The 69,836-nt window shown below is 58.2% G+C and overlaps 1 long non-coding RNA gene and 4 gene segments (V, D, J or C); 4 read left to right on the forward strand and 1 right to left on the reverse strand.

Moving 5' to 3' along the window:
- Positions 1-8,969: 8,969 nt before the first annotated feature.
- On the forward strand, positions 8,970-21,107 carry LOC138806698 (Ig mu chain C region membrane-bound form-like). The segment is given in 7 exon segments: positions 8,970-9,069; positions 16,743-17,057; positions 17,158-17,499; positions 17,825-18,142; positions 18,245-18,577; positions 20,597-20,712; positions 20,860-21,107. Coding segments are annotated over 7 exon segments (1,518 nt in total).
- Positions 9,540-34,860, forward strand: LOC138806699 (immunoglobulin heavy constant delta-like). The segment is given in 7 exon segments: positions 9,540-9,817; positions 25,992-26,291; positions 26,887-26,991; positions 31,620-31,946; positions 32,095-32,418; positions 34,207-34,367; positions 34,591-34,860. Coding segments are annotated over 6 exon segments (1,197 nt in total).
- Positions 34,861-40,402: 5,542 nt separating this feature from the next.
- Positions 40,403-47,130, reverse strand: LOC138806697 (Ig mu chain C region membrane-bound form-like). The segment is given in 7 exon segments: positions 40,403-40,644; positions 40,792-40,907; positions 42,929-43,261; positions 43,364-43,681; positions 44,007-44,348; positions 46,134-46,238; positions 46,834-47,130. Coding segments are annotated over 7 exon segments (1,494 nt in total).
- A 2,886-nt stretch (positions 47,131-50,016) lies between these two features.
- On the forward strand, positions 50,017-57,029 carry LOC138806701 (Ig gamma-2C chain C region-like). The segment is given in 5 exon segments: positions 50,017-50,086; positions 55,430-55,726; positions 56,022-56,066; positions 56,158-56,484; positions 56,592-57,029. Coding segments are annotated over 5 exon segments (1,047 nt in total).
- A 1,207-nt stretch (positions 57,030-58,236) lies between these two features.
- On the forward strand, positions 58,237-61,979 carry LOC138806702 (uncharacterized). Its single transcript, XR_011365966.1, has 2 exons — positions 58,237-58,366; positions 59,551-61,979. It is a non-coding gene; the product is annotated as an uncharacterized lncRNA (long non-coding RNA).
- The last annotated feature ends 7,857 nt before the right edge of the window (positions 61,980-69,836 follow it).

Below are 69,836 nucleotides of genomic sequence, written 5' to 3' on the forward strand. Positions count from 1 at the left end.
GGCTTATCTCTAAGAAATATAATGGGTTTCGACGTTTGTCACCATCTCACCATTACCTTATTTCTATAGAGGCCTTAATTATCCCATAAGATTTTTCCTGTTCCTTCTTTAATAGTAAGGTCACGGAGGCCTAGATCTAGCAAGTCTCTTAGTAAATGAGAGTACCAGGAAGTTCTTTCTCCTAAGTAGTTATCTCAGCAATTGCCATACATTCCTTCTGTTCTAGCCACGCCTACAGCTTCTTGTAAATTTCTTACAATTCCTTCTGCTGGAGTGACTTTGTGAAGCCCCCCAATACTTTTATATTTGCTTATGGCTTGTCTACTAGCCTTCATAAGAGGGGTTTCAGGGTAGCACTTAACTCTGGTGAGTTAGTCATATTTTTAAGACACTCATCAGATATTGGAGTCGTCAACACTCTTAAGAAAGAGCTTTGAATAAGGGAACGTTGACAATGAGTAAGTACAATGAACAGCAGAAACAGTAAAAGATTGATAGGCACTCTTATGAGGAGAAGAAAGACAGAAACACATCTTTTCCCAGGGGTTTTTCCAGCCTTTTCCCAGGAGTAGGCCTCTTAGAAGCCCTATTCTCTGAGGTAGACTTTGGTGAAGTCCCAAAACTTGGAGATAGGTTTCTGTAAAGCCCCATTCTCTGAGGTAGACTTCGGTGAAGTCCCAAAACTCAGAGATAGGTCTCGAAGCCCCTATCATGGTCTGATAGATGGTTTCCCATGCTAAGCAGACTCTACTGGGGTCGGCGTGGCAATCCTGCCTCAGTTTGAACTTGCCTGTTAAACGTGGCGATTTGAACTTGCCTATTAAACGTGGCGGTTTGAACTTGCCTGTTGAACATGATGGTTTGAACTTGAAGAGTCAGGGCTGGGTGAGTCCATCTTGAGCTAGCGGTCATCTTCTGAGGTAGGAGTTCTGCAGCTGACCATGAACCCCGTCTGGGAGTGAACAGAAGAAGCAATTCTCGGGCACTAGGAACATAAACAATCCTTGGGAAAACCGCAGGCAGGCAGGTGCTGGAGGGCAGGGTGACCCTGCAGTCAGGCCGCAAGTGGTGTTTAAGAAAGGATCCTTGGGAAAACCGCAGGCAGGCAGGTGCTGGAGGGCAGGGTGACCCCATAATCAGGCCGCAAGTGATGTTTAAGAAAGGAACCCTGCAGTTTAGCACGAATCTCCTTGCACCCTGGGGTGCAAGCCAACCAGTTTACAGTACGTCAGCCCTCTATCTAACCAACAACCTGTTTCTGCTTTGTAGTGCACCAGTCATACCATAGAATTGTATTATGATTTTCCCGCGATGTGTAATAATTTTTTGTAAGATGTTATGATGTATACAAAGTCCCTGCCTTCCCTAAAAAAAGCATATAAAAAGTGCTATAACCCTGGGCTCGGGGCCTCTTAGCGTCACCAGGTGCGCGGAGGACCAAGCTCGAGCTTGCAATAAAAACTCCTTTGCTTTTACATTGGTGACGGTCTCTGATGGTCTTTTGGGTAAGGATTTCCGAATTCAGTTTTATAGTTTGAACTTGCCTGTTAAATGTGGTAGTTTGAACTTGTCTGATAGAGAAAGAAGCCTTCAGTTGGGTCCAAAAAAAAACCCACAAAAAACAATTACTCCAAATCCATGTACCCACAACTATTACAGGTAAAAGATTTTAAAAGAAAAAAAAAAAAGCCAGGCACTGCTGGCTCACATAATCCTAGCTACTCAGGAAGCTGAGTTTGAGAATTGAGGTTCAAAGCCAGTCCAGGCAGGAGTCTGTGAGACTCTGTTTTTAGTATATATTTTTATTGTAAAAATACTGCACAGAGGGGTTACAGGTACATGAGTAAGGTAATGAGTCCATTTCCTATTGAGCATTGTTACCTCCTCCTTTCTTTTTCCCCTACCATCCCTTCCCTCCCCACTTCTCCAACCCCTCCGTCCCCCAGGGGACCCTTATCTCCAATAAACTACCCAGAAATATCTGGAAACAGTGCTGGGGCTTAAGTGGTAGAGCCCTAGCCTTGAGCAGAAAGAAACTCAGGGACAAGACCCAGACTCAGCGTTCAATCCCCAGGACCAACAACAACAATAACAAAAAAAGCTGAAATAACGTTAACAAACTAACAATCCTGGGGAAATTCACTTCTTTTCTCTGCCATAAGTGTCAAGGTTTGTGGCAGATAATTCTTACATCTCCCCCCGTGCCTCCTCCTCTGGGGAGGGCAGGGCATCCACCTGGCACAGCGGCAAACGGGAAGGCCCTGCCCTGTTCACTGCCGAAGGAGCTTGGCCCAGCCCTGCCTGAGGCTTCCTGAGGAGAAGACATGGCACCCCTGTAGAAACATGTCTCTGCTCACAGGGCAGAAAAATGGTGGGCACTTTTGGGTGTAAAGACAGCACATAGCCAAGGATGGGGGGTAGGATTCTTTTTTTGGGGGGGTCTGGTTGTGGGGCCTGAACTCTGGGCCTGGGCATTGTCCCTCAGCTCTTCAGCTCAAGGCTAGCGCTCTACCACTTGAGCCACAGCGCCACTTCCAGCTTTTTTTTTCTGCTTATGTGGGGCTGAGGAATCGAACCCAGGGCCTCAGGCATGCAAGGCAAGTGCTCTACCACTGAGCCACCTTCCCAGCCCGGGGGTAGGATTCTTGATGTTGTATGTTTCTGGGTCTGCCTCATGCTGGAGTTTGATCTATGAGAGACCATCCTCCTCTCCAGCATAGTCTGGGCAGCCAGCTATGGCCAGTGATCTTGGGAACCCTCCAGGAGCCCAAGGGAACAAGCTACTCTTCTCCCTTGCTACCAACTGGACACTTAGGGTAGGCTCTGTCTTTAGGAACGTGAGGGAGGGGTAAGAGCTGGCATGACCTCCGGAGGAAACTTGGGACATTGCTGCGGAAGCAGAGGGCTGGGCAGTGCAGATACAGAGCAAGACTCACCCGGCCCCAACAGCGCTCTTCCCTCTGGGTGCTGCTGGCTGCACATCCAGATTGGCCTGATGTATTCTGGACTTCATGCAAAGGAAGGGGTGAGGGAGGTGTGCTCCTGCCCCAAAGAAGCAAGTGAGCTCACAGTCCTCTGGTCTACGTCTCGGATTCTGGCCCCAAAACCTGGCTCCATCACTGAGACCCATCACAGGAGCAGCAGCTCCTATCCCGGAGAGGAGAGAGCAAAACAAGGGGCTGATTAGCAGCAGCCCCCCCCTGGGGTGCGGGGACAGCTCAGCCAGGGCAAGTGGCGATGTTCCGGCACAGAGGTGTGAAGAAGATAAGGGCTCCTCTCCTTTGGAAAGCCAGAGGGGCCATGACCACCCTTGCTGCCCTGGCTGTCTGCGGGTGCTTCTGACTGCCACGGCCCCTCTCCTCTAAAGCGAGTGCCCAGATGCGACGCAGCCCTCACTGGGCACCCCAGGCGCTGCCACAGGGTGAGGCACAGCGGGCTACTGTGGCTCTGCGTGCCGGACAGCCCTGCCTTCGCCAGTCCCCTTCCTCCAGGTGGGATGATATTCTCTCCACTACTCAGGGTTGCTCCCCTCAGCCCTTTCTCTGAGCTGTGTGGAGTGTGGGTATGAGCAAGGTCTCTCCAGTGTCAGGCTCCCTACACATCACCTGTGGGACGACAGCGTGAGCGGTGGCTCTCCCACTGCTCTGCTTCTCCTCCTCACTCCTGCTTCCCGCTGCCGCCAGGACTCAGGGTAAGGCAGTCTGCTTGTTCTCACCTGACTCTCCCTCCCCACTCCTGGTCACACCTGTGGCGTCCCAGGAGCAGCACCACATCCCTTTGTAGCACTTAGGACCCACTAAATGCAGCAGAACCCCTTTCTGAGCAGAGCAATGTGAGAGCGTGGACACTTCCCTCCCGGGAGTCAAGCACGCCCTGCGTCCAGGGCCCAAGGCCGCACCCTCTGCTCCTGAGGAGCCCGTGGTGTGCAGGGTCCGAGGCCGCACCCTCTGCTCCTGAGGAGCCCGTGATGTGCAGGGTCCGAGGCCGCACCCTCTGCTCCTGAGGAGCCCGTGATGTGCAGGGTCCAAGGCCGCACCCTCTGCTCCTGAGGAGCCGGTGGTGTGCAGAGCCCAAGGCCGCACCCTCTGCTCCTGAGGAGCCTGTGGTGTGCAGGGTCCGAGGCCGCACCCTCTGCTCCTGAGGAGCCCTGTGGTGTCCTCACAGCTTCTGCTCCAGCCAGTCTGCTGCAGAGTCAGGCCAGGAGGAGCCCGATGAGCCCCCAGGGCTCAGGGGCACTCACACCTGGAGGTTCACCTGTCCCACCCCGTCCGGCTGCGAGCACCATCAGTCACCTCTGAGCAGATGTCAAGCCTCCTCTGAGACATCTCCAGATCAAATGTGACAAGCACGGTCAATCCAAGGCCATCTCAGGCCCTCTCTCAGGCAAACAGCCTCTGCCCTGCCGCTTTGCACTGATCCATCATCCCCATGTGTGTCACTTGCAGGAGCACATGCCTGTAACATGCCTGTAACACAGCTGTGCCTTCCAGGATAGGGCCACAGGTGAACAGGACAGGGATGTGCTTCCAACAGGGACATTTATGCTGCAAAAGAGTTATGACAGGTTGGGGACTCACTGTGTGTGACACGGTGGGGACGTGGTCAGGACTCACTGTGTGTGACACGGTGGGGACGTGGTCAGGACTCACTGTGACACAGGGGAATGTGGTCAGGACTCACTGTGACACGGTGAGGATGTGGTCAGGACTCACTGTGACATGGTGGGGACGTGGTCAGGACTCACTGTGACACAGTGGGGATGTGGTCAGGACTCACTGTGTGTGACACGGTGAGGATGTGGTCAGGACTCACTGTGTGTGACACGGTGGGGATGTGGTCAGGACTCACTGTGTGTGACACAGGGGGACGTGGTCAGGACTCACTGTGACACGGTGGGGACGTGGTCAGGACTCACTGTAACACGGTGGGGACGTGGTCAGGACTCACTGTGACACAGTGGGGACGTGGTCAGGACTCACTGTGACACGGTGGGGACGTGGTCAGGACTCACTGTGTGTGACACGGTGGGGATGTGTTCAGGACTCACTGTGACACGGTGGGGACGTGGTCAGGACTCACTGTGTGTGACACGGTGGGGACGTGGTCAGGACTCACTGTGACACGGTGGGGACGTGGTCAGGACTCACTGTGTGACACGGTGGGGACGTGGTCAGGACTCACTGTGACACGGTGGGGATGTGGTCAGGACTCACTGTGTGTGACACGGTGGGGACGTGGTCAGGACTCACTGTGACACGGTGGGGACGTGGTCAGGACTCACTGTGACACGGTGGGGACGTGGTCAGGACTCACTGTGTGTGACACAGTAAGGACATCATCAGGACTGATTATGAAGCACTGGGGGCCCTGACCTCCGACCTTTGACAGTTCTACACATGGTGGCAGGAAGAAATGGGGAGGACGAGTATCTAGTCTGAGGACCCTCTGAATGTCAGATCCTCACGTGGACCCTCGGGACGTGCCACACTTGGAGAGGACCAGGCCTCAGAAGGCAGACAGAGTCTGCAGTGTGGGAGCTCCAGAATGTGTGCAGTCCGGGATGCATGCAGACCAGATGGGGGCTGGGCGAAGCACACCCTGCCCCAGTCCGGAACTGAGGCGCTAACTGCGGAAGCAAGCACTTCCTGAAGGGGCAAGGCAGTCCTACCCTCTCAAATGATAAATTTTAACAGCCCCAAAATAGATGACAGGAGGAAGAGACTGCAAGGGGTTCTGTTTGATCCTAAATCAAAGGGAACGTGGGACAGCAGTGTTGCACCACAGTGGAGGTTCCAGAACATAGCCTCAGGGTAGGTCTCCAGTGATCCTGCAGAGTCTCGGGATAGCACTCCAATGATCCTGCAGAGTCTCGGGACAGCACACCAGAGATCCTGCAGAGTCTCGGGATAGCACACTAGTGATCCTGCAGAGTCTCGGGATAGCACGCCAGAGATCCTGCAGAGTCTCAGTATCGGACTCCAGTGATCCTGCAGAGTCTCGGTACAGCACGCCAGAGATCCTGCAGAGTCTCGGGATAGCACGCCAGTGATCCTGCAGAGTCTCGGGATAGCACACTAGCGATCCTGCAGAGTCTCGGGATAGCACACTAGTGATCCTGCAGAGTCTCGGGACAGCATGCCAGTGATCCTGCAGAGTCTCGGGATAGCACGCCAGAGATCCTGCAGAGTCTCAGGATAGGACACCAGTGATCCTGCAGAGTCTCCAGATTGGACTCCAGTGATCCTGCAGTGTCTCCAGATTGGACTCCAGTGATCCTGCAGAGTCTCAGGATAGCACACCAGTGATCCTGCAGAATCTCAGGATAGAACACCAGAGATCCTGCAGAGTCTCGGGATAGCACGCCAGAGATCCTGCAGAGTCTTGGGACAGCATGCCAGTGATCCTGCAGAGTCTCCAGATTGGACTCCAGTGATCCTGCAGAGTCTCAGTATCGGACTCCAGTGATCCTGCAGAATCTCAGGATAGCACACTAGTGATCCTGCAGAATCTCAGGATAGAACACCAGAGATCCTGCAGAGTCTCAGGATAGCACACCAGAGATCCTGCAGAGTCTCGGGATAACATGCCAGGGATCCTGCAGAGTCTCTGGATTGGACTCCAGTGATCCTGCAGTCTCATTATTGGACTCCAGTGATCCTGCAGAGTCTTGGGATAGCACACCAGAGATCCTGCAGAGTCTCGGGATAGCACACTAGTGATCGAACACCAGAGATCCTGCAGAGTCTCGGGATAGCACACTAGTAATCGAACACCAGAGATCCTGCAGAGTCTCGGGATAGCACGCCAGTGATCCTGCAGAGTCTCCGGATTGGACTCCAGTGATCCTGCAGAGTCTCCGGATTAGACTCCAGTGATCCTGCAGAGTCTCAGTATCGGACTCCAGTGATCCTGCAGAGTCTCAGTATCGGACTCCAGTGATCCTGCAGAGTCTCAGTATAGGACTCCAGTGATCCTGCAGAGTCTCAGGATAGCACACTAGTGATCCTGCAGAGTCTCAGGATAGAACACCAGAGATCCTGCAGAGTCTCGTGATAGCACGCCAGTGATCCTGCAGAGTCTCGGGATAGCACGCCAGTGATCCTGCAGAGTCTCGGGATAGCACGCCAGTGATCCTGCAGAGTCTTGGGATAGCACACCAGTGATCCTGCAGAGTCTCCAGATTGGACTCCAGTGATCCTGCAGAGTCTCAGTATCGGACTCCAGTGATCCTGCAGAGTCTCAGGATAGCACACTAGTGATCCTGCAGAATTTTAGGATAGAATACCAGAGATCTTGCAGAGTCTCAGGATAGCACACCAGTGATCCTGCAGAGTCTCAGGATAACATGCCAGGGATCCTGCAGAGTTTCTGGATTGGACTCCAGTGATCCTGCAGAGTTTCAGTATCAGACTCCAGTGGTCCTGCAGAGTCTCGGGATAGCACGCCAGGGATCCTGCAGAGTCTCAGGATAGCACGCCAGTGGTCCTGCAGAGTCTCGGGATAGCACGCCAGGGATCCTGCAGAGTCTCGGCATAGCAAGCCAGTGATCCTGCAGTCTCAGTATCGGACTCCAGGGTTCCCCTAGAATGGATCTGCAGGCTGTCCCATGGCCTGGCATTTACTTCCCGTCTCCCACAGACATTTCAGCATGTCGTCGCCCACGTCCTCCCTGAGCAGCACTTCCAGGAGTACCCTGCCTCCTCCCTCAGTGGCCCATGTGTCAGTTCCCGGGCCATGCTTACACCTGACCTCTATGCCTCCTCAACTCCCTAAAATTCTACTGCTTCACTAAGGGGCCTAGCCTGGCCCAAGGTCTTATAAGTAATGCATAGAGCCTTCTCTCTCCCTGAGGGCCATGCAGGTCAGGTGAGGACAGCCTGTGCCGGTCTGACCACTTAGCCCTCCACTTGCACCCATCCACGGCAGAGCTCAGACTCTTCCCGAAGGCCTAGAAGCTCCAGAGAGACAGATAAGGACACAGCCATCCCCAGAAGCAGGCGACCCAGCACTAAGGCAGCCGCCATCATCATCGTGGAGGACACTGAGCAGGAAGAGTGCCTGGAGCCCCAGGGCTCACCGCAGGGATGCCCACTCTGGTGCCTGGGTCATCACCACCCAGGAGAGGCACCGCACCACCGCCAGGGCAGGCCTTTCTCCAGCTGGCACTCCAGGTGAGTGAAAGACAGGGGGTGCAATCTGCCTCATATCCACTCTAATTCCTAGAAGTGAGAGATTCTGGGCAACTTCCTGCATGAGTGATCTTCTCTAGGGCTGTGGTTGGCTCCCGACTGGGCAACTGGGATGGGAGGAGCCAGGAGCCTGTGGCTGACAGGAGGTTTTGGCTGAGCAAGGAACCACAGTGCTAACTGGAACCACAGTGATGGACAGTTCTACAAAAACCCAGCTCGAAAGCTTTCTTAGGGCAGCCTGCAGAGCTCCACAGGTCTGAAGAAATCAGGGCAGAAGAGACTTTGTCCATCTTGGAGGGTGAGAGGAGCTTTCCTGGGGGACAGGAGGCCAGCCAGAAGAGAGTGGCATGGACGGGGCCCGGAGCCCTGAAATCAATATCAGAGGGGTGAGGCAGGGGCCCTGTAGCCCACAGCCTGCTGGGAACCAAGAGGCAGGTGTCAGGATCTGAGACAGGTGTCAGGATCTGAGGCAGGTGTCAGGATCTGAGGCAGGTGTCAGGATCTGAGGCAGGTGTCAGGATCTGAGGCAGGTGTCAGGATCTGAGACAGGTGTCAGGATCTGAGGCAGGTGTCAGGATCTGAGGCAGGTGTCAGGATCTGAGACAGGTGTCAGGATCTGAGGCAGGTGTCAGGATCTGAGACAGGTGTCAGGATCTGAGGCAGGTGTCAGGATCTGAGACAGGTGTCAGGATCTGAGGCAGGTGGAGTTTGCCAGGGCTGTGGGTGGGCGTGGCCACATCTTCAAGCAGAGAGCAGACTCTCAAGGGGTCTTGGAGACCATGGCTTTGGTATTCTATGGCCTCAAGTACAGGGCTAGCTCACTGTGTCTATGCTTACTTTGACCACTGGGGCCAGGGCACCCTGGTCACCGTCTCCTCAGGTAAGCTGGTTTTCTTTCTGCCTCTGTCTGGAACTGGGAAAGACCATGCCACAGGTCCATTTTGTGTAGAGCTGTCTGGGACTCACGGGGGTCTCTGGGCTGTGGGTTCTGCGTCCTGCCGATGGCTTTTCTGAGGCATGGGGGTGAAGGACAGGGGGAGCTGAGGGCCACCCTGGGCTGTGGTAACCAGGGGAGGCAGGCCAGCCGGGCTCCTGGGGAGTCAGGTTTTTGTAGATGCCCTAAAGGGGTCTGAGGCAGTGTGACTACTTTGAGTACTGGGGCTCCGGAACGCTGGTCACCGTCTCCTCAGGTGAGTCCTGCGTCTGAGACGTGTTGGGAGGAAGGGTGGGGAGTTTATGAACAGGGCCAGCAGGAAAGCAGATACTGTGTTACTGGTACTTGGATTTCTGGGGCCAGGGCACCCTGGTCACCGTCTCCTCAGGTAAGCTGGTTTTCTTTCTGCCTCTGTCTGGAACTGGGAAAGACCATGCCACGGGTCCGTTGTTTTGCGTAGAGCCGTCTCGGGGTCACCGCGGTCTCTGGGGCTGTGGGCTCTGCGTCCTGCCGATGGCTTTTCTGAGGGACAGGACGGGGGGAGCTGAGGGCCACCCTGGGCTGTGGTAACCAGGGGAGGCAGGCCAGCCGGGCTCCTGGGGAGTCAGGTTTTTGTAGATGCCCTAAAGGGGTCTGAGGCAGTGTGACTACTTTGCTTACTGGGGCTCCGGAACGCTGGTCACCGTCTCCTCAGGTGAGTCCTTTCAGCCCCTCTCCTCTACTTACTTTGGAGAAGTTTGCACTATTTGGAGGGGGTGGGGGAGTGAGTGTGTCTGAATCTCAGGTCGGTGAGGACAAGGCAGCCTGGGGTCTGGGAAGAGGGGTCTCTGACTCCACAGACAGATGCCTTCTACTTGTGGATTCTGCAGCCGGGACCCCGCCACGGGTCCAGGCTCTCCTTGGCCACCAGGGTCCCCGGTCCCTGCTGTCCCCGGTCCTCACGGGGCTCCTGTCCAGAGGACCCGGGAAGGCCCCTGTTCTCACCAAGTGCCCTCCCATGGTTGATTGCCTGGGATGGGACCCCGGTCTCCTTTTCCTCTAGTCGGTCCTGCCTTTTTCTTAGTTTAACTACACTTGAGATCCAGATCATTTGGGGGACTCAGAAAGGGAGCTAGTGAGAGGGTCCCCACAAACGGGCCTGCAGATCCCAGCTGGGCCAGGGGAGCCCAGGACGGTTCTCTTCACTGGCCGTGGGGTGGCCCCCTCCTCTGCGGGCCAGCCTGGGACGGCTGCGGCCAGCTGGACCTGCCCCCGTTCAGGGACGGCTACGCTCCTGGGCGAACTGGGGACTTACTCATTGGAAGTCACACTTTCCAGGCCAGTGGCAGTTTGGCTTCTGAGAGTCTAGACTGGAATTTTTGGTGGCTCCAGCAGCGTCTGGCCAGTGGGAGCAAGGGCCATCTAGGATAATAACCTGAACTGTCAGCTCTGATGTGGTGTCTGAGACCAGTTGGAGTGTGGGTGACAGGGGCCGTGGCAGTAAAGCACCCAGGTTTATGTAGGATGTGGATGGGGACTCCACCATTGTGATAGCGCCTTAGATATCTGGGGTCCGGGGACCCAAGTCACCGTCTCCTCAGGTAAGAACTGCCGCTCTGGGGCCTTCATCTCCTGCCTGTGGGGTTTGCTGAGCACCACAGAGCGGTCCTCGGGACATGTCCCCAGAGGGACCCAGGCAGGCTGGGCAGGGACAGCCAGGGGCTGGAGCGTCTCTGGGCTCTGAGAGCCTCCTTGGGTTTTCTGACGCTTTTGGAAAGCTGGACTAAGGACAGGCACCTCTGCTGGTGTGGCTCCAGGGACAGACATGATGCTAAGCCGGTCCCAGTGACCGGAGGGTAACCGCGACTGTGCTGGGCGACTCCGCGTGGGAGTCGCCCGCTGGTGACAGCATCTGCGGGGCGTGGTAGCCAGGCCGACGGTCCGGGGTGGAAGGCTTTCTTCCACACAGCAAGGGACGTGCGGAGCTACATTGTGTCTTAAGTTCTATATTGGTTGGAAAGAGACTTGTCCAGAAAAGTGGATTTGGCGTCGGTCTTGTGATGGATGTGCCTTTCTTGAGAGAAGGGGCAGCCGCTGCCCAGCGGTTTGGGGAGGCCGGGGGAGCGTCTGCGAGAAAAAGCCGACCGGAGAGCCTGAGTGTTAGAAGACAAGGCTGTCTTTGAAGGGGCTCCCAGGAAGCAAAGTGTAACTTAGAAACATGAGAGAGACTTTCAACTGTATTTGATTTTTTAATGTCTAGGCGTTTAGAATTCTCTCAACTATATTTGAATTTTTAATGTCTAGGCGTTTAGAATTCTTCTCTCAACTGTATTTGATTTTTTAATGTCTAGGCATTTAGAATTCTTCTCTCAACTGTATTTGATTTTTTAATGTCTAGGCATTTAGAATTCTTCTCTCAACTGTATTTGATTTTTTAATGTCTAGGCATTTAGAATTCTTCTCTCAACTGTATTTGATTTTTTAATGTCTAGGCATTTAGAATTCTTCTCTCAACTGTATTTGATTTTTTAATGTCTAGGCGTTTAGAATTTGTATCCCTCAGTCATTGTGAAGCATTTGGAATTGGTATTCTGAGTCCAGCCAAGGAGCCACCCTTGGTTCAGGACTGAGATTTGATCAAAACAAATTGTTTATTTTTTAATTGGTTGAGCAATGCCAGGAGCAGTTGCTGAGTTAGAGTCAAGGTGGCTCCTGGGCCAGGACACCTGCTGGGGACAGCAGGAAGCTAATCATGTCAAGTCTATTTCAGGAACCAAAAAACCCACAACGGGTGAATTTATAGCTACCGTTGTCAAAATGTGGTTTTGAAATGTTTTGCCCAGCACCACAGATCTGAAAGTTCCCACTGAGCAAAACAACACCTGGGTGATTTGCATTTCTAAAATAAAGTGAGGATCCTGACCGAAACTGCAAAGATCCTCTTTTAACTTTGTGCATTCAATTTTTCAGCCTAAGCTTACCAACTCCTCATTTGCTGAAAATTAGCTTATCCACTTCTAAATTATACTAATTTTTAAGTAAGGTTTGGCAACTAAGAAACTGGACTGCCTTCAGGCATTTTATCTTTTATTGCTAATTTTTAAAAAAATTCTTTTAGTTACTTTGCTGTTGCTCTCTGTGATAATCAATCTCAACTTTTCCCCCAATATCTGAAGCCATATTTTTACATAACTATAATCTTGTCAATTTTCTCCTTATGATTAAGAAGAAAAACTTTGATATTCTGATAATGATACCTTCCTAAGTATCTACCATGACCACTTCTTGAGATAAGTCTTTGGTTAAATGGGTAGAATTTTCTTGGATTATTTCAGTTAAGTATATTAGTTGGTAAATTAAGAAGGAACCCAGTCAGAGTGCAAAAGAAAGGAATTTGTACCCCTGTGGACAAACAAGCTCTGCTCTGAACGGCCACCAGCCGCCCCTGTTGAAGGGGTGCGGGTGCGGCGGCTGAAGGTAGGCTGCCGCTGGGCCAGGCCGAGGCCTCCCGGGGACCCCTCGGACGGGGACCACCCGTCCACTGGCTGTCCATGATTCGGTCATTTTTCATGGGCCTGGAGGAATCACTCCACGCACAGACCCCGGACCCCCAGTGACCCCGCGCCGGCACGGTAAGCTGAAGGCAGCTCGCTCTGCGATATGCCGCTCTTCGAGTGTCTTCTTGTTGAAGGGATCAGTCCTCAGCCGTCGTCTTGGTGGGGAGGATGGATGCGTGACTTCTTTGAGTGACAATTGCCTGGGTCATTTACCTTGAACTCTCCCTAAAAGACTCTTCAAGGAGAAACGGGATGCTGGGCTGCATATCAACTATTGATTATGCTGCTTATGATGCTTTAAAATACACAAAAGACCACCAACAGGGTCTCCGTTTAAGTTTTAGCTGCAAGTTTGAGTTTTCCCTCTTTCTTGTGACTTCTAAAGAGCTTTTATGGCCAACAGAAGAGTTGTTAAGTGGTAAATTTTGATAAATATTCTGGTTGTTGCTGATGATGGTTTTAATCTAGGGTGACATTAAGGTCGGAAGCTAATTTTACGCTCAGAATGGAGTGATTCTGGATAAGGGGTCCTCAGGGAGTCAGCGGCTCTAGGGGAGTCTAGACCCCCCTTAGGTGCCCCCCACCCTTGGCAAAGCTGTGGACTCTGGAGAACAAATAGCTTGTCATTGGAAATGACCTTATGTATTTCTATCTGAACTCCAAGGTGTTTTAGTAAGTTTTACAGTTGGCAGGAAATACTCCTCCCGGTTATTGAAGGCTAAGGCAAATGAGCCAGCTTGGACGCCGAAAGGCAGAGCAGTGGTAGGCAGAGAGCCAGGGCCATGGGAGGAATCAGGCTTCGCTGACACAAGTGCCTCGGCCTGGCTCTTCAGGAATGACTTATAGCATCGTTCAGAAGGCTAGAGAAGAACCAGGCTGGCCACGCGGCCAGAGCTAACCAGAATGAACAGGGCTGGGCTGGGCTATGAGGAGCTGGGCTGAGCTGAGCTATGAGGAGCTGGGCTGAGCTGGGCTGAGCTGGGCTGAGCTGGGCTGAGCTGGGCTGAGCTGGGGTGAGCTGGGCTAAACTGAGCTGAGCTGAGCTGGGGTGAACTGGGCTGAGCTGTGCTGGGCTGAGCTGTGCTGAGCTGTGCTGGGGTGAGCTGGGCTGAGCTGAGCTGGGCTGGGCTGGGCTGAGCTGAGCTGGGCTGGGCTAGGCTGGGCTGGGCTGAGCTGTGCTGGGGTGAGCTGGGCTGGGCTGAGCTGAGCTGGGCTGAGCTGAGCTGAGCTGGGCTGAGCTGGGCTGGGGTGAGCTGAGCTGAGCTGGGCTGGGCTGAGCTGGGCTGAGCTGGGCTGGGCTGGGCTAAACTGAGCTGAGCTGAGCTGGGGTGAGTTGAGCTGAGCTGGGCTGGGCTGGGCTGGGCTGAGCTGGGCTGGGCTGAGCTGAGCTGAGCTGGGCTGGGCTGAGCTGGGCTGAGCTGGGCTGAGCTGGGCTGGGTTGGGCTGGGCTGAGCTGAGCTGGGCTGAGCTGTGCTGGGCTGAGCTGGGCTGGGCTGAGCTGGGCTGGGCTAGGCTGGGCTGGGCTGAGCTGAGCTGGGGTGAGCTGGGCTGAGCTGAGCTGAGCTGGGCTGGGGTGAGCTGGGCTGAGCTGGGCTGGGCTAGGCTGGGCTGGGCTGAGCTGTGCTGGGCTGGGCTGAGCTGAGCTGGGCTGGGCTGGGCTGGGCTGGGCTGAGCTGGGCTGAGCTGGGCTGAGCTGTGCTGGGGTGAGCTGGGCTGAGCTGAGCTGAGCTGAGCTGGGCTGGGCTGAGCTGGGCTGGGCTGAGCTGGGCTGGGCTGGGCTGAGCTGAGCTGGGCTGGGCTGAGCTGGGCTGGGCTGAGCTGAGCTGGGCTGGGCTGAGCTGAGCTGGGCTGGGCTGGGGTGAGCTGGGCTGGGCTAAACTGAGCTGAGCTGGGCTGGGCTGAGCTGAGCTATGAGGAGCTGGGCTGAGCTGAGCTGGGCTGGGCTGGGGTGAGCTGAGCTGAGCTGGGCTGGGCTGAGCTGGGCTGAGCTGGGCTGAGCTGGGCTGGGTTGGGCTGGGCTGAGCTGAGCTGGGCTGGGCTGAGCTGGGCTGGGCTGAGCTGGGCTGAGCTGGGCTGGGCTGGGCTGAGCTGGGCTGGGCTGAGCTGGGCTGAGCTGGGCTGGGCTGAGCTGGGCTGAGCTGAGCTGAGCTGGGCTGGGCTGAGCTGAGCTGAGCTGGGCTGGGCTAGGCTGGGCTGGGCTGAGCTGGGCTGAGCTGGGCTGGGCTGGGCTGAGCTGAGCTGGGCTGAGCTGTGCTGGGGTGACCTGGGCTGGGCTGGGCTGGGCTGAGCTGAGCTGAGCTGGGCTGGGCTGAGCTGAGCTGAGCTGGGCTGGGCTGAGCTGGGCTGAGCTGTGCTGGGGTGACCTGGGCTGGGGTGACCTGGGCTGGGGTGAGCTGTGCTGGGGTGAGCTGGGCTGGGGTGAGCTGGGCTGGGGTGAGATGAACTGGGCTGGGCTGAGCTGGGCTGAGCTGGGCTGAGCTGGGCTTGGCTGAGCTGGGCTGGGCTGGGCTGAGCTAGGCTGGGCTGAGCTGGGCTGGGGCTAGGCTGAGCTGGGCTGGGCTGAACTGGGCTGAGCTGAGCTGGGCTGGGCTGAGCTGGGCTGGGCTGGGCTGGGCTGAGCTGAGCTAGGCTGGACTGAGCTGGGCTGGGGCTGGGCTGAGCTGGGCTGGGCTGGGCTGGGCTGAGCTGAGCTGAGCTGAACTGGGCTGAGCTGAGCTGGGCTGGGCTGAGCTGAGCTGGGCTGGGCTGAGCTGGGCTGGGCTGGGCTGGGCTGAGCTGAGCTAGGCTGGACTGAGCTGGGCTGGGCTGGGGTGAGCTGAGCTGGGCTGAGCTGGGCTGGGCTGAGCTGGGCTGGGCTGAGCTGAGCTGGGCTGGGCTGAGCTGGGCTGGGCTGAGCTGGGCTGAGCTGGACTAGGGTGAGCTGTGCTTGGGTGAGCCAAGGAGCTGGATTGAGCTATGCTGATCTGGCCTGAGCTGGCCTGTGCTGGCCTGAGCTGGACCTAGCTGGATTTTGCTAAGCTGAACTGTCCTGAGCTGGCTCACGCTAAGCTGAGCTGAGGCTCAGAGCCAGAGGTAGCTGTGCTGCTGAGAAAGGCTTGATCTGAATAGCTTAGCTGCTTTGAGCTAAGTGACCTCAACAGGCTGGGTGGTCCAGCTGGGCTGTGTTGTCCTCACTGATTGGTCCTGGGGTCTGGGCAGGTGTTTGTGATCTTGAATCTAGGTAGAGGGTCGTTGGTTTTACATGTGTTCTCCCATCCTACCTCCCCTCACCCCATCCCACTGACCCTTAGAGGGGCTTTACAGTGACTCCAGCATGACTGGGCTGGGCGCTGCCCTGGGGCAGAGCAGCAGCGTCTCTGGTGTGCAACTCTAAGCCTGAGCTGGGCTCAGGGTGTGCCTCAGGCACACCGAGTGTGGCATGCTGACACCTTGGACTGACTCCAGATGAAATAGAGGTAGCAAGATTGAGCCTGAGCCTGAGCCTGGGCCTGAGCCTAAGCCTGAGCCTGGGCCTGGGCCTGGGCCTGAGCCTGAGCCTGAGCCTGGGCCTGGGCCTGGGCCTGAGCCTGGACCTGGGCCTGGGCCTGGGCCTGGGCCTGGACCTGGGCCTGGGCCTGAGCCTGAGCCTGAGCCTGGGCCTGAGCCTGAGCCTGGACCTGGGCCTGGGCCTGGGCCTGAGCCTGGGCCTGGGCCTGGGCCTGAGCCTGAGCCTGAGCCTGGACCTGGGCCTGGGCCTGAGCCTGAGCCTGAGCCTGAGCCATTCTGGTGGGAGTTGGGACACAGCCTGGTCTGAGCACAGGGTTGGCACTGCATGGTGTTGGCTGTTGACAGCCAGATCCCAGTTCTAGCACACGCCCATCTCCAACCTGCCAGGGTAGGAGTACGGGCTGTGGAGAGCCCCTCGCTCCCCCCAGCCTGGTGCCAGAAGCACCATGCCTCCAAGCAGCCGCCTGCAGCTCTTAGAGCACTGCAGAGGACCCGGCGCGGAGCGGGCGGCCACCGTGGGAGGGCAGAGCCAGGGCCTGGCCACGGCGGGGGACACACTTCTCACCCTCCTTTCTTTCTGTCCCTCCGGGTCCCCAGCAAGCCCATCCCCCCCACGCGTCTTCCCCCTCGTGTCCTGCGAGAGCCCCCTGTCCGATGAAAGCCTGGTGGCCGTGGGCTGCCTGGCACGGGACTTCCTGCCCAGCTCCATCTCCTTCTCCTGGAATTACAAGAACAACACCGCCGTGACACAGGGCGTCACCACATTCCCAACACTGCAGGCAGGGGCCAAGTACGCGGCCACCTCGCAGGTGCTGCTGCCCTCCAGGGATGTCCTGGAAGGCACAGACGACTACCTGGTGTGCAAAGTCAAGCATGGTCAACAAAACGAAGACCTGCGGGTGCCTCTCCCAGGTGAGAGCCGACCCCTCCCCAGTGTGGGTGCGGAAGCTGGTCCGGGTGCAGTGGGCGGGGCTTGGACCAGACCCCACTAATGCCTCCCGCTCCGCTGCAGAGGTTGGAAACCAGCCCCCCAATGTGACCGTGTTCATCCCACCGCGAGACGCCTTCTCTGGCCCCGGCCCACGCAAGTCCAGTCTTATCTGCCAGGCCACAGGCTTCAGCCCCAAGCAGATCACAGTGTCCTGGCTACGAGATGGACGGCCTGTCACGTCCGGCTTCACCACTGGAGAGGTGAGGGCAGAGGCCACCGCCGAGTCCAAGCCCCGCACCTTCAGTGTCACCAGCCAGCTGACCATCACCGAGCTCGAGTGGCTCAGGCAAAGCGTGTTCACCTGCCGTGTGGATCACCAAGGACTCACTTTTGTGAAGAATGTGTCATCCATGTGCAATGCTGGTGAGTGACTTTCCCTGAGTCCAGTGCCCAAGGTCCTAGCCAGGGTACACATGGACACACGCGCGTGCACACGCACACACGCACACTCAGGCATGGCAGACTCCGCCGTACATGTCCCTCTGCTCCCTGACACTTGGCTGCACAGCGTGGTCAAGCGTGAGAGCAGGGTCAGGGACAGCGGGGGAGGGAGGCCCGGGAAGGGACAAGGGTCGCCCTGCAACAGGACCGGGCAGACTCAGCAAGGCAGCTGCTACTCTTGGGGAGGAAGCAAAGCCCTTCCCAGACTTGGCACCCAGTGCTGACAGCAGTGTTCTCTTGACCACAGTTACGTCCACAGACATCCAAGTCTTCACCACAGCCCCCTCCTTTGCTGACATCTTCCTCAACAAGTTAGCCAGGCTGTCCTGCCTGGTCACAGACCTGGGCTCCTATGAAAGCCTGAACATCTCCTGGACACGCCAGAGCGGCGAGGCCCTGAGCACCGAGACCAAAGACTTCAGCAGCCACCCGAACGGCACGTTCAGCGTCACGGGGGAGGCCAGCGTGTGTGTGGAAGACTGGGAGTCTGGGGAGAGGTTCACGTGCACCGTGACCCACGCGGACCTGCCCTCGCCGGTGAAGCAGACCATCTTCAAGCACAGAGGTAGGCAGGCTCCAGTCCGCCCCTGTCCGGGCCCCGCCCCGGGCCCCGGGAGGGAGGCTGCCCTGTGCCCACCCTGACTCACCACCGTCTCCTTGCGCACAGACGTGGCCAAGCACCCGCCCGCCGTGTACCTGCTGCCCCCAGCCCGGGAGCAGCTGGCCCTGCGGGAGTCAGCCACAATCAGCTGCCTGGTGAAGGCCTTCTCTCCCCCGGACGTCTTTGTGCGGTGGCTTCACAGGGGGCGGCCCTTGTCCGAGGACAAGTACGTGACCAGCGCCCCGGTGCCTGAGCCCCAGGCCCCAGGCCTCTACTTCACCCACAGCCTCCTGACAGTGTCCGAGGAGGACTGGAACTCCGGGGAGACCTTCACCTGCGTCGTGGCTCACCAGGCCCTGCCATACACGGTGACGGAGAGGACCGTGGACAAGTCCTCCGGTAAACCCACTCTGTACAACGTGTCCCTGATCCTGTCCGACACAGCCAACACCTGCTACTGACCCTGCCGCCCCCGCAGGCAGGCTCTGGGGCCGGGGGCTCTGTGTGCGTGCATGCATCTAACCGCGCCCGCCGTGAGGCGATGCCTTCTATAAAGCAGAAATAAAACGATCCTCTCAAAAGATGCTGGTCTTGAGTGTGCAGTGCTCTTGCCTGCGGGGACGGTGGCGGGCGGTGGCCACCCCCTGCAGAGCGCCTCCCTCTTGGCTCTGCTCTGCCTCTGTGTGACCTCAGGAAGGGCCCGTGCACCCCACACCATGCACACACGGAGCCCCGCGCGGAAGCACGTGGCAACACACACACACACGGAAACACAGACAGCCACACACACGTGTAAATGTGTGCACATGTGCAAACATGCATTCCTAAGCAGAGAGATGCAATGGCTCATGGGACACGAGTGGACACACATGGACTCATGCGTTCAACAAACAATGCTCATGAGCAGGAAGAGACACATGAGCAGGCACCACACGTGTGTGCACACAAGCACTGGCAGGCTCTGATCCCCATGGCTGAATGCACACCTACACACACGTGTGCACACAAGCACTGGCAGGCTCTGATCCCCATGGCTGCATGCACACCTACATACACGTGTGCACACAAACACTGGCAGGCTCTGATCCTCATGGCTGCATGCACACCTACACACATGTGTGCACACAAGCACTGGCAGGCTCTGATCCCCATGGCTGCATGCACACCTACACATGTGTGCACACAAACAGAGGCTGGACAAAAGTAAACACAGTCACTCAAACACAGACTACAGACATGGGAGCACAAACATGCGTGCATCCAGAGATGCAGTGTGTGCACAGTCCTGCACACAGGAACACGTGCGCACGTGGGCACAGACAAGGCGCACAGACACCCGCAGGGCCGCTCTGCTGCACTGTGCTGGCTCAGGGCTTCTCCCGCACGGCTCTGCTTGTCATACTTCTCTGCAGTCATACTTCCACAGCCCAGCCCAGCCTGGCCTCTGACCCGGGGCGCCGTCCCTGGGTCCAAGCCCAGGGCTCAAAGCCAGGGCTGAGCCACCGCAGCTTCTAGGAAAGCCCCCTCTGTGCCCGAGGACACAGCGTGCCCACCTGCCGGGGCTCCAGGTGGAGGCAGCAGGCCCCTCCACCCCAGGTGTGGGGGACCATGCTAACAGAGCGAGCGGGGTCCAGGCCTGCTCTTCTTGGCTGCTCCCCGTTAGTAGGAAGCCACAGGAGACCAGTCTGAGCGCATGTGCCCTGCTTCCCAGGCCAGCTGCAGAAGCTAGCTGCCCAGGAGAGACAGGGAGGGAAGACAGAGACCCGGCAAGGGCCACGTGCCCGCCAGACGCTGCCTGGCTGCGGTGGCCCCTAGACCCTGCCGTGCGCTCGGCCCTGTGGGCTGAGCTGCAGCTGCCCCAGTAGCCTGCATTCCCAGGCAGAGGCCTTGCCGAGCACGCTCATCTCCCGTCCCCCGGCCCCGGAGCCATGGCTGCGGGGAGGGGAGCGACAGGCACTCGTGGGGACTCTGCTTCTCTGGGGAGCAGGTGTCAGAGTGCTGGCCGGGAAGGGGGAACAGGGCAGCCTCATCTCCATCTCCATCTGCCCCGTCCCAAAGCAAGGGGCTTCAGCGTGTCAGCCGCCACGCGGCCCGCGGCCCTGGCTCCGGGCCCCGCACAGAGAGCAGGACACAGCAGAGCCCCTGCCTGAGCCCGCGCTTCCTGCACCCGCGCCCGCGTGCTGCGCCTCTCGTGCTCTGTCTGCCGCCCAGGGCTCACTGCCTGCCGCTGCTTGGCCATGCTCTCCTCTGTCCAGCTAGCGCTCAAGGAGCCCGTCCTGTGCTGGCCAGGCCTCCTCCAGACTGGCCCGGACGCTCCAGCCCTCGGGCAGGTAGCAGGCAGGCGTCCAGCCTGCACCCGACTTTACTGCCCCGCGAGCCTCCACCGCACTCTGACCCTCCTTGTGTGCCCCCTCACAGAGGGAGAGGTGAGCGCCGAGGAGGAGGGCTTCGAGAACCTCTGGACCACGGCCTCCACCTTCATCGTCCTCTTCCTCCTGAGCCTCTTCTACAGCACCACCGTGACCCTGTTCAAGGTAGCCTGGCTGGGGCTGAGCGGGCCCTGGGGCTGACCGGGGCAGGGAGCGGCCTGGGCTGACAGAGGTGCTGGGACCCCGTTCTCCTACCCCACCTCTGCTCGTTTGGGGACCACGGCTCACCCTCCCTGTGTCTGTTGCCTGCAGGTGAAGTGACTTGCCCAGCGAAGGACACTGGAGACCAATGGGCTGGACCACAGGGCACCGCCTCTGGGCTTGGGTGGCTCAGCCTGTGGCTGATGGACCTGCACCTAACTCTTCCCCATGTATCCCTTCAGCTTTGAGCTGTAAAATCGACTGGCCACAAAGGCCCTGGGGCCCGGCCTGTGGAAAGCCTGCTTACTTCTGTGCTGTGTGCATATGTGAGCCAAAATAAACAGATACTTTCTATAAAACCATTTTCTCATGGAGGATTTTCTTTCTTTAAAATGTTTCTGTGTGAGAATTCTCATAGGTGACCCAAGTCCAAAGGCAGCTGTACAGCCATGGGGAGAGCTGTCTGGTGTGCTCAGGACTGGCGGACAGCACATGGCCAGCCAGGCTAGGCTCGCTCAGGCCAGAGAATTGAGGCCAGGTTTCTCAGACACAATGGAAACCCAGCACCGCCGCCCTCTCTCTTGTGTGGGATTTATAGTAAACTGGGTTGTTTGCGTCCTGTTCCAACGCTTTGTGCATGTGTGGCATGTGCCCTCGGGTTGTAAGAAGTGCCGGCTGAGCTCTCTGCGCCTGTCAGTCTGTTCTGTTCCAGGGACCACCTCCCAGGGAAGCCTGCTAGGCACCTGGGGCAGTCAGTGTGGGCAGGAGTGTGGGCGCTCTGGGCACCTGCAGCAGTGTGGGCAGGAGTGTGGGCGCTTTGGGCACCTGCAGTCAGTGTGGGCAGGAGTGTGGGCGCTCTGGGCACCTGGGGCAGTCAGTGTGGGCAGGAGTGTGGGCACTCTGGGCACCTGGGGCAGTCGGTGTGGGCAGGAGTGTGGGCGCTCTGGGCAACTGCAGTCAGTGTGGGCAGGAGTGTGGGCGCTCTGGGCACCTGGGGCAGTCGGTGTGGGCAGGAGTGTGGGCACTCTGGGCACCTGGGGCAGTCAGTGTGGGCAGGAGTGTGGGTGCTCTGGGCACCTGGGGCAGTCGGTGTGGACAGGAGTGTGGGCGCTCTGGGCACCTGGGGCAGTCAGTGTGGGCAGGAGTGTGGGCACTCTGGGCACCTGGGGCAGTCGGTGTGGGCAGGAGTGTGGGTGCTCTGGGCATCTGGGGCAGTCAGTACGGCAGGGGTGTGGGCACTCTGGGCACCTGCAGCAGTGTGGGCAGGAGTGTGGGCGCTCTGGGCACCTGCAGCAGTGTGGGCAGGAGTGTGGGCACTCTGGGCACCTGGGGCAGTCAGTGTGGGCAGGAGTGTGGGCACTCTGGGCACCTGGGGCAGTCGGTGTGGGCAGGAGTGTGGGCACTCTGGGCACCTGGGGCAGTCAGTGTGGGCAGGAGTGTGGGCACTCTGGGCACCTGGGGCAGTCGGTGTGGGCAGGAGTGTGGGTGCTCTGGGCACCTGGGGCAGTCAGTGTGGGCAGGAGTGTGGGCACTCTGGGCACCTGGGGCAGTCGGTGTGGGCAGGAGTGTGGGCGCTCTGGGCACCTGCAGCAGTGTGGGCAGGAGTGTGGGCGCTCTGGGCATCTGGGGCAGTCAGTGTGGGCAGGAGTGTGGGCACTCTGGGCATCTGGGGCAGTCAGTACGGCAGGGGTGTGGGCACTCTGGGTGGGCCAGCATCCCAGGGCCTCTAGGCTGCCCTAACAAAATGGCACAAAGGGATGACCTTCTTAGGTCATCCCAAAAGGCATGCATCTGCCAAGGTGCTTGAGGCTGGAGGTCTGTGCAGATTGCTGTGGGGGTCAGCCTGCTCCTGGTGCAGACGCAGCCCCTCCCTCTGGGGTCTCTCTCCTCCTCACCACTCCCACCCCCAGGTCAGACCTCGGCCCTGCTCTGGGAGATTGAAGTGTAAGGTGTGAATTCAGGGACACTTTGCTTTAGTTGAAAACAATTGTGCAAAGCCTGTGTGACCGGGAGGCAGAGGAAGAGGAGAAAGTTCCTGCAGCACTGGGACAGAAAGGAGGCGGTGGCTGGTCCACTGTGCCAGGAGGGAAGGGGACTCTCGGGGGGGTCACAGTGGGACCCCGGGAAAGGAGGCGGTGGCTGGTCCACTGTGCCAGGAGGGAAGGGGACCCTCGGGGGGGTCACAGTGGGACCCCAGGGGAAGGGGACTCTCAGAGGGTCACAGTGGGACCCCGGGGGAAGGGGGCCCTTGGGGGGTCACAGTGGGACCCCGGGGGAAGGGGACCCTCGGGGGGGTCACAGTGGGACCCCGGGGGAAGGGGACCCTCGGGGGTCACAGTGGGACCCCGGGGGAAGGGGACCCTCGGGGGGGTCACAGTGGGACCCCGGGGGAAGGGGACCCTCGGGGGGGTCACAGTGGGACCCCGGGAAAGGAGGCGGTGGCTGGTCCACTGTGCCAGGAGGGAAGGGGACCCTCGGGGGGGTCACAGTGGGACCCCGGGGGAAGGGGGCCCTTGGGGGGGTCACAGTGGGACCCCGGGGGAAGGGGACTCTCGGGAGGGTCACAGTGGGACCCCGGGAAAGGAGGCGGTGGCTGGTCCACTGTGCCAGGAGGGAAGGGGACCCTCGGGGGGGTCACAGTGGGACCCCGGGGGAAGGGGGCCCTCGGGGGGGTCACAGTGGGACCCCGGGGAAAGGGGACTCTCGGGAGGGTCACAGTGGGACCCCGGGGGAAGGGGACTCTCGGGGGGGATCACAGTGGGACCCCGGGGGAAGGGGACTCTCAGAGGGTCACAGTGGGACCCCGGGGGAAGGGGACCCTTGGGGGGGTCACAGTGGGACCCCGGGGGAAGGGGGCCCTCGGGGGGGTCACAGTGGGACCCTGGGGGAAGGGGACTCTCGGGGGGGGTCACAGTGGGACCCCGGGGGAAGGGGATCCTTGGGGGGTCACAGTGGGACCCCGGGGTGGGAGCCCTGGCAGGACACCAGGGCAGGCAGCAGAATGCCCCTCGTCCATGGTGCTGACAGCCAGAGGCATAGCCACCAAGCCACGGGACAGTGCCTCTCCCTCCCGGGGCCGGGACAGGTGATGAGGGAGGGGGTCCGTGGTCACCAGCCAGGCCCCAGAAGGGACCGCTGGAGCATGCAGAGAGCAGCTAAGCTCATCTTGGGCCTGTGGTCCTGGAGATGTGCAATTCCAAATCCTCTCGCACACGTTTAGGTATCTGTTACACCCGCACCCTATTTCTGGTACCAAAACCCGGGTAGGGTGAAAGCGCTGCAGACGGCGGCTGGAGCGTCAGAGCCTGCTTCTTCCCAGCGAGCTGGGTCACAGCGTGTACAGGCTGAGGCCTTTGTCGTAGAGAGACTCTCCCAGGCCCCCTCCTGGCTCCGTCCCTTGGCCAGCAGAAGCAGAGCCTGCAGGCTGCCTCCTCTTCCTGGCCTGCTCACTCGGGCGTCCGTCCCCAGCTGCCTCTTGTAGGCACCCCAGTCCAGATGGACTAGGGGCCAGGACAGATCCAACAGGAGTCTACCTCAGCTTCGTTCCATTACAGGCTCCTTCAACAACAAAACGACACTCTGTAATCACAAAATCTCGGTGAGGCCAAAAGTAGCCAAGAGACAACAGGTCAGAAGGCAATGAACACACCTGCACACCCATGTTCATTGCTGCACTAGGCACCATGACTGTGTTACAGCCCAGAGGCTCTATAACTGATGAATAGGTCAAGAAATGTTACCTATCTATCTATCCACCTACCTATCACCTATCTATCCATCTGTGATTATATGTGTGTGCTATACAGAATGTGTACATGCGATGTATATACATACATTCAATAGAATTTTACTCATGCATCAGGAAAAATAATATAATGTCATTTTCAAGGAAATGGATGGACCTGGAATAAAATTATATTAAGTGAAGTAAGTCAGGCTCAGTCCCCATCCTCACTGCCCCCATCCTCACTGTCCCCATCCTCACTGTCCCCATCCTCACTGTCCCATCCTCACTGTCCCCATCCTCACTGTCCCCATCCTCACTGTCCCATCCTCACTGTCCCGATCCCCACTGTCCAATCCGCACTGCCCCATCCTCACTGTACCATCCTCACTGTCCCATCCTCACTGTCCCATCCTCACTGCCCCCATCCTCACTGCCCCCATCCTCACTGTCCCCATCCTCACTGTCCCATCCTCACTGGTCCCATCCTCACTGCCCCCATCCTCACTGTCCCATCCTCACTGCCCCATCCTCACTGTCCCCATCCTCACTGTCCCCATCCTCACTGTCCCATCCTCACTGTCCCCATCCTCACTGTCCCCATCCTCACTGTCCCATCCTCACTGCCCCCATCCTCACTGCCCCCATCCTCACTGTCCCATCCTCACTGCCCCCATCCTCACTGTCCCCATCCTCACTGTCCCATCCTCACTGGTCCATCCTCACTGTCCCCATCCTCACTGTCCCCATCCTCACTGCAACATCCTCACTGTCCCATCCTCACTGGTCCCATCCTCACTGGTCCCATCCTCACTGCCCCATCCTCACTGTCCCCATCCTCACTGCAACATCCTCACTGTCCCATCCTCACTGGTCCCATCCTCACTGCCCCATCCTCACTGTACCATCCTCACTGTCCCATCCTCACTGTCCCCATCCTCACTGTCCCATCCTCACTGCCCCCATCCTCACTGTCCCCATCCTCACTGTCCCATCCTCACTGGTCCCATCCTCACTGTCCCCATCCTCACTGCAACATCCTCACTGTCCCATCCTCACTGGTCCCATCCTCACTGGTCCCATCCTCACTGCCCCATCCTCACTGTCCCCATCCTCACTGCAACATCCTCACTGTCCCATCCTCACTGGTCCCATCCTCACTGCCCCATCCTCACTGTACCATCCTCACTGCCCCATCCTCACTGGTCCATCCTCACTGCCCCCATCCTCACTGGTCCATCCTCACTGGTCCATCCTCACTGTCCCATCCTCACTGGTCCATCCTCACTGGTCCCCATCCTCACTGCCCCCATCCTCACTGGTCCCCATCCTCACTGGTCCATCCTCACTGTCCCATCCTCACTGGTCCATCCTCACTGGTCCATCCTCACTGGTCCCCATCCTCACTGCCCCATCCTCACTGGTCCCCGATCCTCGCCGGGCCCCATCTCCTCCCACTCACTCACCTCAAAGGCCCGCCCTGCCCACAGCCCTCACCACCTCACTGTCTGCATTGCAGATGTCGCCAAGGCCCCGAGCGTGTTCCCCATGACCTCAGCGTGCAAAACACCAGCAGGAAACAATGTGGACCTGGTCTGCTTGGTGACCGAGTACTACCCAGAGCAGTTGACGGTCACCTGGGAGCCAGCACAGAACATAAATCAGACGACCTTCCCGTCCACAAAGAAAGGGGCATTCTACACCCTGACCAGCCGCATCTCCTTTCCGGACTCACAGTGGGACCTGAACACACCGTACACGTGCACTGTCCACCACAAAGGGGTCAACACAACAATAAAGAAGACTTTCCAAAAGTCAGGTGCGCAGCCCTGGACCACCAGGAGGCCTTTCCTGTTGGGGGCCCTCCCCCTCCTGCGCTCACCGCTCTGCTCCTTTGACTTTCCCCATGGAGCCTCCCTCTGTGCTGGGCACTGTGGTCTCGCCCTGGGCCCCGCCGTCCCTGGGCTGTCTGTCCTGTCTGTCCACTGCGGCCCTGCCTTCTCTCCCTTCCCTTCTGCCTGCCCCTCCTGTCACGTCCTCTCCTGATGCCCCCTCCCTTCTAGCTGTCCCTCTCTGCCACCCTCTCCCTGGCCCTGCCATCTGGCCATGCCCTTTGGCCTCCATCTCCGGTCCTGCCCTGGCGGCTCCTTCTGACCTTCCCTCGCCCCTCTCTGCTGCCAATGCGCCCAGCGCCTGCATGCTTTCCTCGGGGATGGCTTCCACAGGAGCAGGGAGGTAGGCGGCCCGGCCAAGGCAGCAGCTGAGAGCGGTCGCTCTGCAGGCCTCCGCTCCTCCTGCCACGCTCCCGCCCGGGCGCTGTCTCCTTGCTCCCGGCGCCACCAGTGCGAGCAGAGCCCGGCTCCTCAGTCCTCTCCGCTCTCTCACCTGCACCGCCGCGGCTCCTTTGATTTCAGACTCAGGGAATTCGAAGGTCTTCCCCACGCCCACTGTCCCTGCGCCAGCAGAGAAGGGCTCTGCGGAGGCCAGGGGACCCACCTCCCCCGCCACCAGCCACACAGGTGAGAACTCGGCCTCTCAGCGAGTCTTCCTTGTAGCCCATGCGGACCCGGGCTGCCTCCTGTGGGCCGCCCTCCGGGACTGCTCACCTCTGTGCTTAACCCAGAGCCGAGCTGAGCAACAGGCACTGAGCTGAGGCCTGCACACCACCTGGAGCAAGCCGGCCCCGTGAGGGGGTGAGGCCGGTCCCGTGTGGGGGGTGAGGCCGGCCCGGGTAGGAGGCAGAGGAGGCCAGGCCAGCCCTCCCCTGTGCAGGACAAGCTCTCATCGCAGAGCACAGGCTGAGGGAGGGGCCAGCACGGACGCTCCTGGCGCAGCAGACCCAGCTCTGCCTCTCTGAGCTGTGTCGGGGGCTCCTCCAGACCTCCAGGGAAGCCCATGGCAGACCGTGAAGACGCGGAAGACGTCATTTGAGAGGCCAGCGCCCCGGCCTCCACTCTGTGGACAGCAGAGGAGCCTCGCTGCTGCCTCCAGCGTCTGCAGGCCCCAGGGCTGGGCTGGCCCTGGAGCTGCTCCTGCCTGTCACCTCCAGAGCAGTGCTAGCAGGAGCGCCGTGTGGAGAGTCCACAGTTAGGACTCTGCAGCCGAGCGGCCCCGAGTCAGCCGCTGCAGCTCTGAAGGCTCTTCCCCCTGAAAAAGAGCTCAGTACCCTGTGTCCACTGTGCCCCAGGGCTCACAGCCTCGGCCCCCGCAGAGCACTTCTTACGTGGCTGACTGGACTGACAGGGGAGACACCTTGCAGGGGCTACTCTACTCCACCTGGCCACTGCCAAGACCACACACTTACCTTCAACAGGTGTAACAATGTAGCCATACACAGGGCTATCCATTTACTCACAGAAGAGACGTGAAAAAGCAAGGGTATTGGAAATCTCAAAAGGAATGCAATCAATTCCCAATATGAAATACCATAGAAGAAATTCAAAATAATTGTCCTAAGGAAACAGTGGAATTCAACACACTATTATGTGCTGTCTGTCATCCTAGCTACTCTGATGGCTGAGATCTGCGGATTCTGGTTCAAAGCCGGCACAGGCAGGAAAGTTCATGAGACTCTTATCTCCAATTAACCACCCACATGCAAAAGTGGAGTTCTGGTTCAGGTGGCACAGCACGAGCCTTGAGAACAAAGCTAAGGAACAGCACCAAGTTCAGAGCTCAGTCTCCAGGGTCTGCAGACAGACAAGCCCAAAAATCCTTGAAGCTGAAGAAATCAGTGAATTGAACAAAATATCAAACAGAGAGCTTCAATAAGAGGCCAGATCAAACAGAATAAACAGTTTTTGAACTTGAAAGCAGACCTATTGAAATATCAAAGAAGAGAAAAGACGAAATGAACCTCAGAAAGAATGAGGAAGCTAATGGAAACTACAGGACACCATTAAGTGAACAGATATCCACGCTGCAGGACTTCCAGAGGGAGAAGAGTTGGAGAAAGGGACAGAAAGCCCACTTGATCCAGTTAGATCTGAAAATTTCCCAAGTGTTGGGAGAAATAAGGATATCCAGATACAGACACTTCCCAATGGACTCCACCCAAAGGTCTCCCCCAAAGCACATTACCATCAAAGGACAAAGAGAAGTCTGAAAGCAGCCAGGTGTCATTCCACACCACCTACAAGGGAAGTTCTATCAGCTCAGACCTCCCAGAGCAGGAAGGGACAGGGTGACACATTCCCAGTGCTGAAAGAAGCGCCACCTTAACCTACCAAAACTAAGAGAGATAAAGTCCCTAACAGGCAGAAGCTGAGGACATTTATCACCATGACACCATCCTTATAAGATGCTTAGCCAAGTGTCACCAATGCAGACATAAGGACAATGACTGTACCAGAAAAACACATGAGGTGTAAAACTCACGCTTAGGGGCAAATTTAATATGTGTTTACTGAGTTATAATCAAGCTCATGCTTCTCTAGGACCATAACCATTCTATATAATTCTCTCAAATCACTATGATGAAGGTTAAAGTTCAAAATGACCAAGGTACCTGCAGCTAGAAGTACTTGTTAAGAACACACAATACACAAGGATGTAACTCAAAATGACAAAAAAAATATAAGTTGTGAGGGGGGAAGATAAAATTCAAAGTATTTGTCCGTGCCCAAGAATCTTCACGTCAGTTCCGTGGTAATCAGCAAGAATTGCAGCAACTTTTCAAACTCAAAAGAGAAAGGCCCCAAGGCACAGAAAGGCTCATCGGCACAGAAGGCCAGCAGCCCACCACGTAATCAAGGAGGGGAAGAAGACAGCAGAGACAACCGCAGAACAAGAACGCACGGCAGGAATGGCCCTTCCTCCCCACCAGAAAGCCTGAAGCAGCTGGTTTGAACTCTCCAGTTAGAAGATGGAGAGCCACTGACCGGATAAGGAAACATGGCCCCAACTGTAGGCTGCCTAGTTACGCACCAACCCTGTGAGGACACAGACTGAGAGTGAGAGAATGGATGGATACTTTGTGCCCACAACCGAACGCCAGCAGGAAAAGCTACACTTGAACCTCATGAAATGGATCTCAAGCCCAAACTGCAAAAGCAAATTAAAAATATTATTATGTTCCCAAAAAACTATCAATTCAGAAAATGATATGATGATTGCAAATGCAAATATACAAAGCAGATATTATTCAATTATTCAATCTATAAAGAAAGACATTGTAATGCAATAATAACAGGAGATTCTGAAAGTTACTTATAGCAATGAACAGGCCATTCAGATTGAAATCAGCACAGATTCACTGGACTTAAATGCACTCTGCACTAAGCAGACAGATAGACATTATTGAACCTTTTATCCAACACCTGTAGAAAGTACCTTCTCACAACACATGGAAATTTTTCCAGTATTTATCTACACGTTAGGCCAGTGATGGTCTTAGCAAATTTAAGAAGATTTAAATCATATCTACTATTCCTCTGACTACAGCAATGTAAGACTAGAAGTCTGTATCAAAAGGCTCTTAAGGAATTATACAAATGGAAACCGGCCTAATCCTGAATAATCCATAGGCTATTCAAGAAACTAAAATAAAAATTTAAGTTTTCAAGACAAATGAAAATGGACACAAAGCAAACCCAAAATCTATGGAATACAGCAAAAGCAGCTCTGAGCCAGACGCTTACACCAGCAAACGCTTTCAGGAAAGACAGTTTCAGGTGGGAACAATAGAGCAGAGGCCACCTGCAGGTTTCCGACATTTGCAGCCATCTATTCAATCTTCAAAGGAGCAAAGAGCTCAAATACACATTGTTCCTAGAAGACATGCAAGCAAGTAGGATGCATGCTTTAAAATAAACTCAGCATCACTCAGCATCAGAGTATGAGCTAAAGCCATAATGAGACATCTTCTGACAGCTGCCAGAACGGCTGTTAAACAAATGGTGAGGTAGAGGAAGGAAACTTTGTACGCTCTGATGGGAGTTCACATTAGCAGTATTCACATAGCCAAGGAATGAAGAGAACCAAGACATGGATGGATAAAGAACTCAAGATGTCATGTGATGCTATGTAATCATTAAGAATGAGCCCGAAAGACATTTCATTATATGAAACAAGCCAGGTACAAAAAAAGTATCCCATAATTTCACTTGTAGTTAGAAGTTAAATTAGCCGAGCACCTAGCAGGGAAGGCTGCACCAGCTCAGCTAGACAGGAATGAATATTGCCTGATATCACGGCCACCGTTAATAGCAATATCTTACACATCACTGAGAGACTTTCAATGTTCTTGGCACAAAACATCACAAATATGTGAAGTAGTGTATGTGTTAATTAGCTCAATCTAGACACTCTACAACGTATGCATAAACTAAAACAACCTGTTACATATGGTAAAGATATACAGATGTTACATATGATAAAGATATACAAATGTTTTGTCACTTAAACATTTTAAAGAGAGAAGAGGAGGAGGAGGGCAAAGGCCCTAGTTTTCGATTGACTCCTTGTGTGTTGAAAATCTGTGGCACAGTAACATGTTAGCTCTCTGTTTCCTAAATTATAGAAGTGAACGTGGTATGAATGCCCTTGAATATTGAGAAACCTTGACCTCTACGAGCCTCCTAGAGCCCGGCCAGGGTCCCTGTTGGAGCCAGGGTGTCAAGAGCAGCAGGTTACGCGCGAGGCAGGGCCCTGAGGATGGAGGGCAGGGTGGGGAGGACACAGCGCCCTTCCTCCCCAGACCGAGGCAGGGCCCTGAGGATGGAGGGCAGGGTGGGGAGGACACGGCGCCCTTCCTCCCCAGACTGAGGCAGGTCGCCGGCTCCGTGGAAGAGGCCAGAGCAGCCTCACACCTCCAGGGTGGCCACAGCCTGGCCACAACTACACCAAAGAGGAACACCCTGCCTCCCCCTCCGCATCTCCCTGCAGTGCGTCCTGGGCACTCCACCTTAGGATCGAGCTAGTCAAGGCCTGGGAACAGAGAGAGAAACGGAGGAGACCTGGCCATGAGTCCCTAACGAACTGACAGCCCGGCCGGGGCTGGGCATGCTCGGGGACACAGCCTTGGGACCGCCCGGCGACCCTCACAGCGCTGTGCACAGCTGCAGCTCCAGATGCCAGGACACCGCACGCCCCATACACAGCTCCCCGGAGAGCAGCCCTAACCCTTTCCCACCCCCTCTCCTTTCAGAGAGACCAAGCTGCCGCTGCACCCCCCAATTCTACCTGCTGCACCCGCCCCTGCAGGGCCTGTGGTTCCAGGAGAAGGCCAACTTCACCTGCCTCGTGGTCGGAGAGGACCTGGTGGACGCCCACCTCTCCTGGGAGGTGGCCGGGAAGGTCACCACCAAGGACGTGAAGCAGCCGCCTCTGGAGCGACTGGCCAACGGGTCCCAGAGCCGGAGCAGTCTCCTGGTCCTGTCTAGGTCCACCTGGGAGGAGGGGAGCAACGTCAGCTGCATCCTGACGCTACCCTGCCTCGCATCCCCGCGGGAGCTGACAGCAGCGAAGGAGCAGGGTAAGGCAGGGTCTGGGAGGCACGCCCGGGCCCACCCGCCCTCCCCAGACCAGTCAGCAGCAGAGCGCCCGCTGCCACGCCAGCCCCCTGCGTCTCTCCCCACACCACCCGCCCATCCCGACCAGCTCCACCTGACCCTTCTCCCCAGGGGCCCGGGCGCCCAGCAGCCTCTCCGTCAGCCTGCTGACCACACCAGCCCCTCTGGAGAAAACTTCGTGGCTCCTGTGCGAGGTATCAGGCTTCTCCCCCCATCACGTCCTCCTGATGTGGCTGGAGGGCCAGCAGGAGGTGGGCCCTGACCGGTTTGCTTCTGCCGAACCCGGGCCTCAATCCGGGAGCACCATGTTCCGAACCTGGAGCGCCCTGCGCATCCCCACCCTCCTCAGCCCTTCCCCGGCCACCTACACCTGTGTGGTCAAGCACGAGGCCTCCCGCACCATGGCCAACGCCAGCAGCAGCCTGGGCGCCAGGGGTGAGTCGTCTTCCTTCAGGGAGGGCAGGGCAGGCACAGCTGGTGGGGGGAGCGTCAGGGAGGGCAGGGCAGGCACAGCTGGGGGGAGGGAGAGCATCAGGGAGGGCAGGGCAGGCACAGCAGAGGGGGAGGGAGAGGAGTCCTTAGCTCTGTCTATGGAGGAGGAGCACTTAGCTCTGTCTGTGGAGGAGTCCTTAGCTCTGTCTGTGGAGGAGCACTTAGCTCTGTCTGTGGAGGAGTCCTTAGCTCTGTCTGTGGAGGAGGAGTCCTTAGCTCTGTCTGTGGAGGAGGAGCACTTAGCTCTGTCTGTGGAGGAGGAGCACTTAGCTCTGTCTGTGGAGGAGGAGTCCTTAGCTCTGTCTGTGGAGGAGCACTTAGCTCTGTCTGTGGTGGAGGAGCACTTAGCTCTGTCTGTGGAGGAGGAGCACTTAGCTCTGTCTGTGGAGGAGGAGCACTTAGCTCTGTCTGTGGAGGAGGAGCACTTAGCTCTGTGGAGGAGGAGCACTTAGCTCTGTGGAGGAGGAGCACTTAGCTCTGTGGTGGAGGAGCACTTAGCTCTGTCTGTGGAGGAGGAGCACTTAGCTCTGTGGTGGAGGAGGAGCACTTAGCTCTGTGGTGGAGGAGGAGCACTTAGCTCTGTGGTGGAGGAGCACTTAGCTCTGTCTGTGGAGGAGGAGCACTTAGCTCTGTGGTGGAGGAGCACTTAGCTCTGTCTGTGGAGGAGCACTTAGCTCTGTGGAGGAGGAGCACTTAGCTCTGTCTGTGGAGGAGGAGCACTTAGCTCTGTCTGTGGAGGAGCACTTAGCTCTGTCTGTGGAGGAGGAGCACTTAGCTCTGTCTGTGGAGGAGGAGCACTTAGCTCTGTGGTGGAGGAGCACTTAGCTCTGTGGTGGAGGAGCACTTAGCTCTGTCTGTGGAGGAGCACTTAGCTCTGTCTGTGGAGGAGGAGCACTTAGCTCTGTCTGTGGAGGAGCACTTAGCTCTGTCTGTGGAGGAGGAGCACTTAGCTCTGTCTGTGGAGGAGGAGCACTTAGCTCTGTCTGTGAAGGAGGAGCACTTAGCTCTGTCTGTGGAGGAGCACTTAGCTCTGTCTGTGGAGGAGGAGCACTTAGCTCTGGAGGAGGAGGGCCTGGGCTGCTGCAGGTGGACCCACTTGAAGCCCTTCTCTTCCCAGTGCTGTTTCCCATGTCTCCTATGAGAACACGTCCTGGACGGTCCTCGCTAGCTTCCCTCATGTCGCATGCCGCGTTCTGGCCCGGGATGTCCGGCACTGGGTGGGCATTTTCCCTGCACAGCTCCCCAAGAGCCTGGTCAGGTGACCCTGTCGCTGGTGTCAGGGTGAAGACAGGCATGGTCTGCACCGGAAGCCCTCCCGAGCCCAGAGTCAGACCCTGGGCGATGGGAACCAGCCCGCGTCTGGTGCCAGGGCTCACTGCTCAGAGGGCCAGGGAGAGGTGGAGGCCCCAGCCACCGGGTTGTGTCCTGCGCCGTCCTGTCACGCGGCCCCTCCTCGGTCGCCCCTGGCAGGCCCGTCCTGCGTCTAGGCCCGTCTGAACACCACCCAGGCCCTTGCTCCTCACTGTGGCGCAGTGAGGTCATCTCCATCAAGTCGTGGCTCAGGCCTGTCTTCCCAGAGCCCCCGGGCCCAGAGCGGGGAGCGAGCGTGAGGGCTAGCAGGTGCCCGCGGGGGGTGTGGCAGGAGCTGTGCGTCGGTGCGGCGCCACCGGTGTGGCCGGGCAGGGGGGACCCACCGAGGGGCCTTCTCACCGAGGGCCTGCTCCTTTCCAGAGCTGGCCACCACCCTGCTGCTGGCCCCACAGAGCCAGGACCAGAACAGTGACGACTACACAGAGCTGGACAAGGAGAGCAGCCTGTGGACCATGCTGGGCACCTTCGTGGCCCTGTTCCTCCTCACACTGCTCTACAGCGGCTTCGTCACCTTCATCAAGGTAGCCGGTGCGGTGCCTCCGTGAGCGGTGGGGCTTGGGTGAGGTGCCATTCCTGGCAGAGGTCTGGATCCATGTCAGAAATTCTGCATGGCCAGGGCAGGCCTGCGGGGAGCCCAGGGAGCTGCTCCAGGGCACCACTGACGGGGCACCGCTGACCCCAGCCCTGCTCCATTCCCCTCCTCCCTCCGGGAGTGGTCCACTTGACCCCAGCGTTCTACGGCAGGTGAAGTGACCCCAAGACGCAAGACTTCCTGTGGCCTCAGAGACTCCAGAACTGGATGTAGAAGAGGTCTGCAGAGGTGACCCGCCCTGGACGCCCTCCACGCAGGGACAGACCAGCCCTCCCTCCCAGCTTCACAGGCAGATCCGTGGGGTTTCCCGCGGGGTGGGCAGCGTGTTCTGCTGGCCTGGCTGGCTGGCACTGCCCCCTGCCCCCCGCCCCCTTGACAGTCGTCCTTGCCGCCACCCTGTAAACACACTTTGGTTCATTTCACCTGTCTCCTGCTTCTCTGTCCCTGAGGTCTTGACTACATCAAATCAAAGCTTGCAGGGGTGAGCATTCTCTAGGGTACAGGAATGTTAGCAGTTACACTGGAGAAAGCCACTGGGAAGTTAGTGGGGGGAGATCCTCCTCCCGCATCCAGTGCACACTAGCATCTACACGCACATATAAGGTACACATGTGTATGTGTGCATGTATACTCATGTGCAGCTCATGCACTCACACACATGCACAGACATGCAAACATGCGACTGACTGCTCACCCTCCAGCACATGGTAGTGTAAACCAGAGGGAGGATAGGTCCACCTTGTCATAAGGGAGGCCTGTCTGCTCACAGGGAGACCCCTGGAGAGTCCTCCCCAGGTCTGCTCACAGGGAGAGCCCTGGAGAGCCCTCCCAAGGTCTGCTCACAGGGAGAGCCCTGGAGAGCCCTCCCCAGGTCTGCTCACAGGGAGAGCCCTGGAGAGCCCTCCCGAGGTCTGCTCACAGGGAGAGCCCTGGAGAGCCCTCCCGAGGTCTGCTCACAGGGAGAGCCCTGGAGAGTCCTCCCGAGGTCTGCTCACAGGGCGAGTCCTCCCGAGGTCTGCTCACAGGGCGAGTCCTCCCGAGGTCTGCTCACAGGGAGAGCCCTGGAGAGTCCTCCCGAGGTCTGCTCACAGGGCGAGTCCTCCCGAGGTCTGCTCACAGGGCGAGTCCTCCCGAGGTCTGCTCACAGGGAGAGCCCTGGAGAGTCCTCCCGAGGTCTGCTCACAGGGCGAGTCCTCCCGAGGTCTGCTCACAGGGAGAGCTCTGGAGAGCCCTCCCGAGGTCTGCTCATGGGGAGAGCTCTGGAGAGTCCTCCCCAGGTCTGCTCACAGGGAGAGCCCTGGAGAGTCCTCCCGAGGTCTGCTCACAGGGCGAGTCCTCCCGAGGTCTGCTCACTGGGAGAGCTCTGGAGAGCCCTCCCGAGGTCTGCTCACAGGGAGAGCCCTCCCAAGGTCTGCTCACGGGGAGAGCCCTCCCGAGGTCTGCTCACGGGGAGAGCCCTCCCGAGGTCTGCTCACGGGGAGAGCCCTCCCGAGGTCTGCTCACGGGGAGAGCCCTCCCGAGGTCTGCTCACAGGGAGAGTCCTCCCGAGTGACCACAGCTGCCCTTGCTGCCCCGGATTGCCAGCTCCTGGCTTTTCCCTGGAGTCCTGTGTTTGCTCCACAGGTGCCATGCAGCGGGAGGGACTGTGGGACAGCAAGAATTGAGACAATGGCTCAGCCTGAGTACAGAGACCTCTGTTTGGTGCCTGAGGGGCAGGTTTGAGCTTTGTTTCAGGCTAGGAAATGTATTTATTAAAACTGCACTGTGACACTCACGATGCTCACTCACCAAACACGCTCACCCAGTGTCACACACAGCCCTCACCCAGCACCCAGAGCCTGCCCTGACACACACAGCCCTCACCCAGCACCCAGGGCCTGCCCTGACACACAGCCCTCACCCAGCACCCAGGACCTGCCCTGACACACAGCCCTCACCCAGCACCCAGGGCCTGCCCTGACACACGCGGCCCTCACCCAGCACCCAGAGCCTGCCCTGACACATGGCCCTCACCCAGCACCCAGGGCCTGCCCTGTCTCACACGGCCCTCACCCAGCACCCAGGGCCTGCCTGTCACACACGGCCCTCACCCAGCACCCAGGGCCTGCCCTGACACACAGCCCTCACCCAGCACCCAGGGCCTGCCTGACACATGCAGCCCTCACCCAGCACCCAGGACCTGCCCTGTCACACGCAGCCCTCACCCAGCACCCAGGGCCTACCCGTGACACACGCAGCCCTCGCCCAGCACCCAGGACCTGCCCTGTCACACGCAGCCCTCACCCAGCACCCAGGGCCTGCCCTGACACACAGCCCTCACCCAGCACCCAGGGCCTGCCTGTCACACGCAGCCCTCACCCAGCACCCAGAACCTGCCCTGACACACGCAGCCCTCACCCAGCACCCAGGGCCTGCCTGTCACACACGCGGCCCTCACCCAGCACCCAGGGCCTGCCTGTCACACACGCGGCCCTCACCCAGCACCCAGGGCCTGCCCTGACACACGGCCCTCACCCAGCACCCAGGGCCTGCCCTGACACATGCAGCCCTCACCCAGCACCCAGGGCCTGCCCTGTCACACGCAGCCCTCACCCAGCACCCAGGGCCTGCCCTGACACACGCAGCCCTCACCCAGCACCCAGGACCTGCCCTGACACACGCAGCCCTCACCCAGCACCCAGGACCTGCCCTGTCACACGGCCCTCACCCAGCACCCAGGGCCTGCCTGACACACGCAGCCCTCACCCAGCACTCAGGACCTGCCCTGTCACACGCAGCCCTCACCCAGCACCCAGGGCCTGCCCGTGACACATGCAGCCCTCACCCAGCACCCAGGGCCTGCCCTGACACATGCAGCCCTCACCCAGCACCCAGGACCTGCCCTGACACATGCAGCCCTCACCCAGCACCCAGGGCCTGCCCTGACACACGCAGCCCTCACCCAGCACCCAGGGCCTGCCCGTGACACACGACACTCACCCAGCACCCAGGGCCTGCCTGTCACACACGCGGCCCTCACCCAGCACCCAGGGCCTGCCCTGACACACGCAGCCCTCACCCAGCACCCAGGGCCTGCCCTGACACATGCAGCCCTCACCCAGCACCCAGGGCCTGCCCTGACACATGCAGCCCTCACCCAGCACCCAGGACCTGCCTGTCACACGCGGCCCTCACCCAGCACCCAGGGCCTGCCCTGTCACACGCAGCCCTCACCCAGCACCCAGGGCCTGCCTGACACACGCGGCCCTCACCCAGCACCCAGGGCCTGCCTGACACACATGCAGCCCTCACCCAGCACCCAGGGCCTGCCTGACACACATGCAGCCCTCACCCAGCACCCAGGGCCTGCCCGTGACACACACACGGCCCTCACCCAGCACCCAGGGCCTGCCTGACACACGCGGCCCTCACCCAGCACGCAGGGCCTGCCCTGACACACGCGGCCCTCATCCAGCACCCAGGACCTGCCTGACACACGCGGCCCTCACCCAGCACCCAGGGCCTGCCTGACACACAGCCCTCACCCAGCACCCAGGGCCTGCCTGACACACGCAGCCCTCACCCAGCACCCAGGGCCTGCCCTGACACACGCAGCCCTCACCCAGCACCCAGAACCTGCCCTGACACACGCAGCCCTCACCCAGCACCCAGGGCCTGCCTGTCACACGCGGCCCTCACCCAGCACCCAGGGCCTGCCCTGACACACGCGGCCCTCACCCAGCACCCAGGACCTGCCTGTCACACGCGGCCCTCACCCAGCACCCAGGGCCTGCCTGACACACGCAGCCCTCACCCAGCACCCAGGGCCTGCCCTGACACACGCAGCCCTCACCCAGCACCCAGGGCCTGCCTGTCACACGCGGCCCTCACCCAGCACCCAGGGCCTGCCTGACACACGCAGCCCTCACCCAGCACCCAGGGCCTGCCTGTCACACGCTGCCCTCACCCAGCACCCAGGGCCTGCCCTGTCACACACAGCCCTCACCCAGCACCCAGGGCCTGCCTGTCACACGCTGCCCTCACCCAGCACCCAGGGCCTGCCTGCCACACGCGGCCCTCACCCAGCACCCAGGGCCTGCCTGTCACACACAGCCCTCACCCAGCACCCAGGGCCTGCCTGTCACACACGCGGCCCTCACCCAGCACCCAGGGCCTGCCTGACACACGCAGCCCTCACCCAGCACCCAGGACCTGCCCTGACACACGCAGCCCTCACCCAGCACCCAGGGCCTGCCTGACACACGCGGCCCTCACCCAGCACCCAGGGCCTGCCCTGTCACACGCGGCCCTCACCCAGCACCCAGGGCCTGCCTGTCACACACGCGGCCCTCACCCAGCACCCAGGGCCTGCCCGTGACACATGCAGCCCTCACCCAGCACCCAGGGCCTGCCCTGACACATGGCCCTCACCCAGCACCCAGGGCCTGCCCGTGACACACGCGGCCCTCACCCAGCACCCAGGGCCTGCCCGTGACACATGCAGCCCTCACCCAGCACCCAGGGCCTGCCTGTCACATGCAGCCCTCACCCAGCACCCAGGGCCTGCCTGTCACATGCAGCCCTCACCCAGCACCCAGGGCCTGCCTGTCACACATGCAGCCCTCACCCAGCACCCAGGGCCTGCCCTGACACACGGCCCTCACCCAGCACCCAGGGCCTGCCTGACACACGCAGCCCTCACCCAGCACCCAGGGCCTGCCTGTCACACGCTGCCCGCACTCTTGTTTTCCAACACCTCTGGGGCCCAGCTGCCCAGCTCTCCGTGTGGTTTCATCACCTTCACTTTCACAGAACACATGAGTTCCCGGCCATCACGCAGCTGTCAGGTGATTCTTACCACTACAGATATCTCACATGACACAGGGTTTGCACCTTCCTGGCACCAAAGCCACAGGCTGTCACTCGACCTTGTGACATGAAGCCCCAGCCCCTGCCGGGCATCTGGGCTTGACCCACACAGCTTCCCGTAGTGACTCCAGCCTGCAGGACGGCCTCCATCTGTTTCCAGCAGGGGCAACGAACAGGACACAGGCATCTTCCCACACCTAAATCAAGGGCTTGACAGGCTTGCTCTGGCCACTCGCCACTGGGAGGGATGGGGAGGATGTAGTATTGGTACGCTGCCTTGTTAATTGGCAACGCCTCTGCACAAGGACATAACCGCCATAAAAATATAGTTCAATGTTTCCCAGTAGTGCAAGTGTCGCTACTCCCGCTGGCTTTTGGTTATTTGCACAAAGTATCTCTTCCTTCAGTTTGGGCTTGAGATCCATTTCATGAAGTTCAAGTGTAGCTTTTCCTGCTGACGTTCAGTTGTGGGCACAAAGTATCCATCCATTCTCTCACTCTCAGTCTCTGTCCTCACAGGGTTGGTGAGTAACTAGGCAGCCTACAGTTGGGGCCATGTTTCCTTATCCGGTCAGTGGCTCTCCATCTTCTAACTGGAGAGTTCAAACCAGCTGCTTCAGGCTTTCTGGTGGGGAGGAAGGGCCATTCCTGCCGTGCGTTCTTGTTCTGCGGTTGTCTCTGCTGTCTTCTTCCCCTCCTTGATTACGTGGTGGGCTGCTGGCCTTCTGTGCCGATGAGCCTTTCTGTGCCTTGGGGCCTTTCTCTTTTGAGTTTGAAAAGTTGCTGCAATTCTTGCTGATTACCACGGAACTGACGTGAAGATTCTTGGGCACGGACAAATACTTTGAATTTTATCTTCCCCCCTCACAACTTATATTTTTGTCATTTTGAGTTACATCCTTGTGTATTGTGTGTTCTTAAGTACTTCTAGCTGCAGGTACCTTGGTCATTTTGAACTTTAACCTTCATCATAGTGATTTGAGAGAATTATATAGAATGGTTATGGTCCTAGAGAAGCATGAGCTTGATTATAACTCAGTAAACACATATTAAATTTGCCCCTAAGCATGAGTTTTACACCTCATGTGCATTTGTGAGGTAATCATTGTCCACAGGAGAAAGTATCTGTTTATTTTGGCTCAGATATGCACACAGCACAGAAGTAAGCAGGCTTTCCACAGGCCGGGCCCCAGGGCCTTTGTGGCCAGTCGATTTTACAGCTCAAAGCTGAAGGGATACATGGGGAAGAGTTAGGTGCAGGTCCATCAGCCACAGGCTGAGCCACCCAAGCCCAGAGGCGGTGCCCTGTGGTCCAGCCCGTTGGTCTCCAGTGTCCTTCGCTGGGCAAGTCACTTCACCTGCAGGCAACAGACACAGGGAGGGTAAGCCGTGGTCCCCAAACGAGCAGAGGTGGGGTAGGAGAACGGGGTCCCAGCACTTCTGTCAGCCCAGGCCGCTCCCTGCCCCGGTCAGCCCCAGGGCCCGCTCAGCCCCAGCCAGGCTACCTTGAACAGGGTCACGGTGGTGCTGTAGAAGAGGCTCAGGAGGAAGAGGACGATGAAGGTGGAGGCCGTGGTCCAGAGGTTCTCGAAGCCCTCCTCCTCGGCGCTCACCTCTCCCTCTGTGAGGGGGCACACAAGGAGGGTCAGAGTGCGGTGGAGGCTCGCGGGGCAGTAAAGTCGGGTGCAGGCTGGACGCCTGCCTGCTACCTGCCCGAGGGCTGGAGCGTCCGGGCCAGTCTGGAGGAGGCCTGGCCAGCACAGGACGGGCTCCTTGAGCGCTAGCTGGACAGAGGAGAGCATGGCCAAGCAGCGGCAGGCAGTGAGCCCTGGGCGGCAGACAGAGCACGAGAGGCGCAGCACGCGGGCGCGGGTGCAGGAAGCGCGGGCTCAGGCAGGGGCTCTGCTGTGTCCTGCTCTCTGTGCGGGGCCCGGAGCCAGGGCCGCGGGCCGCGTGGCGGCTGACACGCTGAAGCCCCTTGCTTTGGGACGGGGCAGATGGAGATGGAGATGAGGCTGCCCTGTTCCCCCTTCCCGGCCAGCACTCTGACACCTGCTCCCCAGAGAAGCAGAGTCCCCACGCATGCCTGTCGCTCCCCTCCCCGCAGCCATGGCTCCGGGGCCGGGGGACGGGAGATGAGCGTGCTCGGCAAGGCCTCTGCCTGGGAATGCAGGCTACTGGGGCAGCTGCAGCTCAGCCCACAGGGCCGAGCGCACGGCAGGGTCTAGGGGCCACCGCAGCCAGGCAGCGTCTGGCGGGCACGTGGCCCTTGCCGGGTCTCTGTCTTCCCTCCCTGTCTCTCCTGGGCAGCTAGCTTCTGCAGCCGGCCTGGGAAGCAGGGCACATGCGCTCAGACTGGTCTCCTGTGGCTTCCTACTAACGGGGAGCAGCCAAGAAGAGCAGGCCTGGACCCCGCTCGCTCTGTTAGCATGGTCCCCCACACCTGGGGTGGAGGGGCCTGCTGCCTCCACCTGGAGCCCCGGCAGGTGGGCACGCTGTGTCCTCGGGCACAGAGGGGGCTTTCCTAGAAGCTGCGGTGGCTCAGCCCTGGCTTTGAGCCCTGGGCTTGGACCCAGGGACGGCGCCCCGGGTCAGAGGCCAGGCTGGGCTGGGCTGTGGAAGTATGACTGCAGAGAAGTATGACAAGCAGAGCCGTGCGGGAGAAGCCCTGAGCCAGCACAGTGCAGCAGAGCGGCCCTGCGGGTGTCTGTGCGCCTTGTCTGTGCCCACGTGCGCACGTGTTCCTGTGTGCAGGACTGTGCACACACTGCATCTCTGGATGCATGCATGTTTGTGCTCCCATGTCTGTAGTCTGTGTTTGAGTGACTGTATTTACTTTTGTCCTGCCTCTGTTTGTGTGCACACATGTGTGTAGGTGTGCATGCAGCCATGGGGATCAGAGCCTGCCAGTGCTTGTGTGCACACATGTGTGTAGGTGTGCATGCAGCCATGAGGATCAGAGCCTGCCAGTGTTTGTGTGCACACGTGTATGTAGGTGTGCATGCAGCCATGGGGATCAGAGCCTGCCAGTGCTTGTGTGCACACGTGTGTGTAGGTGTGCATTCAGCCATGGGGATCAGAGCCTGCCAGTGCTTGTGTGCACACACGTGTGGTGCCTGCTCATGTGTCTCTTCCTGCTCATGAGCATTGTTTGTTGAACGCATGAGTCCATGTGTGTCCACTCGTGTCCCATGAGCCATTGCATCTCTCTGCTTAGGAATGCATGTTTGCACATGTGCACACATTTACACGTGTGTGTGGCTGTCTGTGTTTCCGTGTGTGTGTGTGTTGCCACGTGCTTCCGCGCGGGGCTCCGTGTGTGCATGGTGTGGGGTGCACGGGCCCTTCCTGAGGTCACACAGAGGCAGAGCAGAGCCAAGAGGGAGGCGCTCTGCAGGGGGTGGGCACCGCCCGCCACCGTCCCCGCAGGCAAGAGCACTGCACACTCAAGACCAGCATCTTTTGAGAGGATCGTTTTATTTCTGCTTTATAGAAGGCATCGCCTCACGGCGGGCGCGGTTAGATGCATGCACGCACACAGAGCCCCCGGCCCCAGAGCCTGCCTGCGGGGGCGGCAGGGTCAGTAGCAGGTGTTGGCTGTGTCGGACAGGATCAGGGACACGTTGTACAGAGTGGGTTTACCGGAGGACTTGTCCACGGTCCTCTCCGTCACCATGTATGGCAGGGCCTGGTGAGCCACGACGCAGGTGAAGGTCTCCCCGGAGTTCCAGTCCTCCTCGGACACTGTCAGGAGGCTGTGGGTGAAGTAGAGGCCTGGGGCCTGGGGCTCAGGCACCGGGGCGCTGGTCACGTACTTGTCCTCGGACAAGGGCCGCCCCCTGTGAAGCCACCGCACAAAGACGTCCGGGGGAGAGAAGGCCTTCACCAGGCAGCTGATTGTGGCTGACTCCCGCAGGGCCAGCTGCTCCCGGGCTGGGGGCAGCAGGTACACGGCGGGCGGGTGCTTGGCCACATCTGTGCGCAAGGAGACGGTGGTGAGTCAGGGTGGGCACAGGGCAGCCTCCCTCCCGGGGCCCGGGGCGGGGCCCGGACAGGGGCGGACTGGAGCCTGCCTACCTCTGTGCTTGAAGATGGTCTGCTTCACCGGCGAGGGCAGGTCCGCGTGGGTCACGGTGCACGTGAACCTCTCCCCAGACTCCCAGTCTTCCACACACACGCTGGCCTCCCCCGTGACGCTGAACGTGCCGTTCGGGTGGCTGCTGAAGTCTTTGGTCTCGGTGCTCAGGGCCTCGCCGCTCTGGCGTGTCCAGGAGATGTTCAGGCTTTCATAGGAGCCCAGGTCTGTGACCAGGCAGGACAGCCTGGCTAACTTGTTGAGGAAGATGTCAGCAAAGGAGGGGGCTGTGGTGAAGACTTGGATGTCTGTGGACGTAACTGTGGTCAAGAGAACACTGCTGTCAGCACTGGGTGCCAAGTCTGGGAAGGGCTTTGCTTCCTCCCCAAGAGTAGCAGCTGCCTTGCTGAGTCTGCCCGGTCCTGTTGCAGGGCGACCCTTGTCCCTTCCCGGGCCTCCCTCCCCCGCTGTCCCTGACCCTGCTCTCACGCTTGACCACGCTGTGCAGCCAAGTGTCAGGGAGCAGAGGGACATGTACGGCGGAGTCTGCCATGCCTGAGTGTGCGTGTGTGCGTGTGCACGCGCGTGTGTCCATGTGTACCCTGGCTAGGACCTTGGGCACTGGACTCAGGGAAAGTCACTCACCAGCATTGCACATGGATGACACATTCTTCACAAAAGTGAGTCCTTGGTGATCCACACGGCAGGTGAACACGCTTTGCCTGAGCCACTCGAGCTCGGTGATGGTCAGCTGGCTGGTGACGCTGAAGGTGCGGGGCTTGGACTCGGCGGTGGCCTCTGCCCTCACCTCTCCAGTGGTGAAGCCGGACGTCACAGGCCGTCCATCTCGTAGCCAGGACACTGTGATCTGCTTGGGGCTGAAGCCTGTGGCCTGGCAGATAAGACTGGACTTGCGTGGGCCGAGGCCAGAGAAGGCGTCTCGCGGTGGGATGAACACGGTCACATTGGGGGGCTGGTTTCCAACCTCTGCAGCGGAGCGGGAGGCATTAGTGGGGTCTGGTCCAAGCCCCGCCCACTGCACCCGGACCAGCTTCCGCACCCACACTGGGGAGGGGTCGGCTCTCACCTGAGAGAGGCACCCCAAAAGAGCCCTGAATGTTTGTATTTTGCATGTTGTCCTGTCTTTTTGTTTTTGTTTTTGTTTTTGTTTTGGGTCTGGTCGTGGGGCCTGTACTCTGGGCCTGGGTGCTGTCCCTCAGCTCCTCAGCTCCAGGCTAGCGCTCTACCCCTAGAGCCACAGCGCCACTTCTGGCTTTTTCTGCTTATGTGGTGCTGAGGAATCGAACCCAGGGCCTCGAGCATGCGAGGCAAGCGCTCTACCACTGAGCCACCTTCCCAGCCCCTGTTGTCCTGTCTTGAAGTATAAGGCCCTGTACCTCTGTCTGATCAAAAGAGACCAGGGCTATTGTTTTCACCTATACTCCCCCATCTTCCACCCCGTTGATCAAGTTTGTGATTGAAGCCTCCATTGTGACCTTTTGTTCTCATCCACTGAATTCTTCAGCTCCAAGAGATTTGTACAGGTCAATGAGGATACCTACCTCTTTCATTTCTTATTCAGATTCTGAGTTCTTTTCTTGATTTCAGTGACGTTTTTATACCCTCCTGTAACCCACGGTTTAAGGTCATTACTTTGAATCCTTTTCAAGTATTTCACGCTGGCAAATGTGTGCATTTTCTGAGAGGTTTTCAATGCTCTTGCTTTCTCGTGCTTCTTCTGTGACTATGTTGCTCTCCATGTGTATGCAGTTAGCAATCACGCATAAACCAACCCGCTACAGCTTTGCTAAGCAGACAGATCTTCCCACGCCTGGACCTGGGTGTCTGTGGGGTGAGTGCATGCGCTTGGCCCCGGGTGTGCTCCCCAGAGGACTCTTGGTCCAACGCCTTTAGTATAACCCTGCTCAGCCACATGAAAGTGCTCTGCGGGGGCCGAGGCTGTGAGCCCTGGGGCACAGTGGACACAGGGTACTGAGCTCTTTTTCAGGGGGAAGAGCCTTCAGAGCTGCAGCGGCTGACTCGGGGCCGCTCGGCTGCAGAGTCCTAACTGTGGACTCTCCACACGGCGCTCCTGCTAGCACTGCTCTGGAGGTGACAGGCAGGAGCAGCTCCAGGGCCAGCCCAGCCCTGGGGCCTGCAGACGCTGGAGGCAGCAGCGAGGCTCCTCTGCTGTCCAGAGTGGAGGCCGGGGCGCTGGCCTCTCAAATGACGTCTTCCGCGTCTTCACGGTCTGCCATGGGCTTCCCTGGAGGTCTGGAGGAGCCCCCGACACAGCTCAGAGAGGCAGAGCTGGGTCTGCTGTGCCAGGAGCGTCCGTGCTGGCCCCTCCCTCAGCCTGTGCTCTGCGATGAGAGCTTGTCCTGCACTGGGGAGGGCTGGCCTGGCCTCCTCTGCCTCCTACCCGGGCCGGCCTCACCCCCCTCATGGGGCGGCCTCACCCCCCCCTCGGGCCCGGCCTCACCCCCCACACAGCCCCAGCCTCACCCCCCACACAGCCCCAGCCTCACCCCCCACACGGGGCCGGCCTCACCCCCCCCACGGGCCCGGCCTCACCCCCCACACGGGGCCGGCCTCACCCCCCTCACGGGGCCGGCTTGCTCCAGGTGGTGTGCAGGCCTCAGCTCAGTGCCTGTTGCTCAGCTCGGCTCTGGGTTAAGCACCGAGGTGAGCAGTCCCGGAGGGCGGCCCACAGGAGGCAGCCCGGGTCCGCACGGGCTACAAGGAAGACTCGCTGAGAGGCCGAGTTCTCACCTGTGTGGCTGGTGGCGGGGGAGGTGGGTCCCCTGGCCTCCGCAGAGCCCTTCTCTGCTGGCGCAGGGACAGTGGGCGCGGGGAAGACCTTCGAATTCCCTGAGTCTGAAATCAAAGGAGCCGCGGCGGTGCGGGTGAGAGAGCGGAGAGGACTGAGGAGCCGGGCTCTGCTCCCACTGGTGGCGCCGGGAGCAAGGAGACAGCGCCCGGGCGGGAGCGTGGCAGGAGGAGCGGAGGCCTGCAGAGCGACCGCTCTCAGCTGCTGCCTTGGCCGGGCCGCCTACCTCCCTGCTCCTGTGGAAGCCATCCCCGAGGAAAGCATGCAGGCGCTGGGCGCATTGGCAGCAGAGAGGGGCGAGGGAAGGTCAGAAGGAGCCGCCAGGGGCAGGACCGGACACGGGGGCCAAAGGGCATGGCCAGATGGCAGGGCCAGGGAGAGGGTGGCAGAGAGGGACAGCTAGAAGGGAGGGGGCATCAGGAGAGGACGTGACAGGAGGGGCAGGCAGAAGGGAAGGGAGAGAACGCAGGGCCGCAGTGGACAGACAGGACAGACAGCCAGGGACGGCGGGGCCCAGGGCGAGACCACAGTGCCCAGCACAGAGGGAGGCTCCATGGGGAAAGTCAAAGGAGCAGAGCGGTGAGCGCAGGAGGGGGAGGGCCCCCAACAGGAAAGGCCTCCTGGTGGTCCAGGGCTGCGCACCTGACTTTTGGAAAGTCTTCTTTATTGTTGTGTTGGCCCCTTCGTGGTGGACAGTGCACGTGTACGGTGTGTTCAGGTCCCACTGTGAGTCCGGAAAGGAGATGCGGCTGGTCAGGGTGTAGAATGCCCCTTTCTTTGTGGACGGGAAGGTCGTCTGATTTATGTTCTGTGCTGGCTCCCAGGTGACCGTCAACTGCTCTGGGTAGTACTCGGTCACCAAGCAGACCAGGTCCACATTGTTTCCTGCTGGTGCTTTGCACGCTGAGGTCATGGGGAACACGCTCGGGGCCTTGGCGACATCTGCAATGCAGACAGTGAGGTGGTGAGGGCTGTGGGCAGGGCGGGCCTTTGAGGTGAGTGAGTGGGAGGAGATGGGGCCCGGCGAGGATGGGGGACCAGTGAGGATGGGGCAGTGAGGATGGGGCAGTGAGGATGGGGACAGTGAGGATGGGGACAGTGAGGATGGGGACCAGTGAGGATGGACCAGTGAGGATGGGACAGTGAGGATGGACCAGTGAGGATGGACCAGTGAGGATGGGGCAGTGAGGATGGGACAGTGAGGATGGGACCAGTGAGGATGGGACCAGTGAGGATGGGGGCAGTGAGGATGGGACAGTGAGGATGGACCAGTGAGGATGGGGCAGTGAGGATGGGACAGTGAGGATGGACAAGTGAGGATGGGGGCAGTGAGGATGGGACAGTGAGGATGGGACCTGTGAGGATGTCAAGGATGGGGGCAGTGAGGATGAGGCTGGAGAGGATGGGGGCCGGCGTGGATGAGCGGGTGCGAGGGCTGGCCCCATGGCCACTTTTTCTGCCCCTGTCTGGGAGTTTCTCAGCATCTCAGCCCGCTGGCGAGATGGAGTAATTCTTCCTCCAGAGTTGTGAAGCTTCTGTCCAGAATCAGAGCCTCCATCTCTCTCCCCCAACACTCTGAACCACCCACCATGCCAGGACAGGAGGAGGGGCACCCAGGGCCGGGCAGGGCTCTTCCTGACAGACTCGGCCATTCTCAAACTGAGGTTTGAGCTGTCAGCCCGGCCAGATCTCCCGCCCACAGCACTGGCAGAGGTGGGTAGGGGTCACGGGCGTGGTCATGGTATTGAAGTCTCAGGGCCCAGACCTAGAACATGACGGAAAACAGTCTGCAAGGATCCAGCTGAGATCGGCTCACACTGGAATCTAACTCAGTAGAACCGGGGTCCTTGTAAGGGGCAGGTGAGACAGCCACAGATAACCTTGCTTCCACAGGCCACGAGACCGCACACTGATACGACAGAGCTCAGAGAGGGTTGACCTGTGGCACAGGAAGACGGCGCCCCAGCCTCCTGAGGGGAAAGCTGCCTGCCGCCTGCGCTGTCGCTCCACGGCTCATCCGCTGGCGCCCCGACCCGCGTGTCCACCGAGCTGAGGCCTTGCCAACACCCAGCATTTGAAGCTGTGCCGTCCAAGCTCCGTTTCACCAAGACAAAGCCTGAACCCAAAACGTCAGGAGGAACAGGGGTCCTCGGGACCTACTGAGCATTCCCGATTCCTTCCCACCAACAATGGGGTCAGGCTGGGTCTGGTCTGAGCTGACACCAGGTCCTGTGGAGACACCACGGGCCCGGTTCTGTTGTCGAGGGAGCTCAGAGAGTACGAAGGATGTGATATGCACACCGGGGCCTGGACACCCCTCTGACGGTGGCCCCGAGACTCCGCCGAGCCGCCACCAGCCCACTGGAGGGGCCCCTGGAGCCCCAGCTCGGAACTCAGCCCTCATCAAGGCCAGGTCCCACCTGCCTCCTCTAGGATCCTGCGCCAGAGTTCTGGAGTCTCCATGCCCCGCCCGGAAGCCCTGCCGGGCCAGGGAAGCCCCTCTCCAGCTGCTTTGGCTGTAACCCATCCCCGAGGAAGCGAGACACGCCCTGTGCTCCCCAGCCTGACCCTCGGGGCTCGGCCAGCCTCCGCTCATGCCCTCAATGTGCGCCCCATCTCCTCTCTTGTGTCCCCATGGGTCTCCGGAGCCAGAATCAGGTCCCTGGCCCCTAGAGTACAGCCCGTTTCCTCACAGAGCCGGGGCCCGTGTGCCGAGTGGCGCACTAGGGACCTTTCCTGCCCAGCCCCACTCCAATTGGCCCACGTCCCTCCTGGCCCCCAGCACGGGTTCTCCCCACAGCCACAGCTATGCCACCCCTGCCTCTGATCTCGGCCAGACCCCTGGGCCCTCCTCCTTCCCTCCTCATCCAACGGGCACACCTGAGGCCCCTGTGCCAGCCACTAAGCCAGACGAGAGAGAGACAGAGAGAGAGAGAGACAGAAAGAAACAGAGACAGAGAGAGAGAGACAGAGAGAGAGAGACAGAGAGAAACAGAGAGAGACACAGAGAGACAGAGAGACAGAGAGAGAGAGAGAGAGAAAGAAACAGAGACAGAGATAGAGAGAGAGAGACAGAGAGACACAGAGAGAGAGACAGAGAGAAACAGAGAGAGACAGAGAGAAACAGAGAGAGACAGAGAGAAACAGAGACAGAGACAGAGAGACACAGAGACACAGAGAGAGAGACAGAGAGAAACAGAGAGACAGAGAGAAACAGAGACAGAGACAGAGAGACACAGAGACACAGAGAGAGAGACAGAGAGAAACAGAGAGAGACAGAGAGAGACAGAGACAGAGACACAGAGAGAGACAGAGAAACAGAGAGAGACAGAGACAGAGACAGAGAGAAACAGAGACAGAGAGACACAGAGAGAGACAGAGAGAAACAGAGAGAGACACAGAGAGACAGAGAGAGACAGAGAGAGAGGACTAGACGGAAGCTCTGGTAGGCTCTGCCGCTATGGTTGGGTAGCTGTCAGAGGGCTCAGATAGACCCAGTGGTCCAGGGAGGCCAGCAGGGTGGAGTCCCCAGCCACCGTCAGGAGCTCCGGGAGGCTTAAGCACATGAAGGCCCAGGGCCTTCATCCACCTTCACCACCCACACGAAGCAGCCACAGCCAGGCCTGAACGCCCCCACACCCCAGCACCACAGAGAAACCACCAGAAGAAAGGGGAACTTCAAGAAGTGTCCCATTCCACCCAGTTTCGGTCCAGTTCTTAGTCTCAGGAGTGGGGGTGGGGTGACGACACACCCCAGAGACAAGGGCGGTGACTCCCAGGAGGCCAAGACAGCTGAGCGGGGCGACCAGGGCAGGGCAGCCAGAGCTGGGAAGCACCACCATGCAGTACGTGGCCAGAAGGAGGCAGGGCCGCGGGGGCGTCCCAGGGACTGGCGGTGAGGACCCTTCCTCCTCTAGCATCTCACAATCTGCAGAACCCGGAGAGGCAGCGGAGAGGTGAGCCTCCAACGGGGCTGAGCCGCCGCAGCCCCTGCCAAACCCAGGGGTGGCATGGGGGAGGCCGGGTCACCAGAGCAGACTCTGAGCCCAGCCGTGGGGCAGGAGGAAGTCTGAGGACAGATAGCCGGACCTGCGGCCGTGAGCCCGGGAGGCCTGCCAGGGAGGAAGCACGGGACCAGTGGAAACCTGCAGAGATGGAAAGAGTTGGCAAGAGGAGGAGTGAGGCCCACGTACACAGAAGCTCCGCCGGGGGGACAGGGCCTGCGGCCCGGCTGGGGACCGCAGGCTGAGGACGGGGCATCTGGGGGCTGCGAGGGTAACGAAAGGGCAGGAAAGAAGCCAGCTCCAGGCTGAGCAAAGGCCGGATGAGCAGGGGACTGGGCAGGAAGTCTGAGGCTCTGGGCAAGCAGAGTCGGGTGGGCCTGGACAGGTGGGCATGCTGGGGCCGGCAGCACCAGCTCAGAAAACAGAGGAAGAAGAGCACCAGGAGCTTAGGGGACCGCAGGCCAGGGCTGCAAACGGGGCCCAGGATACCCCAAGCCCAGCAGTCTCCACTAAGCTGGGCTGATTTGGCGAGCTCAGTGGCTCAGGACTGAGCGGCCACAGCTGAACCAAGCAGACAGGAATGGGGGAAGCATGGGGGCAGCCAGGAGCTCAGGGCCAAGAGCAGGCGCCGTGGGAGCCTAAAGATGATGGTTAGGGGGTCAGGCGTGTAACAAGGGCTGCAGCAGCCACATGTAAGCAGCAGCCTTTGAGAGTACCCCCAAATAGCTCCAAGAAGCAGAGCAGGGCAGCTTCAGGTCAGCGGAGGCAGAAAGAATACCAGAGGTGTAGCATAGCAGCATCAGGGGCTCAGAGAACCTTATCTGAGCAGGACAGGTGAGGGGGGCTGTGAGAGACTGGGGCACCCAGGAGAGTCCCAGGAGCCCAGGGGAGCAGGCACCTAGCAGATACAGGGGAGCTGGAGAGTACTGGGGGGCTGGAGGGGCAGGGCAGCCCCAGGAGCCCAGGGAGCAGGCACCTAGCAGATACAGGGGAGCTGGAGAGTACTGGGGGGCTGGAGGGGCAGGGCAGTCCCAGGAGCCCAGGGAGCAGGCACCGAGCAGCTACAGGGGAGCTGGAGAGTACGGGGGGGCTGGAGGGACAGGGCAGCCCCAGGAGCCCAGGGAGCAGACACCTAGCAGATACAGGGGAGCTGGAGAGTACGGGGGGGGGGCTGGAGGGGCAGGGCAGCCCCAGGAGCTCAGGGAGCAGGCACCGAGCAGCTACAGGGGAGTTGTAGAATACTAGGGGGCTGGAGGGGCAGGGCAGCCCCAGGAGCCCAGGGGAGCAGGCACTGAGCAGCTACAGGGGAGCTGGAGAGTACGGGGGGGCTGGAGGGACAGGGTAGCCCCAGGAGCTCAGGGAGCAGGCACAGAGCAGATACAGGGAAGCTGGAGAGTACTGGGGGGCTGGAGGGGCAGGGCAGCCCCAGGAGCCCAGGGAGCAGGCACAGAGCAGCTACAGGGGAACAGCAGAATGTTGGGGGGCTGAAGGGACAGGGCAGTACCAGGAGCTCAGGGGAGCAGGCACAGAGCAGCTACAGGGGAGCTGGAGAATGTTGGGGGGCTGGAGGGACAGGGCAGCCCCAGGAGCTCAGGGGAGCAGGCACAGAGCAGATACAGGGGAGAGAATGTTGGGGGGCTGGAGGGACAGGGCAGCCCCAGGAGCTCAAAAGAGCAGGCACAGAGCAGATACAGGGGAACAGCAGAATGTTGGGGGGCTGGAGGGACAGGGCAGCCCCAGGAGCTCAGGGAGCAGGCACAGAGCAGATACAGGGGAGCTAGAGACTGTTGGGGGCTAGAAGGATAAGGCAACCCCAGGAGCTCAGGGGAGCAGGCACAGAGCAGCTACAGGGCAGTTGGAGAATGTTGGGGGGCTGGAGGGACAGGGCAGCCCCAGGAGCTCAAGGGAGCAGTTACAGACCAGGTACAGCGGAGCTGGAAAATATTGGGGGGCAGAGAGACAGGGCAGCTTCAGGAGCTCAGGGTAGCAGGCACAGAGCAACTTTAGGGGAGCTGGACAAAGTTGGGGTGCTGGAGGGACAGGGCAGCCCCAGGTGCTCAGGGGAGCAGATACAGGCCAGGTACAGGAGAGCTGGAGAATGTTGGGGGCTGGAAGGATAAGGCAACCCCAGGAGCTCAGGGGAGCAGGCACAGAGCAGATACAGGGGAGAGAATGTTGGGGGGCTGGAGGGACAGGGCAGCCCCAGGAGCTCAGGTGAGCAGTTACAGACCAGGTACAGGGGAGCTGGAGAGTATTGGGGGGCTGGAGGGACAGAGCAGCTCCAGGAGCTCAGGGGAGCAGACACAGAGCAGATACAGGGCAGTTGGAGAATGTTGGGGGGCTGGAGGGATACAGTAGCCCCAGGAGCTCAGGGGAGCAGGCACAGAGCAGATACAGGGGAACAGCAGAATGTTGGGGGGTGGCTGAAGGGACAGGCCAGTACCAGGAGCTCAGGGGAGCAGGCACAGAGCAGCTACAGGGGAACAGCAGAATGTTGGGGGGCTGGAGGGACAGGGCAGCCCCAGGAGCTCAGGGGAGCAGTTACAGAGCAGGTACAGGGGAGCTGGAGAATGTTGGGGGGCTGGAGGGACAGGGCAGCCCCAGGAGCTCAGGGGAGCAGGCACAGAGCAGATACAGGGAAGCTGGAGAATGTTGGGGGGCTCGAGGGACAGGGCAGTACCAGGAGCTCAGGGGAGCAGGCACAGAGCAGATACAGGGGAGAGAATGTTGGGGGGCTGGAGGGACAGGGCAGCCCCAGGAGCTCAAAAGAGCAGGCACAGAGGAGATACAGGGGAACAGCAGAATGTTGGGGGGCTGGAGGGGCAGGGCAGCCCCAGGAGCTCAGGGGAGCAGTTACAGAGCAGGTACAGAGGAGCTGGAGAATATTGGGGGGGTCAGAGGGACAGGGCAGCTCCAGGAGCTCAGGGGAGCAGGCACAGAGAAGCTACAGGGCAGTTGGAGAATGTTGGGGGGCTGGAGGGACAGGGCAGCCCCAGGAGCTCAAGGGAGCAAGCACAGAGCAGAGGGGAGCTTGCGAATTTTGGAGGGCTGGAGGGGTACAGTAGCGTAGGAGCTCAGGGGAGCAGTTATAGACCAGGAACAGGGGAGCTAGAGAATGTTGGGGGACTGGAGGGGTACAGTAGACTAGGAGCTCAGGGGAGCAGTTACAGACCAGGTACAGGGGAGCTGGAGAGTATTGGGGGGCTGGAAGGACAGGGCAGCCCCAGGAGCTCAGGGGAGCAGTTACAGAGCAGACAGAGGGGAGCTTGAGAATATTGGGGGGCTGGAAGGACAGGGCAGCCCAGGAGGGCAGGGGAGCAGTTACAGAGCAGATACAGGGCAGCTGGAGAATATTGGGGGGCCAGAGGGACAGGGAATCTTCAGGAGCTCGGGGGAGCAGGCACAGAGCAGCGGCAGGGCAGCTGGGGAATATTGGGGGGCTGGAGGGACAGGGCAGCTTCAGGAGCTCAGGGGAGCAGGCACAGAGCAGATACAGGGGAGCTGGAGAATGTTGGGGGGCTGGAGGGACAGGGAATCTTCAGGAGCTCAGGGGAGCAGGCACAGAGCAGCGGCAGGGCAGCTGAAGAATGTTGGGGGGCTGGAGGGACAGGGAATCTTCAGGAGCTCAGGGGAGCAGGCACAGAGCAGCGGCAGGGCAGCTGGATCAAGTAAGAGGCATGGGAGTCAGGGACTGGCTCAGGACAGCGGCCCAGGCCAACCTCAAGGCGTCTGGGCTCTGGTAAGAGTGGAACAGATGTGGGAAGCATGGGCCGCTGAGGGCTGGGGACCAGGGGGGAGAGGCCCAGCTCGGGAAGGCCCGGGAGCTCAGGGACCGCTCCCATCCAGGCCCAGCCCAGCTCACGGTCCCTGCTCTGCCCCGAGCTCCCGGAGCTCTGAGCCCAAGCGGCCCTGCAGCTGACACGGGCCTGGGCATCGAAGGACAGAGGTCCCAGGTTGAGGAGTGCAGGCTGGGTGAGGTTGGCAGGTGGGGCAGGGCTCAGCGCTCGGGCTGAGCCTGAGTTCACTGGCCCTGCCGGCCAGTGCTGGGGCCAGGATGGGCGGTGGGGAGAGGGAATGTGCACGAGAAGGGCCCTGGGGCTAAGCACCCGCAGGAGGCACAGGGCTGCCAGGGGCTCGGGAATGGCAGCTCCCACCCTGTGGATCTGAGCAGACTGCCCCGAGGAAAACCTGCCTGGCAGCACGGCAGGCCTGGGCTGTCCCCAACACAGAGGAAGACAAGGCCATGTTCAGGCTTGAGTAGGGGCGGCTCACAGGGGCCGCACAGATGAGCAGGAAACTGTTGCCAGGTTCAGAGGGGACAGGGGGGGATGGGTACACCCCACCTGGAGGACAGAAGAAACACCCCTGGATCCAGACATGCTGGTCAACCAGGGGAGGGAGGGCAGAGGGAGGGTGAAAGCCCGCAGACCCCACCCACCACACCATGCCTGCACCTGCAGGACGGACCTAGACGCCAGGACAGGTCAGGGCCTCCGCTGGGAACAGGAGGGGACAGGAGGGGGGGGCCGTGAGTGACCCTCAGGACGCAACCCAGGAAGACGGGAGGAGGGGCCCTGTCCAAGGATGGGCCATCTCACAAGCCTAAGATCCCAGACAGCTGGGGTAGGTTCCCACGGACGAGTAGGAGGTGGCAGGGATCACTTCAGGGAATGTTCCAGAGCCCAGAGCCCAGACCCGGGCGGGGGGGGGGGGCCGGGGAGAGGAGGAGAAGGGGGCTGGGCTGGGCTGGGCTGAGCTGCCTAGCCTCACAGCAAGTTCTACAAGACAAAGCCCTCAAAGGCAAATGTGAGGGCCAGGGTTCTAGGGCTGGAGCACAGAAGGGATGAGGCCCAGGCCCTGTGTCCCAGCCCTGTTAGACTCACCCACAGCACAGCCAGGACCCGGGGCCACGACCCCCAGCAGAGTCAGGACCCAGGACCATGACCCCCAGCAGAGTCAGGACCCGGGGCCATGACCCCCAGCAGAGTCAGGACCCGGGGCCAAGAACCACAGCACAGCCAGATTGGGCAAGAGGTCATGAAGGGCAGAGGGCGTGGGGATATAGTACAGCACAAACAGGACAGGGACATGGGGTCTGGGCTCTGAGGTGCAGGGACACGGGGTCTGGGCCCTCACAGGACGGGGACAGGAGGTCTGGGCCCTCAAGGGCTGGCACTCGGGCCTGGGGCAGCCATGTCCCACACCAAACTCTCTTGGTACTTCCTCTCTTGCAGCCAGCACCACAGCCCCATCCGTCTTCCCCTTGGCTCCCAGCTGTGGAGTCAGTTCTGGCTCCACGGCGGCCCTGGGCTGCCTGGTCAGCGGCTTCTTCCCCAAGCCGGTCACCGTGTCATGGATGTCCGGAGCGGCCGAGTTGACCGGCGGCGTGCGCACCTTCCCATCTGTTCTGAAGTCAGGGCTCTACTCGCTCAACAGCATGGTGACGGTGCCCTCGGGCACCTGGCCCAGCCAGACCGTCACCTGCCATGTAGTCCACCCGGCCAGCAACACCAAGGTGGACAAGACCATTGGTAAGGAGACGGCCCGAGGGAGGGACCCCGGGAGCCAGGCTTGCACAGCGCCAGCCAGGGAGGGGACCCCAGAGGTGATGGGAGGCATCTGCACCCATCGCTCAGGCAGGAAGAGGTGTTCTCAGTGCATGCCCTCCGGACCCCCTGGACAGACAGGGTGGACACGGGTCTCCTGGTGCCCAGGACCCCAGCAGGCCCAGTCAGCATGGGACCCGAGCCTTCCCCAGGGCCATCTCCCCAGCTCTGTGTGGCTCCTCCTCCTTCAGCCCCAGTAACCAAAACCTTGTCTCTGCAGAGCCTAGAAGAGAAAAGCCTCGTCCCGAATGTCCCAACTGCCCAGGTAAGACCAGGAGGGAAGGAAGGCCCATTGAAGCTGTCCTAAAGAGGTTGGCCCTGGCAGATCACTAACTTATCGATCTCTCCATCAATAGAAAATTGTGTAGGAGGACCATCTGTCTTCATATTTCCCCCGAAGCCCCAGGACACCCTCACGATTTCTCTGACCCCCAAAGTCACATGTGTGGTAGTAGACCTGAGCCAGGAACACCCTAAGGCCGAGATCACCTGGTTTATGGACAATGTGGAGGTACACGAGGCCCAGACCCAGGCGCCAGAACAACAGTACAACAGCACACTCCGAGTGGTCAGTGTCCTGCCCATCCGGCATCAGGACTGGCTGTCGGGAAAGGAGTTCAAGTGCAAAGTCAAGAACGACGACCTCCCAGCCCCCATCGAGAAAACCATCTCCAAAGTCAAAGGTGGGAGCAATATGCTGAGAGCGCCGGTGGCCACGCCCATGGGGCGGAGCCTGGCGTGGACAGCCCTCAGCCCCGGCAGTGACCTCTGCTGACCTCTGTCCCCACAGGGCAACCCCGAGAGCCACAAGTGTACGTCTTGCCACCGCCAAAGGAGCAGATGACCAATGCAAAGCTCAGCGTGACCTGCTTGGCACAAGGATTCTACCCTGCAGATATCTTTGTGGAATGGAGCAGGAATGGCCGGCCAGAGGAGAGCTACAAGAGCACCCCACCCGTCATGGACTCCGATGGGTCCTACTTCCTCTACAGCAAGCTGCCAGTAGACAAGAGCGCGTGGGAGAAAGGAGACACCTTCACCTGCTCCGTGATGCACGAGGCCCTGCACAACCACTTCACGCAGAAGACCATCTCCCGGTCTCCGGGTAAATGAGAGCTGGGCCTCAGCAGCCGGCGCCTCCCTCTGGGCCTCGGTCCACAGGAGGCTGGCACCCGCCACCCCTCCCCATGTAAATAAAGCACCCAGTGAAGCCTGGGACCTGCGAGGATGTCCTGGTCTTTTCTGAGGCTCAGAGCCCATCTCCTGCCTGGGCCTTGTGCAGCGGGGACAGGCCGGGCTCCAAGTGCTCGGCCGCCATCACCCGGGGAGGGATTCGGCCAGATCGCGCCCAGTGGGGAAGCCAGCTAGGGACTTGGCCCTCGGGGAGAAGCAGCCCAGGCCCCACAGCCCCTCCCTCAGGCATCCCTCCCGGCCCACGGCCCCGGACAGACAGCCTTACACACACCCTCGGAGCCCAGCCCAAGAGGGCAGGCACACGGAACAAGACCAGCCTCCACCACTCTGCCCTCTTCCCTCCCTCTGCCCACCCGTCTCCCAGTGCCCACCGCACACCCGCCTGCCTCTGCCTGGAGAGGCGTGTCCCCCACGCTCAGACACGCCCTTGGCCCCCACCTCACCCACAGGAGACAGGGCAGCCACAGGCCCTGGGGCAGCTCTGCCGTGCACTCAGGGGCAGAGCAGGCGCCACTGCGCCTCGGGACACACGGGCCACACGCCCAGAGGACACAGCTACGACCCTCACCACACCTGCTCAGCACCGCAGACCACGGGCCCTGCTCACACACGCACATGCTGCACACCCGTGCACACACACTCCACCACACTGGCCCTCACACGGCAACCTGAACAGCACACACCCAGAAGGGGACACTCACTGAACTCGGGCCCATCCCTGACCTCACATCACCCACAGGGGCCCAGCCCTCCCCTCCGGCCACCCGCACCCCCGCTGCCCACACAGCCCTGGACCTGAGCCCACCTCACACACAGGAGACGCGACCCTAGTTTATGCGTCCTGCCCACCAAGCCACACGCTCCCCTCCCCTCAGCCCAGGCTCCACTGGGAATGGACCTGTGCGCTCTCGCGCTCTGGGCCTGGACGCCAGGGCAGGGAGAAGGCCAGGGACAGACACTGCTGCAGGCCGTCCAGCCCTGACGCTTGTGACCACCAGCACTGAGCAGCTGACCCCACGGGGAGGGACACACTTTCCCAGCCACCTTCCAGGACCAGGAATCTGCCTGGGCCTGGACCTGAGCCCCAGTTGTTGGGACACTGGGCGCTTTTGCCGCCCCACATGGGAACCGCTGGCCCGGCCCACTGCCCCTCCCTCCTGGCCGCCCTGTGAGACACACCCTGACACACAGGGCGTCCCTCAGCCCCGCTGGGCACACTGACCACCCCCTCCCTGTCCAGAGCTGGACCTGGACGAGACCTGTGCTGAGGCCCAGGACGGGGAGCTGGACGGACTCTGGACGACCATCACCATCTTCATCACCCTCTTCCTGCTCAGTGTGTGCTACAGCGCCACCGTCACACTCTTCAAGGTCGGCCACCGTGTCCCCACGCGGTCCCACTGTGTGCCCCCGGGCTGAACCACAGGGTCTCTGTGATGTCCCAAGCTGTGCCTCTGCCTTTCCACGGAGTCCCATTCCTTCCCCATCACGAGTGACTCCATACCCACACTGTCCCCTGCTGTCCACACTGTCCTTCTGATGGCCTGCACGCTGTCCATCTGTCCTCCACACTGTCCATCTGTCCACACTGTCCCCTGCTGTCCACACTGTCCTTCTGATGGCCTGCACGCTGTCCATCTGTCCTCCACACTGTCCATCTGTCCTCCACACTGTCCCTTCTGTCCACACTGCCCCATGCTGTCCACACTGTCCCATCTGTCCTCTACACTGTCCATCTGTCCACACTGTCCCATCTGTCCACACTGTCCTTCTGATGGCTTGCACGCTGTCCATCTGTCTACCACACTGTCCCATCTGTCCACACTGTCCTTCTGATGGCCTGCACGCTGTCCATCTGTCCACCACACTGTCCATCTGTCCACACTGTCCCATCTGTCCTCCACACTGTCCATCTGTCCACACTGTCCCCTGCTGTCCACACTGTCCTTCTGATGGCCTGCACGCTGTCCATCTGTCTACCACACTGTCCCATCTGTCCACACTGTCCCATGCTGTCCACACTGTCCATCTGTCCACACTGTCCCATCTGTCCTCCACACTGTCCACCTGTCCACACTGTCCCCTGCTGTCCACACTGTCCATCTGTCCTCCACACTGTCCCATGCTGTCCACACTGTCCATCTATCCACACTGTCCCATGCTGACCACACTGTCCTTCTGATGGCCTGCACGCTGTCCATCTGTCCTCTACACTGTCCATCTATCCACACTGTCCCATGCTGTCCACACTGTCCTTCTGTCCACACTGTCCATCTGTCCACATTGTCCATCTGTCCACACTGTCCCATGCTGTCCACACTGTCCATCTGTCCACACTGTCCATCTGTCCACACTGTCCCATGCTGTCCACACTATCCATCTGTCCACACTGTCCATCTGTCCACACTGTCCATCGGTCCACACTGTCCATCTGTCCACACTGTCCATCTGTCCTCCACACTGTCCCACGTTCTCTCCGGCAGTCCCCGTTTTCCTTCATGGGCTGGAGGGTGGCGTCCGGGTGCTGTGCCTGGCTCACCGCTGCTGTCCCACAGGTGAAGTGGATCTTCTCCTCGGTGGTGGAGCTCAAGCAGACAATCGCCCCTGACTACAGGAACATGATTATGCAGGGGTCCTAGGACCGCCTCCTGCATGGACCAGGGCTTCCCAGAGCCCTGTGGGATGCTGTCCATCGAGTCAAGCAGCCCGACAGCCACGCCACACCTGTCCCTCGTCCTCCCTGCCCCCTGAACCTGCGGCCTCTTGCAGCTTCGCTCTGGAACGTTCTGCCCGTGGAGGAGCACACGCACAGCAGGCTCTGCCACGGCCCCAGCACCGTGGACAGGACGACCCTCCTCAGCACCCAGCAGGACCCCTGCGGTGGCGGCCGAGGCCCGTCCCCCCTGGGTCACCTCTGTCCTCGGGGCTGCAGGGAGTCACCTATGGGGTGGACATCCTATGTGCAGATGAGAAGCCTGGAGACAACGTCACCCGTGCCAGCCGGACGTGGGAGTTTTCTGAGAGCAGGCCTCGCGTCAGAGCCTTGCGTGGGGTGTCCACCACCAGGACGGGAGGCACGCCTCCCACAGCCCGGACTGCTTCAGAGGCGCTGCCCGGGTCAGGCTGCGGCCTGGGCCCCCACCGTGCCCCGCTAGGCTCCATCCTAGCCCTGACACCCGGCCGTCTCGAGTCTGAAATGGGGCGTCCCGTCGGATGGGGCTCTGTGTGCTGCCCTCCTCTCGCCCCGCGGGCCTGCCGCGGCCCTGAGGCAGCAGTCAGCTGACTCCGGCCACCCCGCCTCTGGGGACAGCCCACTGCCCCTCCCCCAGCTCCAGGCTCCACTCGTGACACACACAGGAAAGGGCCCCGGGCGCAGGGCCGCTGTGGGGCTCGGGCCGGGCCTTCCGCCAGGTGGAAGGGCCGAGGTCCGGTGAGGCGGACAGGCATCGGCCAGGTGGGGGCGGCTCCGGGACGGGGTCTGGGAGCAGGTGCTCCTCCCGCAGTCATCACGGCTCCATCCTAGGCAGCTCTTTGGGATGCTGCACACAAGGTCACACGGGGTTTGGACCAGGAGGCCTGTTTCTCCCTCCCTAAGCTTCATACCTTGGGCCCCACTTTCTCCTCGGAATGCACTAGCCGGCCCCTCCAGCTCCTGCTGGAACAATGGTGGTTTAGGGACAAGGTGCACTGGCCCCTGCTCCTAGGGGAAGGCTTCTTGGTTCTTGTCATGAACTGTGATGGTCACTGTAGAGGTTTCCTTTGTCCATCTGAGGATAGTCTCTGTCTAAAGATGGCTGAGACCCTCATGGGAAATGCTGTTCAATGTTAGGAAGTTTATTTTTATTGTCCTCAATGACTGGAAGCCACTTTTTCTATGGTTGGGTTGCTGTGTTTGCACTTCTGGGAATCACACTGGGGGCCTACGGGGCTAGGCAGACATCATCCAACTATGCTGGATTCCCAGACTTTGGGATGCTGAACCAGCCTTAGGGAAGGAGTTCAGTTCTACACATAGTAGAGCTAGCAGGGTACTCGTAGCCTGGTAACGTATTTGGAAAGACAGACTGATTCTGAGAAGCTGGTTCCCACGATTGCATTGGCAACAAGGTCACCACGCTGGCCAGCTTGACCCGCGGACGGCACACCACGCCCACAGAAGGAAGATGAGTCCCACGGCCCAATTACCTTTTCATATTGTTTTATTCAACTTGCCAGTGTCTTCTGGACATGAAGCTTTACAGTGTCAACACTGGCAGCAGCTAATCTTTGAAAATGAGTCTAGAAGTTACTCGTTCTCATCGGTGCACCCCTCCTTCCTTTCTGCCTGTGGCGATGGACAGGACTTGCACAGACCCGGAGTTCTCCTGGTGGCCTTGCTCCACCTGCACCTGCAGGCCGCACCCGTCCCCCAGGCACCATTTGGCCCCGCCAGTCTCCAGGTCTCCTTTGGTCACGCAGATCATCCTGTTATTGGCCTTTCCTAGCACGCACACATGAGAGAAAACCGAGTGCTGGTCTTTCTCGGTCTGGCTTATTTCTCCTAACGAGTCGCACTCCAGGGGCCGCCATTTTCAGCAGAGGACACAATGGCACCCACCCGTGATGGCTACGCCTCACGCCACTGCACGCACTTGCCTGCCTCCTCGCCCGTCCTCAGCGGGCAGCTGGTCGGGGCTGCGTCTGACAGGCCCTGGCCGCCTTGTGCGGGTGTCCAATCTCCCCGCTCACCCCGTGTGAGTGGGCGGCCAGTGTCTGGGCCTGGGAGGACGGCCATCCTCCAGTGGCGGTGGCTGCGATCCTGGGAGTGCTGCCACTAGAACACTCCTGGGCAGGCCTCTCCACACCACCTGACCTGGATTTGGGGCGACACCGCCTGTCGTGAGGAATTCTAGCCTTCACTGCGGGGAAAGGTCATACTGATTTCTGCAAAAGCTGAGCGGGTGGCCATTGCCTCTGGCCGTGAATAAAGGTGCCATTTCCTCACCGCCTGCCCATTGTTGTCATTTATTTCTTCATGCCGTTCTGTTGGCTAATCAGAGCAGCAACACAGTTTTCCTTAGGCTTTTTCCTTCTAGCAAAGACGTGAAACATTTTCATCATGTATTTATTAGCCGGTTGTGGTCCATTTAGTTTTTGTTATGACTGTTTCATTTGTGTGGATGTTTAATTTTTATAGTTATTATACAGGTAATTGCAGAATGGTTACAGTTACTTAAGTCAGATAAAGAGAACATTTCTTCTTTCTTCTTTCTTTCTTTTTTTTTTTTTTGCCTATTCCTGGGGCTTGAACTCAGGGTGTGGACGCTGTCCCTGAGAGTCTTCTTGGTCAAGGCTAGTGCTCTACCACTTGAACAACAGCCCCACTTCAGGCATTTTCTGAATGGTTTATTGGAGATAAGAAACTCATACACATTGCTGCCAGGGCTGGCTTCAAACCTCAGTCCTCAGATTTCACCCTCCTGAGTAGGATTACAGATGAGAGCCACCAACACTGGCAAGAGCAAACTTCTTTACGGACGATGTAGGCCCCCTTGCTTTCTCCCAGGATTTTCCTCCCATGCCCCAACCACAAGTTATATCGTTTATTTTCAACGTAGTGTCCACTGAGTTGCAGCATTGCACTTGTTCATGTCTTTGTCCCTCTATTTCTCTGCCTCGTGTACACTCCCAAAGACACATAAATTAACAAACAGAACAAAAAGAAAACAAAAACACAAAAACAGAAAAAATAAAACACTCTGGTTTCCATTTCCTGGAGTTCATTTGGATGAATACTATTTTTTTTTTTTTTGCTCCGGTCATGGGGCCTGAACTCTGGCTCTGGGTGCTGCCCCTCAGCTCTTTAGCTCAAGGCTAGCGCTCTACCACTTGAGCCACAGCGCCACTTCCGGCTTTCTTCTTTTTGCTTATGTGGTGCTGAGGAATCGAACCCAGGGCCTCAGGCATCAGCGCCACTTCCGGCTTTCTTCTTTTTGCTTATGTGGTGCTGAGGAATCGAACCCAGGGCCTCAGGCATGCAAGGCAAGCACTCTACCACTGAGTCACCGTCCCAGCCCAATAAATACTATTTTGTATAATCAGAGGCACATAGTCATTGTGCCTTCCTGTTCCTCTCCTAGGAATATTTTCCTTTGGTCTCATGGGAGTGAATGCCTAGAGACCTGTGTCATTGCTTGTGTCCTAGTAATTTAGATATAGTTTCCAAATATGAGAGAAAATAGGCACTGTTAGTCTGTCTGAGCTTGCTTACCTCACTCAACATGATTTGCTCTAGGTCCATCCATGTCCCTGCTAAGGACATTATTTTATTCTTTCTAATGGCTGTGTCAAATTCCATTGTCCATAGTACCACATTTTTGGATCCACTTGTATATTGTAGGGCATCTGGGCTGTCTCCACATCTTGGCTGTTATGAATAGTGCATCAATGAACATGGATGTGCAGGTGTCTTTACGGTGTCCTGGCTTGTGAGGTTCTGGGTAGAAGCCCAGGAGCAGTATTGCTGGGTCCTAGGGAAGGTCTATGTTTAGATGTTAGGATCCTCCAGACTGCTGTCCAGAGTGGTTGTACTAGTTTACATTCCCACCAGCAGTGCAGAACTGCTACTTTACACACACACACACACACACACAATACCTCCACCAGCATTTGTTGTTCAAATTCACAATGTTGGCCAATCAAACTGGGGTGAGGTGCAATCTCAGAGTTGGTTTGATTTGAATTTTGTTTATGGCCAGGGACGATGAGCATTTCCTCAGATGTTTCTTTGCCATTCTTAGCACTTCTGAGAAGTCTCTCCTTAGCTCCCTTTGCCCATTTATTGATTGGTTTCGTAGCTTAGGGAGAGGTTAGTTTCTTGAGTTCCTTGTATATTTTGCGTATTAGGCCTTTGTCTGATATATTGCCGGTCATGATCTTCTTCCAGGTAGTTGGCTGTCTTTCTAGCTCTGTAATTATACTTTTGTCATGCATAAGCTATTTAGTTTGGTGAAATCCATTTATCAAGTCTCTCTCCTGGGCTGGGAAGGTGGCTCAGTGGTAGAGTGCTTGCCTTGCATTTATAAGGCACTGGGTTCGATTCCCCAGCACCACATAAGCAGAAAAAATAAGCCGGCATTGTGGCTCAAGTGGTAGAGTGCCACCCTTGAGCAAAAAGAAGCTCAGGGACAGTGCCAGGTCCTCGTTCAAGCCCAAGACTGGCAAAAAAAAAAAGTCTCTCTCCTATCTGCTATGCCCCTGGGACTCTTTTCAGAGAGTGTCTGCCTCTTCTGGTTAGGCTGCTCCAGGTGGGGATCTACATGGGGACCAGAGAAGGCTGGTGCTTGATCTGCAACAATCCCCTAGGCCATGCTTTCCAACGCAGAGGTCTGTGCCCAACGGTCAAGAAATCTGTCCATGTCTTCTAGATTTTCTGATTTGTTGAAATACAGGCTTTCAAATTTTCCCCTAATGATCCTTTTGATTTTAATGAGATCTGAAGAGAGCTTCACTCTGGTTAAAAACTGGTTGAAGTCACAGAAGGTTCTGGAATTCACATCCTCCATGGGAAGTGGAGCCACTGCAGCATCTGCCAAGGATTGTGTCTCCACAGGGCTACCACACCACAGGACCAGACACCTCAAAGCTCCAGAGCTTAAGAGCTGCTAGCAAAAAACCTGTGTTCAGTCCCATATAGTAATGAGAATTAATCCCACCAACATTCCCCACAAAACAGATCCTTTGTAGCCACGGAACAAGAGAGAAGGAAGGGAGGGAGAGAGGGGACAAGAAGGAAGAGGAAAGAGATGGTGGGAAAGGGCAGAAGGGACAGGAAGAGAAAGAAAAAGGGAGAAGGGGAGGGGAAGAAGGAAAGGGGAAGGCAAAATTTCACATCCCTAAAGGCATGCTTCTGATTCAACAAAAGAAAGGAAAAAAATTGACATTGATTGAGAATTTGTGCTGGGACACACATAAGGGACATTCTTTTTTTTTTTTTTTTTCTGGTAAGGGGTAAGTTTATTCATCGTTCTGGCTGGCACCAGGCCATCTTGGCCCTCCATGAGGCTGGGAAAGGCCTGGGAAAGACCTGGCAAAGAGCTGGGAAAGAGGTGGGAAACAGAGCCTCTGGGTAAGAGAGAGAGTTGGGAAAGAGAGAGAGCTGGGGAGAAAGAGGGCCTCTGGGCCTGGGCTAGGCCTTATCTAGGCTATGGGCGGAGAAAGGTGTGGCCACATCAAATTCAGATGTGACCTCACCAAATGCAGATGTGACCCCTTGCAGATGTGACCCCTTCCAGATGTGCCAGTTGCCTAGGTAACACAGGTACTGGGTGGAGACTTTGCTGCGAGGAGGGTGGAGTCTTCTTGCCATCCAGGAGTGGACCTTACATTCCAGCCTTTTAATAATCATAAAATAATGCGCGGATTCTCTCTGGCGACTTCCTGCTGACAAGGGGCGTCAACAATAGGGGTAAAAGGCTGGAATTTGGTCCCCTCCCAGAGAAGGCAGTGAACAGCAGCTGTCCCTTGGTGGTGTGAGTCCTTAGATGAAGTCAGAAGTCTCATGAGCATTGAGGGGCTGGAAAAAATACTGGAGAGCAAATAAATGGCAAGAGGAAGGACTTAGGGCTGAGAAATGTTGGTAGAAATGTCCCTAGCTACTTCTGACATCTGGTGACTAGGTAGAGAAGTCAGGTAACAAAGGCAAGAATATAAATTCCTGTCCAGTTAATAGGTGGACAGGTATGGACACTAGATAGGCAGGCTTCTTACTTCTATTGACCTCCAGCTCTGGTTAATTTTGAAAGGGCAGGCACAAAGTAGCTGATGTGACATCATCTCCTCTTACTCCTCTCCATAGTCCCTTTTCCCCAGACTGGCTGAGTCTAGGTGCCCATTGGTAGGATGGTTAGTATTCTTTCATAGTCCCTTTTCCCCAGACTGGCTAAGTCTAGGTGCCCATTTGTGGGATGGTTAGTATTCATGGAGGTTTGAACTCAAGGCCTGGACCCTGTCCCTGAGTACTTCTACTCAAGGCTAGTGCTCTACCACTTTGAGTTACAGTACCACTTGCAGAGTTTGGCTTGTTAGAGATAAGAGTCTTGAGCCATGCTTCCAGCCTGGCTCTTTGCAGGCTAGTTGGGAGATGGAGTCTTAGGGATTTTTTGGCCCGGGCTAGTTTTGAACTGCAATCTTTGCCACAAAAGCCTTTATTATTTCCAATTAAAGCAACAAGGAGATCAAATAGAATAGAGCTCACCTGGTCCTTATCAAGAATTGAGAAACAAATATTCTGCAATGACAAAACTTGTTAGATGTGATGAGAACTTTAGCACAGATATGCCCAGTATTTTAGAACCACATAGTCAGTAGAATACACAACACAAAACAAAAAAGGCAAGACTCAAAACCTAAATTTTTGACAACAATGTGTAGACATCTTTGCTAACAAAGCACATCAGATGGTTGGGCCTCAGTTACCAGGGCCTGTGAAAAGAGCAACTTGTTAGCAAGGCACCTTAGAACAGATGGATGGAGTAGTAAGCTTGGTGGAAGGTTAAGGGTCAGATGGGGCCAAACTCTTAACCCACCATGTGGCCAAGATGGCGAACTCAAGATGGCGAATTCTGAAAAAAAAATGCAAAGAAACCCGATCAAATAGATCAAGCCTACATTGGCTAGCCTTTGAGAGGGAACCTAGAGGAGGATCCCCGGGACCCAGCCTGCGTCGCACTCTTCAGGGCACAAGCCAAAATGTAGAAAAGAGAAAGGGAGAGATAGGGAACATTGGACATGACTGGCAGAGAGAGAGCAAAGAGAGCCTGAAAGTAAACAGACTTCTGACCATTTACCATTGCAGTGGCAAAAACTGTCTACATCTGAGAATGGCATAAAAATGAGGTGCTCTGGCTTTCCAGGGAGCGCAGGAGGCATTTCAAAGGGGTTTCACGGCTCAGGCGTGACTCGCAGCACCCCATTAAATGAGTAGGAGAGTCAGTCTGGTGAGTGAAGGAGAGCTGGCCAGGCAGAAGCGGCGTCCCGACTTCCCCCAGAGCCCTCTAGAGAGAAATGGCCATGCCCCCAAAACCAAGCGTCCTTGGCTTCAGAGGTGACTGGCCTTTCAGGTAAAGGCCATAGGAGCTCTCTGGAATGGCGCCAAAGACTGAACAACAGAGAGCCGTAGAGAGTAGTTTCACTCACCAGGGTAGAGAAGTGGTGTGGATGTGGATGTGAAGGCAGCAATGGTATCAATGCGCTGTGTCCGCAGCAGACAGACAGGTTCACAAAAGGCCATCAGAACTGTGGGGATTCCTCAGAGCAAAAAGGGAAAATCAAACAAAAAAAAAAAAGAAAAAAAGAGAAAAAAAAAAAAAAACGGAGACGAACCCCACCTATCCAGACTTTAAGCCTTCCCTGGTTTCGACACCATTTTTATTAGGTATTTAAAAAGAGGTAGCCAAGTAAGAACAGCACCATGCACGTGGTATTCAGGTAAGGGGTAGGTTTATTCATCGTTCTGGCTGGCACCAGGCCATCTTGGCCCTGGCAAAGGCCTGAGAAAGAGCTGGGAAAGAGGTGGGCAAGAGAGCATCTGGGTAAGAGAGAGAGCTGGGAAAGAGAGAGAGCTGGGAAAGAGACAGCATAAATGACATTCTTACAATACTGGAAAACAGCTTCTATTTTTTTATTTTTATTTATTTTGTGTGTTTGTGTGTGTGTGTGTGTGTGTGTGTGTGTGTGTGTGTGTGTGCATGTGTCTTGAGGCTTGAACTCTGAGCCTGAGCACTGTCCCTCAGCTCTTTAGCTCAAAGCAAGCTCTCTACCACTTGAGCCATAACACACTTCCAGTTTTCTGAATGGTTAATTGAAGATAAGAGTTTCATAGACTTTTCCTGCCTAGGCTGGCTTTGAACCATGATCCTCAGATCTCATCCTCCTGAGTAGCTAGGATTACAGGTGTGAGCCACCAGTGCCTGGCTATTTCTTCATTTTTTCAGTACTGGTCATGGGGCTTGAACTCAGAGCCTGGGTGCTATCCCTGAACTTTGTTGCTCAAGGCTCTGTGCTACCACTTGAACCCCAGTACTAATTCTACTTTTCTGTACTTTTCCCCTCCTTTTGGGGGGGATGCGTTATTGGAGATAAGAGCATAGACTTTCCTGCCTGAGCTGGCCTCAAACCAAGACCTCCGATCAGCTTCTTAAATAGGTAGGGTTAGAGGCATGTGCCACGGCACCTGCCTTTTTTATTTAAAAACAACCTGAAGGACAGGAAGAAGATGGTGAACAACAGAGAATCGCCCTAGCACTCACCAACCAAACAGAGATTTAGGTCCTAACACGCACTTCTCCCCGAGACATCAATAACAGCAAATATACAATCACCGGAACTGAAAAAAAAATTGCTAACTTGTACACGTAAGAACCAAGAATCATGAAGCCCCCTCGACCCCCTAACCAGCCCCGGCAGCACAGCTACACCAGAGAGGAGGTCCTCACTGTCTAGGGGTCCAGGACCCACTAAAGGACCACAGCGTCCAGACCCACAAAACTCACCCAGCACCTGACTGACAGCACAGAGAGACAGACACCTGGAGGTCCAAATCTGCCCTTCCCAGTCCCTGCTGCAGACTGGACCCAGCCTTGGAAACCCACCCAGTCTGAGCTGGCCCCGGCCAGGCCAGTGCTGCCACCTCTGGGCATGCACAGGCCAACCTCAGGTGCAGCCTTGACAGTCCCTGACCCAAACGCATAAATCACAAGGAAAGACGACAAGATTCCTCAAGAATCATGACAACAAACCAAACCCAAAAGCCAACAGCAATGGAGGGAAGAACTCCAGTGAGAGTGAAGGAGACATGGAAGACCAAAGAACCACTCAAGAAAAGATCACAGAATCGGCCAATGAAATGGAAGGGACTCAAGGAAAGATCACAGAATTGGCCAATGAAATGGAAGGGGCTCAAGAAATGGTCATAGAATTGGCCAAGAAAATGGAAGGGACTCAAGGAAAGATCACAGAATCGGCCAATGAAATGGAAGGGGAGTTGAAAATAATTTCAGGAGTACAAAGAAGAAATGACAAAGAAAATCCAGGACTCCCAAAAAGATACGGAGATGAAAATAAAAGAGAAAAATGACAGTATGAAAACTGAGGCCCAGAGCCTCCGCCCGGTGAGGAGAGCAGAGAGGGAGCTCTCAGCACAAGGTGAACCAGCGACCAACGGGGCAGACAAAGGCTCAACCCCAGCATAGGCATTTCCAGGCCAGGGACCTCCCTGGGTGACAGGCTAGCATCAACTGGACAGTCTTACATGCACTCCCTTCATGCCTTGGAGAGCAACCGCAGGGAGCCATCTTGTGGGAATGCCTCCTGCTTGAGGCACAGCCCAGGGTATCAGATTTCATTAGCCAACTGCAGCCACCAGGCTCTGAGACTGACATACAGGTATGAGCTTGAGATCTGTGACACCCACCCAGTACCCAGGTAGCTGTCAGCCACCAAAACTGCACATAGAGTAGGAGAGTCAAGCCACCACTATGGAAAAGACATTGCATAGTCCTGGGACAACCATTCTTCCCAGAATACAAAAGATCTAGCCTTTGCACCAGAGCTGGTAGACTTCTGATTACTAAGAGATCAGTGTGCACTGACTCCTGCAGGAGAGAACTGTGTCCACTGAAGGCAGGCTGGTGATGAACCTCGAGGACAGTAAAGTAGTAAATACACCACAACCCAGTCATTACTCAGTCTCAAGTCATGTGCCAAAATAATCAACTAAAAGAGCACAGAACTTGAGCACCAGCCAAGGAGCAAAAGCATCGGGTACTACTAGTTCAAGTACCAGCCTTAGAACTAAAAAACA

This window comes from Dipodomys merriami, unplaced genomic scaffold, assembly GCF_024711535.1.
Source record: "Dipodomys merriami isolate MVZ:Mamm:240054 unplaced genomic scaffold, mDipMer1.0.p SCAF_406, whole genome shotgun sequence".
Taxonomy (NCBI): domain Eukaryota; kingdom Metazoa; phylum Chordata; class Mammalia; order Rodentia; family Heteromyidae; genus Dipodomys; species Dipodomys merriami.